At 42.7% G+C, this 71,888-nt stretch overlaps 1 protein-coding gene across 1 annotated transcript; it reads left to right on the top strand.

Moving 5' to 3' along the window:
• Positions 1-30,059: 30,059 nt before the first annotated feature.
• On the top strand, positions 30,060-64,982 carry JAG1 (jagged canonical Notch ligand 1). Its single transcript, XM_075707502.1, has 26 exons — positions 30,060-30,134; positions 31,101-31,406; positions 42,384-42,435; positions 47,965-48,219; positions 49,212-49,272; positions 53,129-53,259; positions 53,582-53,701; positions 54,149-54,262; positions 54,815-54,928; positions 55,791-55,904; positions 56,308-56,354; positions 56,933-57,106; positions 57,617-57,767; positions 58,295-58,459; positions 59,002-59,115; positions 59,766-59,879; positions 59,993-60,106; positions 60,231-60,347; positions 60,862-60,889; positions 61,013-61,098; positions 61,895-62,008; positions 62,253-62,362; positions 62,444-62,680; positions 63,013-63,144; positions 63,618-63,768; positions 64,525-64,982. Exons 1-26 carry the CDS (start codon positions 30,060-30,062, stop codon positions 64,980-64,982), a joined length of 3,654 nt encoding a protein of 1,217 aa, XP_075563617.1.
• The last annotated feature ends 6,906 nt before the right edge of the window (positions 64,983-71,888 follow it).

Genomic DNA, 71,888 nt, shown 5'->3' with positions numbered 1-71,888 from the left:
AGACCCTGGAATGACTCTTTAAAACTGCCTAATTCTACCAAAGCATGTAATTTTTTTATAGAAAATGGGCTTTTCTGAAATAAAGCTGCAACTTCCATCTTTCTTATTATGATTTCATGGACTGCCCACAGAATTTAGTTCACTGCACACTTCAGTTCTGGGTGTATGTGGACACAGCACAAGGCTGACGGAGCTCAGTTTATCACTGTCAGTCCTACCTGTGCTCAGAGCTCAGGTTTGCAGCACAGGACAGCCCAATGAAATATTTGAGCATGCACTTCATATTCTAGGATACAAACAGTGAAACCAAAGTCAAAGAGTCTGTTCGAATGCTTAAAACTACTCACAACCTCAAGCGTTTTGCTAGACCAGCCTGAAGTACTCCCTGTCTTGCTGGATCAAACTCTGATGTAAGGGCAAAGAAGTGTAAAATTGCAACACAGCCAAATCATGCCAAAGGCAGCACTGAAGGCAGTCAGTGGTCTTCCCAGTTCATGCTAAGGCTAATCCATACAAAACATTTAAATTGTGAATGCTTTAATTATGTATCGACTCTACTTTCAAAAAGGGAAATTATTTGAAATAATTCAAAAAGGATCTTTCTATTTCTGCACACAGTTTAAATATTGCAAAACTGAGATTTTCAAAGTGTTGTTTTGTTTATTTTCTGGAAACTGTCAAATAAACTATTGTCCTTCTACTCCTTCTATCAGGCTGTACCTTTTTCTGAACAGCTGCATCTTTTATAACTCTATATAGAGGGCATTTCATCACCAAGATTTGAAACAATCTAGATATTCTGGAATACAAATATTCTAGAAGTGTCCTTAACAATCTGCAAGTATCTACATATACCAAAGAAGCTCATTTAATACTGATAATCAGTGCACAGCTAAAGTCTTAAGGCAAACAGCAAAAATTCTGAAACACAGGCATTTATGGGTTTTAATTTTATATCAAGTTGTCTTTCTAGCATTATAATAGCTTCAGAAATAAACTGATACTGTTGTTCCCATGTTCCCTGTATATAAGAAACTGCCATCTTTCTTTTACCTATTGTCTTATTCCGTGGAGGGACTTCTGGGTTCTTGTTTTGTTTAGGAAAATCCTGCAGAATGCTGAACATGCCTTACTGTCATTCAAGCACGTTAAAAAGCTAAGGGATGTCTCTCCTCTCCCTGGATCAAATAATTTCCTCTGTGTAAACATGTTTAACATTTTAAAATTCCTTTTACACATGAAAAAATCTGGCAATTTTTTCCCCAGGATTTTCTGAAGAAAACGTGAATACTTCATACTCCAGTGCTGTAAAGGGGAAAATTAATTCATCCTCTGACATTCATCCTTTGCAGTTACTGCAGAAGATAAGCTAATGACCCAAGATTTGCAAGGGGACTGCCCCATGCTGCGACTTCCAGCTTTGTAAAGGCCACACGGAAGGCTTCATTTGTCTCATTAACTTTCCCACTGTACCTACCAGAAGTTTATTATACACTACTTTTCTCTTTCAACTTTTACAGTTCATATACCTCGGCTGGAGCCTGGACACAATGACCCGGGACGCCCCTTCCAGTCCTAGGTTCCTATGAGATGCATCAAAACCAATCACAAAGGTCCCAAGCAGTATTTTTAGAAACTTTAGATTAGATGAAGCACAACAATGGAACATATAATTACAACAACAAGCTTCAATGTAATATGACAGACACAAATCGTATTGGGTTGTATATAAACTATACAAACATTTCCACTTGATTTCCTAAGGAAATGAGGCTTATGCAGTCATGCCGTCTGTCTGTTCATGTCTCCCCCTAGTAACTTGCAAACCCACTGGCACATTTCAATGCAAGTTGTCAGGGGAGAAGCAAGAGACTTGGAGATAATTATGTTCCTACAGGTCTTGTCATGGCAGAGGAGAGAGACCTAAATTAGTGCTCCCCAGGTGAGGAAAATCTCCTTAAAGGTGTGGGATCAATGGTTACTTGTCCAAATCAGCTTATTTCTAGCCTTCGAATCAGTACATGCGCAGCTCCATAGCAGATGCAGCAGAAGCTGCCTTTTGTCCTTCTGGTCACAAGTGGTTCTGGGAAGGAACCCCAAGGTTCTGGGGGGGGTTCTCATGAAGGTCCCTAGAAGGTGCATGGGAGACAGAGGTTATGGTTCCATAGGAAACTGAGCTTCTGCTGCTTCTGGAACAGCTCCTTATATTTTTTCACAAAATGAACAGGATAGTTTCTGATTTTAATCCCTTGGCTGGAGAATTTCTGCTCTGTCAGTTCTTCCATTGGCCTCAAAGGGCTAGGAATCCAGTACGCAGTCATTCAAGAATGTTTGGTCATACTACTGGCTGTATTTTTCATTTGAAATCGAGAAATTTACTACTGGGCTCAGGATTCCCTCAGACCGTTCGGAGACTCTTCTAGAGAGGGCATGTCCCATTCTCCTAACCTTCCAGTAATTTATTAAACCATATGAGTCCTTGCTGACATGCAAGGCTTGCTCTTTCTCACAGTAAAGTTAAATTTACCTCATTTCATCATTTTGCCACCCTTTGCTGGAGGGTGTCCTTTGGAACCAGTTCATCTTCCAACTGCCAGTTACCTTCCTTTCCTCCCCCCTCCTGCCTTCTCTTTTTATTCCCAGATCACATAGATTAATACTGCCATATTCAGAGGCATTCTGAGACACCTGCTAAACTCATGTTAAGTGGAAAGCAGAATGAGAAGACGCTCCTTGAAGCTGGGCTGCTGACATGCATCATATGGAAAAGTTTTGTGAAAGTGACTGACTTCAGCATCCCGTGGAGCATTCTAAATCCTGTCACTGCACTTGAAAAAAAAAATTAAATTAATATGTCTGGGTGCAAGAAAAATCACCCTGAAAAAAGAACTAACACTCTGAAAAACATCTGACACGGTTTCCAAGCTGTTAAGAAAGTCAAATAGAGCAGGTAGAGCAGCAACTTGAGAACTGAGCAGAAGAAAAAGAAAGCTTTAATCCAAATGTACCTTGACGTACAGCACTTATGGATCCAGCAAGGCCTGTCCTCTTAAGTTAACAGCTATTAAGTACTTACAGGGAAGAAGGACAGATTCATTGCATGCGAGATAAACAGAATACTGATGTCAAGTTGGGGAGTCTTTTAAAAGTCAGATCAATTCAGTCAATAAATTAAAGACTGCAATGCTTTACACACTTGGGATGGAAAGCTTCCTCCCTTTCCAAGTTATCTGGCCCTTCTTTTGAGGAATTAAAGTACACATAAAGGATTTCTAGAGATTGTGATTTTGGAAAAGGTTTACACTTGCATTCTTTGCTGAAAGTGAGTTACTTACTGGGGAGGTAGTCATATTTTTAAAGGATTCACCAGCAGACCTTATTTTTAGTAACTGTTCAACAATTCTGCCAACAGAGCATTACTCTTAAGAATTAACGAATGGATACCATTGTTAAAATAGTGTTTTTCAGGAAGGACCAAGCAAAAATGAAACTGCAATCAAGGCATCTGAACGAACAACACACCATCCTCCAAACCTAGTGTTATAACTTGGCTGGGCACTGTTGCTGAAGTCAGTCTGTTATTTGCACGGGTACAAATTGTGAGAATTGGGCTTTTTTCTTTTTAATAAATTATTGATTTTAGAAAATCACTCAACGCAGAAAATCCATACATTAACAGGCTGTCTTCCCTTGCCAAGATGTGTTATTTTATAGCACTACTGAAAAAATTCAATGCATAAAGTCCTTTCAGCTACTCTAGGCAAGACAGATCGATGTGCCTCTTAGACAGAGATCAACGCTTTACAGTACTGATCAATAAGGAAATACCTGAGAGACTCCTCCCTCAGAGGGATTAAGATGTTTACACTTTTTCAGTATGACAAAGACCTGAGATACAGAATGAGGGGGTGAAGTAGATTTCCTATTTATTGTACACAGAGCTCTTCTAGATTTCCAGCAGATTTCCTTGTATAAGAAATTCCAGGTCTTGAAAACTAAGAGTTTGTGAGAATGTAAAGGAATATACTTTAAATCTCTACAGGCTGTTAAAGCAGATGTGGTTTTGAATGGAAAAAAGAAGAAAAGCAGCAAGATGCCAGAAAACAGAATTTCCTTAAAATAGTAGAAGCACACAAGCTATATCTCCAGTTCATGAAAGCATTCCTATTCAGAAAAGGTGTTTATGCACACAATTACATGTTGTCCGTAAGAAGGATGGATTTCACAATGTGTTTAAGTGTTGTCAGAGTCTGGATTGGCAGCCTTCTATAAAATAAATGTGTTAAAATATATTTAGAGAATATTCCTAAACTTAGGAAACTCAATGGTAACAAAGCTCAAAAGGACTTTTGAGGAAGATTTTTTGTCTAGGCTCACTTCTTTTCTAAATAACGCTCCCTGAAAAAAAAAAAAAAAAAAGTGTAAGTGTAAATTAAATTCCTACTTTGACTATCCTAGGTGTTAAAGGTACTCACTTCCTTGTGACTTGTTAACTGACAAATATTTCCAAGTTAAACATTGATTTTGCTTTGCCTCCTTTCATTCCTGTCTTGAGCAATCTCTCAGATTGTGGGACTGCAAAAGGAGCACATACATATACCATTCATGGTGTCATGGACTTCGGAATCATTAGATCTTTATACAGTAAACCTACAACAGCCAAATGAGGCTACATCTTTGGAGAGTGCTATTGCTTTGAAACCGAAGTAGTTAAAATTAGCAGAGGTACGATCTGGCCCACTATCTTGCAGGAAATAGTTTTGCAGAGATAACTGAGTGGAATTCTATGGCATGCAAAATACATATGGTCATATTAGATAGTCTTGAGTTTCTTTCTCATCTAAAATCCATTAATTTAGTTATGTTTCCTTGGTAAATGAAAGAGTAACTTTTGACGAGATGCAGATATATTTGCATCTTCTCTAAATTTCTGCCGTACCTCTTGAACTCAGTATTGTCCCAATTTTGGACTAACTTCACTGTGATTTCACTGCTTTCTGTTTATGAAAGTACTCACAAAAATGAATAAAATAAGCACAACATCCTATGAAAAACATTTAAAAAGTAAAATGTCAGTGGAGTAGACAAAGCCCAGAACAAAAATCTTCTGAATTTTGGGTCTGCTTTGCTACTTGCTCCCAAGAGCTGAGTTACTTGCTTCATTTTTCTGCCTCATTTTTTTCTTAAAAGTAAGAGAAAGGCTGTCTGCTTGCTTTTCTCTCAAGCATATTGTAAAAATTAATTGACTTTTGTGCTTGCTTGGTTTATTTAGTTTCCTCAGATTTAATAAGGCCCTCTGTAAGAACAGCACACCTTGAACCTGACCTTCACAACTATGATTTTTCATCTTGCTTTCTGTGCACTCACTGAAGCTTACCAGTACATTTTGGGGTTCTTGTTAAAATGGATTTCCCCCTCTACACATGCAATGAGACTATCTCTAAAAGCAAACCTGCCATCCAGCTTGGCTTCTCTGGACACAGTGAAGACTGCACAGGTGAATGCAGGGAAGAGAAAAGCTTGTTGGAGAGAGTCGTAAGGGAGATGTGTGGGGCTTTATGCTTATTCTGCAATGAAAAGAGTAATGACATAGAAGGACAGAAGAAAAGATTAGAGATACTATTCTGGATTCTTCAGGTTTAGGCAGGGGTCACCTACTCTGGTTTCTAAGGAAAAAAGGAAAAAGGAGCCCAGTGGCCACACACGGTAAGGGGTATGCATAGCTCATGGTAGCTGTACCTTCAAGAGGCTCTGGTATCTGTCAATCAGACTCTCATTAGCAAATCAGGCTCCAGCATTAAGTGATGTTGTTATTAGGAGTGAAGGATGCTGTGGGTTAGGCAGAGTACTGTCTCCCTTTATTTGGAGCAGCTTCTGAGAACTGTAAAATAATAGGAATGAAGTGAACAAAGACAATATTATGTGTGGAAGAAAGAAGAATTGAAAAATCCCACCGAAGTCAAAGCCCTTCAGAAAGATAGAGTAGAGATAAGAGAAGTTCGAGCAGTAACTTTCCTTCCTAGCCAACAGGAACATGGTCTCCTTTCAGGTAATGGCTGGTTCTGAAGCTATAGATGATTTATATAGTTCAGTTAACTCCAGCAGGGGAGGCAGACTATTAAATGTATGGGAGTACTATACTGAAACAGTACAGAAAAAAAGATGGAAATATTCTGTTATTAATTGATAGCTGAAAACACAAGCTGGTATGAGGGTCAAGCTGATATTATAGTGAAGGGGCCGGGGGGAGAGAAATATTGTTACTAGATTTAGGAATAACCCAACTAGAACATGCCAGGAAAAGGAAGCCACTCTACCCAAACTGAAACTCAGAGGGCAGGGACAGTTCCGACAGATACAAGAGGCAACATACAGAAAAAAGAGACGTGTGGCAAAAATATCAAAGTCTGCAAAAACAAGACATAGTTTGTGAATAAGAGAAGCCAAGACAACATCTGGTATCTGGAAAAAGATACCAGAACTGCAATGGTTCACATCATTTTGGCATTTGCAAACTCTTGAAGGGACGTTGGAGAAAGTCCAGTACAAAGTCAATGGCCACTGCATGACTAGCTCAGAAAAGGTTGTAGGACATTAGATAATGCTGGAGAGGATCAACTGACTGCTGAGAAAATGGATTGTTTCATTCAAGTTGGACACAAATGTGCAAGACAGTCTGATCCCAGAAAAAGCAATATTTGTGCTACCATGTCAATATTAGCGATGACCATAGAAAACAGCCAAGCAAAACTCTTCTCTGTACTAAGGAAGTGTAAACTAAGCATTGAGGTAGATAAATGATAAATATATTGTGTAGCAGTACCAAGAGAAAGTATCTGCTGCGGTAAAAACATGTTCCCGGATCTTCTTAAGAGCGTACACTCACTGCAAGGTTATGGGACAGAAACAAATGAAGACATCGATGTAAACTTTTAGATGCAAGCAACTTCTCTGAGTACACAAAACTCAGAGAGCCCAAGCACATGATATTTTACACTCCTGGGAAAGTGTCCGTGGAAGCTACTAGAATATTTGAGTAAAATTATTGTTTGAGACTAAGCAGAAGAGCCAAGAGACAGTTCAATCATCAGTTCAGGTTAAGGGAAAAAACTTGAGTTCTTCAGCTGTGTATTGGCACGTCCGTTCTGCCCCAACAAAAAAAAAACAACCCCGAACCTTCAAATGTGCTCACTCAAGCAGTCAAAGAGATCAGATACAGAGATTCATTGGGAGACTGGTGTGCAATATGAAGATAATGCTCAGTCTAACCATCCAATACTGATCTGAGAGGACAACGGCAGGGAACAGACCCAAGGGCAAATGACAGTAAAAACCAGGAAAAAATGAAGAAGTTAGAGGTGTGAGACTCAATGTGTGACTGCAAACTTAAACCTCAATTCCCTTGGAAATTTCTAAGGTGGGTACCAGCACAGCCTTGACAGCTGGGATGTTGAGGTTTCTGAAGACTCACAGCTTGCTGTAGTGGCACAGAGCATCCTGAACACTGATTGAATATTACTAATTAGTTAACAGATATTTAGACCACATAAAATGTATTAGGCTAATGTTTTGTGGGAAACTATGTTTAACAAAATTTATTATGAGCAAGTTGGAATTTCATCTCACACAGTCTCATATTACGTAAAGCTGAGTCTGTCAGACACCTTGGCTCCAAGCAATTCCTGCATGGCAGAGGACTGGATGCAACTCTTGCTCTTTACATGTTTCCCAGCGATGACAGTCCTCTGCCAAAACTTGCCAGGTTGTACCTATATCAGGTTCGTGGTGAATGAGGTAAGGCTCTGCTCACTCTGATGTAATCTGAAATAAATGGGATGGACAAGTGATCAGATTAAAGAAGTGGGTCAGATCTGCCGCTGGCACCGCTCCACTGACGTCAATGGAACTAAGCTGATTTACACCAGCTGAGTATCTGGCCTGGAGTTTTCAATGTATTTAGACAAAATAAATGAAAATGCATATAAAAAGCTCCCCTTGGAAGATCCCAAGTCCAAACCCCTCATTCCTATATAGAGTAAATAAATTACAAAAAAGCAGTTACTGTAGACATCACTCGTTACAAGTCAACAATGAACAGAATAAAGGTCAGGCCACCCTAAATCTTTAATTGCTCTTTATGCTCCCGAGTGAGAAAGAAACTGATCATTCAGCACAAAATCACCTTAACTCTGACCCAAAACAAATATCTTAGCAGTAAACATTCTTGGAATGAACAGGTACTGTCCTGTGCCTCATGAAACATTAACTTCAATCCACATCAAGCAATTGAGGCTACAAAATAGAGTTTAGCTTCTGCCCAGAACCAGGTCACACCTTTATTGCTGAGGAAAAGCAGTGTTTGTGGTGTATACACAGGAACGCAAACACTTTCTGAAAACAAATCTACACACACAGATAAACTTTCAGGTGTTCCTCAGACTTAAGTTCACACCCCCACATCCTTATCCTAACTCTAATACGATTTCCTTTGGAAAAAATTTCTTTAGAATTGCTGTTCTTCTAAATAATACTTTGAAAATATTAGTCAGAAAATGTGTGTGCATTGTAATGATAATTTCATCTCTGATGAGGAAATATTTAGCTGTTGATAGTGTAAAACAACCATAAGAAATGGAAAATCAAGCTTATTATAATGAAATTATAAATCATACACATTTCCTTGCATCTAGGAAAAACAGACCATATCCTCGAATTGTCAGAAATCAGTGTTGCCCTGCAGAAATTACATAGCTTTGCCACTCCCACCAAGTGAGTGTTTGCTTTGGTACCAAAAAATAAAACATACCCTCAGTTATTTAAGGATAGTGATCTAGAGAGGCGGCATTTCAGACAAGTTTAGATATACTTGTTTTCACGAATGACACCAAACTGCATGCATTCCATACAAAAGCACTGTAATCTAGGTTTCCAATCTACTTCAACCTTAGCAATTCCTAAGTGCTTCTGTTCATGCCATGTTGACCCAAAGCACAGATGTTTCTACTGAGGCCTAGAACAGAGCTGGAGACTTCTATCATGTTTTAAAAGTCCATCAGAAATCATACATTCAAGAAGCAGTCAAATTGTCTTGCTGGACATACAGACTTGGTCTGGCATCTCCCAAATTTTCTACTGCCTGCGTTTGCCACAATAACCTTAGGTATGTTTTACATCTACAAACTCCCCCCAAAATATTTGCAAAGTAAATAGATTTGTTTATATTTATATTGTTCATTTTTTTTTTCCACATAGAAAAATAGCTATTTTCCACTTCTACGCTTCAACCTCAGTTTTGAGGTCCTACTGACTCCAGGTTTCTGCTGTCTTTGTGACTCAGTCTACACTTGCTTTGCGCTGCAGAGAGCATGAGCAAGGACGCAAACCTGGGAAGGCTGACTTGCTAGTCTAATCTTTTCTCCTCTACGTGCAATTATCAAAGCCTTCTTTCCTGGTGTGTGTTTGTGCACTTAGAAACCCTTCTCTCCAAACATCTACCCTGGGTAGTTGTATGCAGAATAAGTCTTGTGTTGAACTTATGCTGCCAGCATTCCTAAAATGCTACAGCTAAGCACAGAATTTGACCTATAGCACAGTGGAGGAAAAGTTCAAACACAAAATGAGATATCCATTCCACAATCTGAATTCCAACAGGCAATTTCCTTTTCCCAGTGTACCACAGATTCTCATCAGATAGGCAACAACAGACAGAAACATTGCCAGTTTTTATTTTATTTTTTCATAACCCAGAAAATTTCTTCAAGCAATTGTACAGATTTCAGGCTTCCCTTTGATCAGTCTTTGCAACAATGACTCCGGGCCTTTGCGTAGGTATGATTCCTCAATCCCAACACATACAATGGAAGTGCCCTAGCCCACAGAAAGCCTTCTCATTAAAGCTCTAATCTGTTCCACTACATTCTTGCAAGACAGAATTATCCAGCTTTAAAGCATGCCTCAATAGTGAACCGTAATAAGACTGATAGAAACAGCTTAAGTAATTGGATTGCTATATGGTATTGAATGTCTGACAACAAAAGATATCAATCTCTATTCTACTACCGAATCTTTGTTCCAGCAATGAATTAATTTAGTAATGCACTTGGAGGCTTGCAGTCCCTGCAGGAGAAATAACAGACTGCGGACACAAAAGCAGGGCCATCTGATGAGCACAGAGAAAGCGACTGTGCCATTCCAAGAAGTTAATTACAGTGAACAAAAGCACAAGACTATGACTTGTTGACCATTACCATAATCACATTACTATAGTCGTCTTTTCTTCCCAGCAGCAGAGGGTCTATTCTTTCTTTCCATTTGGCACTGTGCATCATATTTGTGTTTTGTCACCTTAAATGTATTGTAGAACAGACCTCCCTCTAAAGATTGCTGGAAACGTCACGCTTCTGCTTTGGTGCTGTTTCTTTTACAATTTAGTCTTTCCAGGCTGATTTACAAATACTGTAAGTAGATGACGTTTTTTAACTTTGAACAAAGACAACAGCTACCAAGATTTTCTGCAAATGAAAATTTGTAAGAATGATTGCCTGTGAAAGCTTGTGCTTATGACATATGATACTTCTATAATTTATGTATATTATTGTAACTCAGACACAATAGCGTGGTTCATGACAGACTGTTTACACCCACACCACTTTTGGAACTAAACATATCCCTCACTTGTATATAAACTAAAAGAGGGGAGATTCAGACTAGATACACGGAAGAAATTTTTTACGATGAGGGTGGTGAAACACTGGCACAGGTTGCCCAGAGAGGTGGTAGATGCCCCATCCCTGGAAACATTCAAGGTCAGGCTGGATGGGGCTCTGAGCAACCTGGTCCAGTGGAAGATGTCCCAGCTCACTGCAGGGAGGGTGGAATAGATGACCTTTAAAGGTCCCTTCTAACCCAAACTATTCCATGATTCTATGATATTTAATAATGTTTTAAATCCTTCTGGTTACTCCTGTTTTACTCTACAGTAAGGTCACTTCTAATAACACGTGACAAATATTTTGCTTCAGACAAAAGCAAGTTCTAAGACCTTTAAAAGGATGATTTGATGGAAATCGCACTTCAACCCAGTGTTTTCATGCCTATTAGACATAGTAATGTACCAGGGGGTTAGGATACCTAGAATCAAGGGAGCTGGGTGGCATCTGTGTCTGACAAAACTCTCAGCTTTTGATTCCATATACCAGGGGACACATTTTTAACTGGTGTACATTAGCCCAGCTTAAAGTTAATATATCTGGTTCCAATAATTCCACATATTTCATACAAAATACAACCAAAATAAAATGTAGCTAGATCTCTTCTTCTTCAAAGTAGCTTAAATGGCACAGTGAATTAATTCCCAACCACTTAGAATTACTCAAATGGTGCTGTGCCAAAAGCTGTATGAATTTATTTTTTAACACTACAATCAGCTTCAGTAGAGCACTAAGTACTTCCCAGTTTGGAGGACAGGGAGAAATGGGACTGTTTGCAGCGGAAAAGACCAGAGCAGTGTCCATGCCTCCCAAAAAGCTCCAGAAACAAGATACCCAAGTGCTGTCCAAGAAAAGGGAGAAATGAACAAAAACATGGGAGAATGTCAAGATCACCAACTTTCTCTGGTGTTCAACCAGTGACCAGGAAGAAAATGGGTAAGTGGCAGGAACCTGCCTGCAATCCATCATGGATTCATAGTTTCTGTACCAAGGGCCCAACATCTCTGCTATTTAGCTTAACATAAGGATGATAAATTAGCAGAACAACACCCTTTAACTAACCAGCCAGGGTATCAAGAGTGCTGTCATAGGAGTAACTGAATTGCCAAGTGCTAATTGAACAATCATAGAATCACAGAATCGTTTAGGTTGGAAAAGACCTTTAAGATCATCCAGTCCAACCATTAACCTAACATTACCAAGTCCACACTAAACCAGTCAAGGGTAGACTAGACTAAACCATGTCCCAAAGTGCCACATCTACCCGTTTTTTGAACGCTTCCAGGGACGGTGACTCCACCACCTCTCTGGGCAGCCTGTTCCAATGCTTGAGTACCCTTTCCGTGAAGAAATTTCTCCTAATATCCAACCTAAACCACCCCTGGCACAGCTTGAGCCCATTTCCTCTCATCGTATCACTTGTTCCTTGGGAGAAGAGACCAACACCTACCTCACTACAATCAAGCTTCAAAAGAAGATCAGGTCTATCCAAACCCTACCTCACCCATGGTTGGTCACGGAACACCTTAGCTGGTCATTACAGCCCACATCCTGCCTCTGTAGTGAACCATCTCTGTCACAGTGCAGCTCCCAAATGAAGGACAGGGAGGTTTAGTGAAGCATGGTTCTCCAGACCTCAGCTGACCAGTGTAATTTCTACTTTGCCAGACTGCATGTCACCCAAACCGATCCTCTTCACACCCCAGAAAAATCCCTTGTGGACCAGCCAAACCCTGAAAAATTTCAACCAAAGCAGGACATGCTATTGAATGAGAAACTCCCCAGCAGAGCCCTGGGGAGCCCACTGAATAACCACAGGGCAGTCTGATAAAACTCACCCACCGTTGACTGGAATCGCTCTCTGTGGTACAGTCTGACACACCACAGCACATTTCCTGTCATACGCAACCCATATTCCAGCAACAGCCGATCAACACCAAAAAAACAAAAATACCCATCCCTCCTGAAGCATTTCTCCCCTCCAGAATGGCAATGCGCTACAGAGCACTGGCCACAGAAACCAGTGTTCAGACATGGAAACTGAGGCACCAAACGGCAGTGTGGCTTACTGGTTAGTTAAACTTGGAGAGGACCGTGGGGTGTCTGTTCACCAGGCCTCTCCTCTTTCAGCTGTGAATTCAGGAATCCCCCAAAAAGTTTTGTTTGAATTGTGACAGCTTCTAAATCCAGGCCTGACTTTTTAGTAGCAGCACTGCTAGTTTGGAAACACTAAGCAGTATAGACACTTCCCTATGTAGAGTAATGATTAAAATCAGCAGTGCTGTAGGCTCTCTTGAAACTTGCTGAAGATTTATTCTTTAAACAAGAGAATGATTTATTTCAACAATTATCTTCAGGAGGATTAAATTATGTGCTTTCAGGGCTCTTATTCACCACAAAATTAAGAACACTGGGTGCCAGCCATGGAAGCCCCGTGATCCTTTGAGACTCGGCACTGACAGAGACTCATCCCGACCCAGGAGAAAGAGCTGTCTCTTTCCCATGGCCAGAAAATGCCATCCCTGACCTTCTGCTTGGCTCCACCATTTGCACAAATCCTTTGGCTTCCCCCTACTTGACCTCCTGCAAGTTGCAATGCACATATAAGGCACATGGCTCCCCAGGACCACACTAGGCATGCTCTGGGTCGGTGTCATGACAGAAGAGTTAGGCTCTGAAAGGACTGACTGATTAAAAGCCAGATGCCCCAGACAATAGCATTTCCTAAGAGTATCTGTTTTAAAATGCTCTGAAAGACCAAAGATTTTTCAAGGAAACGGTAGCTTTCAATGAGCAGGAAATCTCCACAAGGAACACTGAAAGCATTTTTTTTTAAGAATAAAATTTAAGAAAGCTTTTCCTGCATCTTATGGGGGAGGACCTTAGCTTCAGCTAGCAGTCTAAGAGTATATTTATCATCATGTAAGGCTACTTTTTGGCTTCGATGAATCAGGCTGAAAGTTGAGAGGGAGGGAAGGTGTTGGTGAACTCTGGCTGAGAAATAAACTCTTCACCTCCAAGAACCTCAAATCCAAACTTAAATAAAGGGGTTCTTGCATCAAGCAAAGCTTTGGAAGAATGACTCATGCCTTCCCCCCATTGCCGGAACCCAGATCTCTGTTTCATACAGAAGAACCCTCAAATGTTGATTCTCCTTTTCCCTTCCCACTCCATTATTTCTAGTTCCCTTGATTTCAGCTTTTGGTCCCTTTATGGTTTTACAGCTTTGACTCCGTAAACAAAAGCCAGTTGTTCTGTGTGTACTGGACTTGTTCCTGTTCTTTTCACCACAGACCAAGATCACTTGAAATGAGCCATTCACACTGCCTAATGCTCAGTGTCAGCAGCAAGACACTCCGAAATATGGAGAGTGCATGCCTTCCTAAAACACGTACTCCAGAATTAAAGATACCCAAATGTACAGGAAACATTAAAATTGTAATGTGATCATCCTGCAGAAGACCACAGGCCCTGAACCAACAGATTTTCAGTACCACCATGCTATGAGTCACTATCAATTTACCTCCAGCAGCAATATGAAAGATCATGCTCATGCAGGCTGAAAAGTCATGCTCAGTGCTGCAGCTCTCCTGTAATTTAAATACCTTTATTTTCACACAGCTGTAATTATTAAGTAGTAGCAGCACAGCATGCCTACCTGGCTCAGCCAAACCATCGTTTTCTTAAAAACAGAATTCATTAGGCTTCTACTTTGGTAGTCTAAAACCTAAAAAATAAGAGCCTTGGATGAGATAAGTGTTGTAAAATCTCGTCTAGACAGTTGTTTATAATATATGGACAATTAGTATAAATTTTATTACTTTCCTGTTACAATAGTGTCACTGTGTAAGTTCCTTGTCTGGAATACGGAATCCGCAGGAAGGAGAGAAGAGAGCAGAAATAAGAGGGGTCCAGAGATTGGCAAGTGAAGTGCCTAGAAGCTTAAAGGAATATCTGGAAAAAATAGGCTGAAAACACTAGGATCATCATTGTTAAATGAAAATGAGAGTTACATAACAGATCAAACATATAGAAAGTGAGCCATGTCCTCATCAGCCTCTCTCATAAGACAAAGGTTCTGCCAATGAAGTAGAAAGATAATACTAAAAAGTGATTTAAGAAAAGTCTCAATATAAGTAATTAATCTGGGGAACTCTCTGCCAGAAGAACAACTGGGAAACCAAAAATGCTGCATTTCAAAATGAATTCGTGTTATTTATGACAAGATACAACTAAATGGTTATAAAGCCCTGTGATTCTGATCCAAACTATAACTAAAGGCTCAGGATACTTTTTTCCTTTAGGCAAATAATTAATTGCTTTCTAATTTCTTTGCCCCTTGTACTGACCAATACTGACAAATGTTATCACACTGGGTATCTTATCTGGTATGACAGTGTTCATGCTTCTCTATTGCTTTCCTTCTTATGGAACTGACTTCTCTATAATATAGTGATATTAACAGCATTTTCCTTTTTTAAAAACAGTCCCTTTCAAGCTCAGACTTGTTAGAAATATCTTGAATGCAGGACTTTCATTGTGAAAGTACTGCTTATACAAAAATTATTCTGATTATAGCTTTTTGTTGACAAAAAGCCAATGACTATTTTGAGTCAATATACAATTCTTGTGTTAACATATGCAAGCGTAACAGATACTGTGAAGGAACCACACTGTAATAAAAGAAGTAGCTATAATAATGGTTATGTAAAAGCAGCTGTTTCTAATGTTTAGGGATCTTTACAGGCTGTTGAGCTTCTGGAAGTTTGGGGGCAACTGTTTATTTATTTTTTAAAAACCTTGAATTATAGACTAATCAGTATTAATTGTGGTCAAAGTTATCAAATATTTAATCATGCTTTAGAAAGCTGTGTCCTGATGAAAAACGTGTAAAATAAAAACCCCACAGGTCCTTTTAGATCAGTTTTCAAGCTATGTTTATCAACACTGGTTGAGTCATCAGAATGAAAGACTAGCCTTGTAGTCAATCCATGGGGCACACAGCAAGGTACTTCAGCAAAAGAACCTCGGACAATTGATGTCTTCGGTTTCATGTTGAAGTATATATTTCATTTCCTGCCTGGGTTGTTTTTGCGTAAGGTCTGGGTTAAGTGCTTATTCCTAAGCAGGCTTTCTTATGCATTTTAATTCACTTTATGTCTCTCTGCCATTTTTCTGTCCCAACTACTTAAACTCAGTTTTATGGACTAGGGATTGTCTCCTGATTAATATAGTTGATGTCTGATACCAGTTATCAGTGCTAAGCACAACCATCACGATCATACTGGAAGCTGTCTCACAGGAATCAGCCTTTCAGTCTTCATCTCTGTACAAGGCCTTCACCAAGCAATTTGTTGTCCTTAAAAAAAATTCCCATTCCAATGTGACCTTCCATGTATCTGAGGCCAGCTAAACACAGTGGGACAGTATAAAAACTCCTGGACTCAATGAGAGATTTTCTAGCAACTTTGAAATACTGTGTATAAAATTACTCAGGAGTTGTCCAGCCTGCTTTAGGGCTGATTTACTCCATGCCTTTCATCAAGGTCTCTTCAACCTCATCAATGAACTTCTTCCCAAAGCTCTGCAAGTCCAGAATCTTCTCCTCTGGTGACCAGAATCACCCAGTTAGCCACTGGATGCAGAGTGCTGACTGAATTTCAGATCTGCTGCCCATATATCTACCAAGGACAAAGGAGGTCACAAATGTAAATTTCTTCTGTACTTGGAAGGCATCACCTTGGGAACAAATTTTGCAGAAATCCGCCTTTAGTAGCAAGTTTCCCTTAGCAAAGCTAGCTTGGGCTTGGGGATAATCCTCTTTCAGCAAAAACCCCCACATTGTTTGTAACTTGAAGTCACAAAAATGAAGACCACATATGAGTAGAAAACCAGAAGTCACTATATGGACATACTCTTTTTAGAACACCAGCTTTATTTTGCCAGTTCAGGTCTGACAGTTTTGCGTTTTGTCACTTGATGTGGATAGGTTGAAAGAACTTAAAACCAAGCCATGCACAAACTTGTGTAGAGCAACAAATCTTCCCAGTCACTTGCCATCAATGACTGCAGTGCACTCACCCTGCCTACAGAGCACCATAAGCACTCTTTCTAAGGGAAACCTCATGCTTAGAATCACAGCATAGTGAACTGTCAAGTCTTATTTCCCTTCTTAACGGGTTAGCAAATGGGCTGACATTTTTTTTACAAGCATCTAACTTGTGAATTGATAGTGTTTACTCTTGGCTATTATATTTTAAGGGAGCCTACTCTGGCCACAGTACAAACATCCTTTTGCTGCAGGCTGCCCCTTTGTCTAACAATCCAATACATGGAGCCTATTGACTGGTCCACGGCTCACACAGAGATGAGCTTCCCCAGATGCAGAGCTCAGACTTTTGCTAGTCTCCATTCAGGCTAAAAGTGGCCATGTTAAAAAAAGTTCAAAGAACTGGCAAACAATTCCAGAGTCCTAGAGAAATCAAAAATTGCTGGAGGAAATTTTCATCTGGTGAACAAAGTCTCTGTTGGTACAGTGGGAAAGCACTGTCTTCCACCTACCCCATCGCTATCCCAGTGAGAGTCTTTCGAAGAGTAGCATTTCTACAGTAAACTGCCCTTCACACAATGAGCAGGCATCTTTTTGTGCACAGCCAAGGGGAAGGTGGGAAGGTGCGACGTATATCCTATGACCTGTACAGGATGGGTGCAGTGGGGCCTGCCCTTCCTGATGGCAGGCTGCTCTGGAAAGCAGAGAGAAAAGGGGCTGCTCTATGAAAAAAAAAAAAAAAAAAGAAAAAAAAGGAAATAGAATCTCTCCAACTACCAGGGCAGCGCTAATCCAGCTTGTGTCCTGTCCTCACATCTATAGAGCCCTGGGGAACCTGCTCTGCTCCAGCCTTCAGCAATATGGATCAGGGTGCTTTCAAAAGGTATGTGGCTGCAGAAGTTAAGAGATTGGGGGGTGAGAGGTAAGAGACACATTCAGTTCTATGTAAAGAAACGTGGCTTCTAAAGAAGCGTTGCCTTCTCACTTGTTGGCCTAGATGAAATAAATTACCTTCCGCACAAGAAAAGAGTTGTTTCCTGCCAAAGGTGAGGTAGGTGCCACACATGCAGCTTCTTCAGCTGGAGAGGCACATGGAGGGAGCGAGCAGGACAAAAGAGATAGGGAGAGGTCTGCAGGACCCACAGGAGGGCATACAGCTACCCCAGAAATCCCAGGCTCTTCATGGCTGTTGGACAAAGGACCCTTCTGCAAGGTCCTTCCGCTTGTATCGAGAATTCTGTGAATCAAAACCCTGAGGAGTTCAGGAATTATATGCCCATCACTTCATGAAGATGCATTCAAGAAAGAACTGGACAAGTCATTAAGCTAGAAAGCGACTTCACTGCAACAATTGCCAAAACCTTATCAATTCAATTTTTAGAAGCATTGATCATTGCAGCAACGTATTTACTTAAACATAAGTAAAACAATGAGTTTTAAAATATTAAGCAATAACTTTCTCTTTATATTTTCTATTAAATCAGTTCTGAGGTAGATTTGTACTCTCATATATAACACATTAAACAAATGCATTCCAATTTAACTGGCTAATACCTATATACATTCAGAATTGTTCTGCTCTGGAAGTATGAAAGTTAAACTACCTAAATATTGAAAGTATAGTTATGGAAGTTGACTTGATGATGTGCTTTAACAGTATTATGGGCAAGCAGTAAAACAAACGTGTTTTGCCACAGACTTAGGCAGAGGAAGGCTCAGGGAAGCTAGCGAGAGAAGGAAAGTAAGAGATAAGATAGAGTGGTGAAAGGCAAAAGTTGGTATCAGTGAGATCTGGTGCTGAGTATGTCCCTTATATGTTACTTTGCAAATACAATGGACATACAAAAACAGGCTGGAAAAAAATCCTCTGAGGAGAAAAATCTATAGCTTTATATGCCCTTCTCAAGTATCTTCTTTAGCAATCTTGCATTTGGTTTCAGTGTAATATGAACAGACCTATCTCCTTACAAAAGCTGCCCTCTTCCCACCAGCCTTGTTTGTTATTTTATGTGTTTCTGCATCATTTGCAGAGTTTGCTTTGATCTACATTCCTCCTGGATGTGCAGTTTCCTTTTCGGCTACCAAAAGGAAAACTGTTTAGTTTGAGAATTTGCTTATTTTGAAGCTCCGCTGGCCCAAAATACCTATTTTTAATCCAAATGAGCACAGCTCGGTGCTTTCAGCTCTTCAGCATTGAGTGCCTTCCTTTCAGGAAAAACCTCTTTGAAACAATAAGTGACCTCTTCATACTCTAATAAAATTGCCAAACTGTAATCCTAGCTGGCATGAATGGGAGCCTTCTGTTTGCTACATCTGAGTTTGAATATTTACACTCATGCATAATTTGATCCTTGAATTGCTTTTATTTTCGTACCGTCCTGAAACGGTCAGTATTTTGTTCCACATCTGACACCCAACAACATATACCATGCTGCTCTAAAACATCATCAGAACAGGTAATTATGAATTCTCTCAATACTTCTCTATTACAGACTCAATCTGCCTTCCACTGATGGCAGAATTCCTGCTGCTTCCAAGGGTTGTCTGGGCTTTGGTGCATTTCTAATACGACTGTAAATCCTTCTGCATACAATATGTGATGTTGAATGTAAAGTCTGAGCCATTTTAATCCTTCCTCCTTCTCTAATAAGCATCACAATGCCACCACACTAGGAATAGTCCGTAGACAAAACACAGTTCATAAATAACAGGTAAACAATCTTCAAATGAGAAGAGAAGACAGGACACATCCTTGGAATGACTCTTTGACTGGGAAACAGGATATATTCTTCAAGGACCTTGCAGGAATAGTCCCAGAGGACAATTAGAGATTAGATCTTCTCTTCTATGGGGTTAGGCCACAGGAGTTAACTTGGGAAACAATTCAGATAAACAAAGCGCTAGCAAGAGGAAGGACACTGTTAGATTTTGCTTCTGTGTCTTTACTAGACACGGGCCTTCACATCAAGCTCCACATTAAGAACTTAGTTTCAAATGGTAACAGAGCATTAACTGGCATCACCAGTATTGGAAAGGAGCAACCCCCTATGATTGTGGAGACTAATTAACTATCCTGAGAATATTCTTAATGACAGAGCCTAGAACTAGAGTATCCTGATCCACTGACTGAAAGTAAGGGCAAATGTGGTTAGTATCCCGCAGCAAATACACGACTCCTTCTACAAGAGCAAGTGCAGAAGCTTGGAGATTTATGCTCTTTCCATCTGCAGCCTGGTGTACTATATGCAGTCAAAGGCAGACATGCTTTCTATGAACAATTTTTATTTTAAGAAAAAATTGATGAGGGAAATCTGTATTCAAGTGCATCTGTGCGCACAGACACTGCCACATGTAGGGCTGCGTAGGTAGTGGGGGAAACAGTGTTCCTACTTTGCAAGAAGAAAAACATTCCTCATAAAAACACAGCTATGCTCACTTTACCAGAGTAAATATTAAGAAAACAGTTACCAAGGATGAGTAACTGAAACATCTAAGAATAGTTCCCCTTTTTCATACAGATATATATGAGGGGGGAAAAAAGCAAATACATGGAGCAATGTATATGCCCACCCTTGTAAGCCTATGAATTATGAAGAAGCTTTGCTGGAAGAGGAGACACGTATATAGAAGATCTGAACCTCTAAGCTGCTCTGTATCCAATCTAAAATTAAGAAAACGGAAGCTGTTTCCTACTAAGTGTACGCAGATGAGGCTATTGCAGATTCTAACGTAAAACACAGTGGTTTTCTGTACACACTCTTTTGAAACACATTTCTCTGTATCTTTAAAATGTAAGACTTTAATAATAAGGATACATTAGAACATAGTGATGGCACTCTGTGTGGTTCATTCTGTGAAGCCAGGTTCCCCATCTCAGAAAGCGAGAAGATTAAAATATGACAGAAGAGCATTAGTACTTGAGGCACCCAAATAGTAATGCCAGTGGATGATCCAGGGAAACACCTGGTTTCTTTTTTCTAGGTTTAAATTTTCTAGAAACATATAGAAATTGTAAATCTCAGATAAATAAGCTAAAAGCAGGAAACACTACATGTCCCAGCTGGCAATGCCTTACAGAAGCAGCACATCAGGGTTACCCCAAAGCAGACCCCTAGGAGCTGTGTCTGTCCCGCTGCCTGCACCGCAGTGCCTCAGCGGCGCTGCCTGCCATCTTCTGCATTGTCAGTACCACAGCTTGCATGGTTAAGACTTGAAACTGATCCACTTCAGTGATTAGCCTGATCCAAGGACACGGACAGAAGAGCAGGATTTAATGGGCAGGCGGGCAGGAAAAGTCTTTTAACACTTTAGAAAACATTGACTTGGTGGAAGGAATTGGCTAGCTCAAGGGATTAGTAATGAGATACTGAGCCCCTTAGCTCTAGGTCACCACACTGAATCTGGTCCAGGTCAGTAGAAATCAAAAGCTGTTGCTGTTCGGTGGCTTTCAGGAAGTCAGTTGGTGGTCCTACCCCACCTACTACTGGCAAAATAGCTCTACCATCGTTACCGATAACAGCAGCACTTACAGGAAAGGTTTAGGACTGGCACAGTACAGGAAAAGACTGAGCAGAGAATGATGTGCGAGCAAACGCACTAGGTTAGAACTCAAGAGCAATGAGGAAAAAAGCTCCCTGATCATCTACAGACTTCCAGTGTGACTTGGGGCACGAGATTAAGGACCTTGTTCAAGGAAACTTTGTTTCCTTACTGCTATGGTCTTCACAAGGCATTTGTGGCCTAAATGTCTCTGAAGGGCATAGCAATCGCTGAATTTCAGATCCCCACCTTTAAAATGGGAGTAACTAGATCACAGGGTTGCTGCAGGGAGATCCACAGTAAAGGGGTGATTAGATACAAAAACTAAACAAGAAACCAAGATGGGTGAGCAAACCCTGTCCACCTGAAATCAGCTCCCCTAACTCCAAAGCAAGGCATTTGCTAAGTATGCACAAGGCTCCTATTCGCAAAGCTCTGTGTTTAATGTGCTTAAAAAGAACAAATTCCCCTTATAGCAAAAAGTAGCCCCAAAACCCCCCACATTTCCACTGTTGCCCAGCAGAGCAGCATCAAAGAATCCAGCTGCTCCCAGCTTTTATCCCACCTAGGATGAAATTCTAATGTCTGTGTTGTGCAGGAGGTCAAATAGATTATCATAATAGTCCCTTCTGGCCTCCAAAACTATGAAATTGGAGAGTGAATCACAAGATATCAGCCACTATTGAAAGCAGGATGGTAGGTGGCATAGCTCGGTGATAGGGTGTGATATGGCAGAGTAAATCCGATGTTCTTAGGCCGTGCGAGGCTGGGAAACTGACATTCTGCCTTCTTTGTTGCCCCTTTGGGACACGGAGAGAGATGCAAGTTATTATAATAATAAGCCCAGTCTACGCTCAACACAGCCTAAGAATATTGCCTCTTACGGGAGTGAGTGCGTGAAGGATTGAGAAACACTAGTTATTTTCAAACTGGATTAAGTCTTTCAAAAGCTAATAGGTTTCCAATGAGCTGTGGTGGTGCTGCTGCAGCTGCTCTAATTTGAGAATAAAAGAATGCAGGCTTTGTGCCTAGGGACCTGTTATTGATCTGAGCAAGGAGGATGGGAAGGAAGGGGGTAGAGGAGGGTTATCCTCCTTTCAGCTGGGGTGGGGGCGTTCTTTTCAAAGTCACATTATCTGCTAGTAACAACAAAGCCTAACCCCATGACATGCTGCTCTATACAGGATTGCACTTGTTGAGAACTAAAAGCATTAGAGAAAAAAACCCTCCTCTGGCAGCCTTGCGTAGCTAACTTCATAGAGGGCCCACGAGACTCAACAGATGGGTCTCGGGACTCCTTCATTAGGAAACGTGCCTGTCCCTTTGCATCTGGTGTCCCGCTCTGCTCTGTGCCACGCACTCATTAGCATTGCAGGCTCACAGATTCCTTAGCACGTGCTTCCAATAAATATTGTAAAGAAAGGAGGGGAGGGAAGCCACTGCTTGGAGCAGCAAGACGAGGGGTCACCCACTAGGCTGGGAAATCCTTCTACACACACACACACACTCCCCTGCAGCCCCAAAGGAGGGAGGACAATAAAAGGCAGCCAACCACAAATGTGCATTTAAAGGGACAGGTGTGGAATTGCTTCTATTCAAGTTGTGGCAGATCCTCATTCGTTCCCCTCTGCCACAGTAAATAAAAATCATCATTATATATATATAAAAACCCAGCAATTCAGGGCAACACACAGATTGTGGATCTGCGAGAGTCTGTGGCTCTTTTCAGACATAACACGGATGCACACTGGGTAATGCCATAACCTTCAAAGAAAGTAATTGGTTTTACGGGTCCAATTCTACAGCCGGGCTCTTTTTCTTTCAGGTCTTCACCAAGCATGTCTTGCTGCCACAGTGCCACAAATAGGGGATGTCCTTCATCACATTTGGAGTGGTCCATGACTCAGGGCTGAGATCAGGAGCAAGTGAAGGGAAAATCATCTCCCGTGTGTTTGCAAACGCTGTGAGACAACAGCTGACTGGGAGGCAGGAATGTAAAACCTTCCACGTACTGTGGAAAGAGCAAAGAAAAACCTTTAATCAGAAAGGCAGGGTGACAGGGGACAGTATCTTGCTCATACTTCCAAGAATAAGGCCTATTCTTATTCCATTCCTTCTCATTCGCTCTTGTTTCCACTATCCTGCTAGTAGTTGGGGGCACTTTGATCACAGCTAACTCCAGAGCGGGACTGGGAGAGGCTCAGGCGATTAACTGCTGAAGTTGATATGGACCTTGTTCAAAATGCAGTGTTTCAAAACCAAAATTCCCAAATCAGAGCAGTCAGACCCTTCCGAATGCTGCTGGCTCTAACATACAGTCCTGTCACATCTCTCACTGCATGGTCAGTGGCAGAAAAGCCCTCAACGCACATAGAGGTAACATCTGCGTGCCAGTGGCACTGTTGTAACGTGCAGGTGGTCAAGGGGCTTTTTTTCAATTCTTGTGTAAAGGATGGACACAGAGAAAGCCATTTTTAGTCCCTTTGCCTAGGACCTTGTCTTTATCTGTACCACCAAGGATGCTAGCCACGCTCTGGGGCCTGTGCTTTATCTAAAAATATTTCCCTGATACAAAGAGGTTCCTTCTGCCAGTGAGCAGGCAGTGCCAAGGGACTAGATAACCGCAGGCCGTTGTGCCGCTTTATATACCCCTAACTCCCCGGAGAAACCTTTGCCCTGTAGACTACCAGGGTCACTCCCAGCCACCCAACTTTGAGGCTCAACTCCCTGGCCGTTCCAACAAGTTACTTAAGAACATCCCTAACTTAAAGTTTTTTGTTCCTTGATTTAGGCACATGTATATTTGGGGCTGAATCTGGGTTTTAGTAATCCTCTAAATGCTTCTTCATGCCAAATGAAGCAAATCCCCTTATATCCCCCATGCAGGACTAAGTAAACTCAAGGCCCAGAATATTAGATCAGCCATGGAATAATGGCAGGCAAGAGCAAGAAGTCATATACTGTACACACAAATTTAATTTTGCTAATTACGGCCCTCTTCTTTTTAGTCATTCCCTTAGCTAAATGACACCCCTGTATTCTTCAGTCTTGCATCCTTAGGTTCATTTGTGATTGAGAATGTATTGAACACATACCATCATATGCATTTAACAATGAAAACAATCTACATGAAAAGAAAACTTCAGACATTTTGATGCTTTCACAAGAAGAAAATGAACCTTGACCTGAGCACTTACTCAATAAAATTGGCTAAAAGAAGCACCCTTGCAGAAAAGTGTGAGAGAAACCCTACTAGAAACATAAAAGCATCAGTTGTTTATTGGGGACGGGGCTCAGCCTAGGTTTCAGTGCAGCTTTTTCTACGACTGACAAGAATAGCTGAGGTTACTGCTTATCAAGTGAAAGTGTCATCTTGTCTGTGACAGACGTGCCAGCACTGCTCAGTGTCATAGTTTTTGCACCTACTGGAAGCTACTCTAGGTTGATAAGCTGTACCTCTACTCAGACCTAAAACTGTAGTCTCAGCTCTCCCCCGTTTTTAGAAAGCAGGGATTTGAGATCAAATCGCTGGTCTAAGAGGAATCCCACCACTGGGGAGGATAACTGAAGGACAAAGCAATTGGGTTCACAGGTTAACGTGGAGGCATCCGAACCCTGAAAGGTTAACAGAGAAACAACCAGAGAGCAGGTTTTATATGCATATCAATAAAGAAAACTGAAGGAGAAACGGTACTATTCTCTGTAATGGAATAAGGTCTCAATTTTAAGCTCTGACAGAAAGCAATAATGTTATGGATTCAGTTAATTACAGCTGGATAAAACTTAAAAGTTCTACAATAGACATATTTTTTTGGCTCTACAACTTTTAACTCTTTCAAAGACTTTACTGGTTCTCACTACAGTTATTTCTGAGCACGCCACAGTCTTTATGTTTTACTGTTCTCAGAGTATCCTCCGAATTAGATTTAGTGCCTCATTTTAATTCCAGGGAGCTAAGGTACAGAAAAACTAAGGTGGGAATTTCAAAGTCACAAAACGCACATGCACAGTATACACAACAGGGCTTTAAAATTTTAATTCTCTTAAGCAACGTGTTCCAGGGAAAGAGCAAAGTAAGTGCCTGTAGCAGCAAACTGGATTTGGGTCTCTGCTCACTAGAGCATCTTCTTCTCCAAAATCTTGTGTCACATTTGGAAAGCTCGCCTGGAGACACAGTTTTAAGAAATTGCCTGACTCTGAAGAATTGAAGTTTTATGGAAGTAGGCACACACTGCTCAGTGTCTGGTGAACTGTACTCTTTCTCCTAACCTCTGCCACTTGCTGAACTTTCTCATCAGAGGTAGTTTTCTCTCCTGATCCATTTGTGAAATAGTCTAACACAGGGCGTGGCCTCCCCACAAAATGCTTTCTAATTAGTTTCTAAACATTAAATGATTATGGAAGTGCAATTCCCATTCTACTCAGGTGATGAAAAGCTTTACAGGAGTTCAGTCTCACTTTGTAATTAGAGAAATTAGCTTTCTAAGTTTAGATCACTCAACTGTGCAAATGGGTTCATCCGCTGGAATGTGTTGCTCTGAAATGTGTGTCAGCCAAGCAGCACGGCACAGTCCCTATCTCTGCCTCCGCGACACTCGCCCAAGTGGGGAGGTCAGTTCCAGTACAACAAGAGGAAAATAAAGTGTTATGGGTGTATTATAGGAAAGGCCTTATCTAAAAGCTCACTCATCCGTGATTGACTGTAGTGATATGTTCTTCTCCGTGCAATAGGGGAGCTTAACTCCTAGATAAAGGACTATTGAAATGGATGAAAATTTCACTCTTCCACTCAGTTTGTCCAGAATTACATCTAAAACCGCAGCAAATTAATTTCAGAGGGTGGCTAATTTAGAAAAGCAAAACTACTTTCACAAAAAATCTACAGAGAAACAAAGGGCTCCTCTAGCCTCTTCATTTGCTGTGAAATGAGGCCGTCAAGCCTTATGAATTCTTTATGACTACCGATTCCACATTTCAACCGATCCTTTCCCAGTAGCCCTTTCTCCTGGTTTAGTGAAGGCTGCTGCAGGATCAGGCCCCCACGATTATGCAACCGTCTCGATCTGCGTTACAGTAGTAAACAGAAGTTTAGTCACTGACTTGAAAATGAGATGGATCAGGTCCCTGAACGAAGAATTTTTCCAGGGACGCCATTCCAAGCTTACCTTCAGGTATCACAGATCTAAGGAAATCCTGTGGGATTGTTCACAGCCATGATTGAATGAGTCACTGAGCTTTAAAAGGAAATTGCAACTTTCCTAACACAAAGAATTGACTTCACGACACCTGACCCTCATAAGCCAGGCACTCCCTCTAAAGGCTGTGATCCTCGTCCCACCAAAGTCCTGGGCATTCTCCCAGTGGTTTCAACAAAGCGGGATCTGACTCTATATTAGGGAACTGATTCAGGCCCCAAGTGAAGTACTGTCTGTAACACTGGACCTTGGCAGACCAGATGTTTATAAAGGCTTCTAATGTGGATGTAACCTAATTATGTCAGAATAGGAAGATTAGCAAGAAGTAACTTTACGCAACGTAAAAAGCCGAGTGCCAGACGCTGAAAAGTTCTTCACTGGCCCCAAAGGAAGACACATCGGCTCCACACCTCGTGAGACACAGACATATGCAAGCAGAGCATTGCAGCAGGAATTTTACACGCACCAGTCTCAGGCTACTCAAAGCAACTACAGTTCAGGCGCCCTGTGCACATGCAGCAATTTGTACATTGCGGTATATGCAGTGAAACGGGTGTCTTAAAAAGATCCGCAGGCTGCGTAACGCACCATGCTCGATTGGTTTTCAGTGCTACTGCGCCGTGGCTAAAGATGTGGCCTTGAAAGCTCAGTTAGGAAAAGCAGGAGATAGGACTTCAAAGGTGAAATTCTGGCCTTAATAAGTTAAGGGCATTTTGCTATTGACTTCCACGAGGGCAAAATTTCTTTCAGGGCTGCGAGGGTTCGCAATGCGCTTCTGCACATGACTCGCACTTTGCCTTGGTTTACCTATCAGTACTATTTTGCGTCTCAAGGCATCGGGAAGCTTAATTCATTGGTGCTTGCAAAGCATTTTAAGTTGTTGGACAAGTAATTCTGTTTAAGAGCAGCTACACTGCTGAGTCACAAGCACTGTGGGAACCAGAACTCTGGATTTCCTAAGCACTGGAGTCAAACAGGTGGAGTAACCTTCTGCAGAAGGCCAACTCCAGACCTGCCCTAAAGGTACGGAGCACACCAGCCGGCACCAGGGTATTTAAAGGCCCAGAGGAGCACATGTGTGGCACTTGTGAATGAGTAACATTTAAATGGCTGCGGAAGCTAACCAACACCCACTGAAAAAAAAAAAAAAGAGAGGCACTGGTTCTCATATCACCAAACTCCAGCCGCTTTGTGGATAAAACACAATGAAGGTTTACCAGCCTAGGAAAAGTTAATGACTCCAAGTAAGGAACAACTGATACTGTTAGAACTTCTGGGCTGAATGAGGCTGGAAGGAGTATTTGGCAACCGTGTACCTCACAGGCGTGCCAAAATTGCTGGTATGTAATCTAAGTCTTGAACTCACAAACGGGAAGTGATCTGCAGGAGCCTGACAGAAGTATGAGCACGGTTCTAGCGTTAGGGGCACAAGCACTGCCAGCTTCACCGCCTCTGACGCTCCATAAGAGGATGGACCTTACCACAGCCAAGAACAAGCATGCACTTTGCTTTTGCCATAGGAAATGAAAACAAAGGAGATAAAATTAGGTCAGAAATCTTGTTTCCCTCTATACTATTACCTCTGGTGTATAAAATAGATGTTCACACATCTACTGCGTTAGATCAGGGTAGAATAAGAGATAGGGACATAAGAATAACTGTTCTGGGTCAGACCAAACGTCACATAGGCCGGGTTCCTGTCTCCAGCGCCTCAGGAAGAAGGGGACAACGATGCAGTGACGGTTCCCAGCACACTCGCTCGACTTCTAGATCAGCGGCTCAGGGACTTCCCAAACCAGAGATGCAGTTAAGGGTGGTTTTTTTGTTGTTGTTGTTTTTCAATGGCCTTTGACGCATGGCTCTTTCTCTGGGAGCTAGTCTGAACACTTTTTGCTACTGTGCAAACCATTGGGCTTCTCAGTGTCCTGCGGCAAGGACTGTCCCACAGGTAACCACCTGGCTATGTGCCTCCAGACCCCGCTCCTGAAAGAATATGGCTGACAAACCCCAGCACTCACTTGGAAGCTGGGGAGCCGAGACGTGCTCCAGCAGCACCAGGAGCAGGTGAGCCACACGGAGCCTCTGCCCTCAGCCAGCGCTGCCTTCCCCGGAGTAATCAGCCTGGAGCTGTAGCTGAGGGATGCGCCCCACTTCCAGCTCTTTCCCCCCTGAACCACGGGGGATCCCTGGCGGTGCGGCCTCCTGTTAAGGAGGGGACGACGAGTCCCACCGGGGCGACTGCCACCTCCGCTTCCCTCAGGACAGCCGCTGGCCAGGGCAGCGGCCGCAACCTCGGAGACCGGGGCAGTGCGTCCCTCCTTTCCCCCTGGGGAGCGAAAACCCGCTGCCGGGGAGCGCCGCCACCTCGCCGGCCCCGCCGCCCCCTCAACGGTCCCTCAACGGTCCCTCAACGGCCGCGCCACGAGCGCGCGCGCGCCCCCCTGGCCCCGTAACGGCTGCGCTGCCTCAGGTAACGCGGGGCGGGAAGGCGGGCGGCTGCCGCCGGCCGAGGGCCGGGGAAGCGTTCGCCGCACAAGCGACCCCAAAGGCTTCATTTTTTTTTTCCTTCAACCAGCCCCGAGGAGGCGAGGAGGAAAGGGCTACGGCTCCCGCTCCGCTCCCGGGCGGGGGGGGGGGGGGACGGGGGACCCGCAGGTCCCCTCAGCGAGCGGCGGGCGGGAAAAGCCCTCTCCTCCGCGCGGCGCTGCCTCAGCCGCGGGCGCCGCCGAGGGGACGCTCCCGCCCGCCCGCCGTTCCCGGACCGCCCCGGCGAGGCCGCGGCAGGCGGCGGCTGCTGCAGGTAGCCCCGGGAGGCACCTGCGGAGCGGGGCTTCCCGGGGGAAGGCGGGGCGGCGCGGCGGGCTGCGACCCTCGGGGCGGCCGGGGGCCGCCACCTCCCCTCAGGAGGCGCAGCCGCCGCCCGCAGCCGGCTAGCCCTCCTCTCCTGCCGGTACCTGCCTTCCTCCCCTCCTGCCATTCCCCTCCCTCCCCCTTCCCCCCTCATGCATATGGATGGGCGCATGCGCGGGCGGGCGGCCTCCCCGCCTGCCGCCGTGGGCTAGATGAAGCCGAGCGGCGGCGGGGCTGCCAGACGGGCGGCCGGCTCGCGGGCGGTGCGTGCGCTGCATGTGCGCGTGTGTGCGCGCGGGTCTCGGGGGGGCAGGGGGCTCGCCGCGCCTCCGCCGCGCGGTGGCCGGCGGCCTGAAAGAAAGAAAAGGATCGGGATAATAATCGCAATAGTTTAAAAAAAAAAGAGAGAGAGAGAGAGAAGAAAAGGGAAAGAAAAGAGGGAGGCGAGAGAATAAAAGGAGGCTGGGCTACTTTGCATTGAAGACCGGGGCGCTATTGAAAGCGCTTGAAAAGCGGCGTTGTTCGGCGCGGGTGCGCGCCGCGGCCGGCGCGGTATATTAGAGCGGGGCGGCGGCGGCGGCGGGCAGCAGCGGCGGCGCCTCCTCCTCCTTCTCCTCCTCCTCCTCCTCCTCCCCTCCTGGCCCTCCCCGGCCCGGCCCGGAGCGAGCAGCGGCGGCGGGCAGGCGGGCGGGCAGGCAGCGCGGCGGCGGCGGCGGCATGCGTGCGCCCCGGCGGGCAGCCGCGGCGGCGTGCTCCCTCGTCCTCCTGGCTCTGCTGGGGCTGCGGGCAAAGGTACGTACCTGGGCACCGCGCGTCCTGCCGGGCTGCGGCCCCTCGCAGGAGGGGAGGGAGGGAGGGAGAGGGGGAAGCTTCAGCCAGCCTGACTTGGGCTCTCGGGTCCGCCGCGCGGAGCGGAGTGCGGTAATTTTGGCGCTTTTCTGCGAAACGCGGCTCCCGCAGTGATTGCGGTGGATGGCTTGGGGGGGAAAAAAAAAAAAAGCCCCAAACCTTCAGTGGTGCGCGAGGCGCTTTTGCAGAGCTCCTCCGGCCAGAGCGAAGTTAATGCTGCGAACTTTTCTGCGGAGATGGCAAACGCAGAAGTCCGCCTTGCAGCAAGACTTAATTCCCTGGGAATAAAAAATGCGATTGCTGCAAACCGCCTTTTTTCCGAAATTACTTTTTTTTTTCTTTTTTCCTTTTTTTTTTTTTTTTTTTTAAAACCAGGACTAGCTGCAGCACTCCTGGGGTGACTAATGAGCAAGGTCTGAATCTCAGCTGGGCAGCCTTGAGCGGGGAGGTTATTTTCCCCGTCTCAGCTGCACCTCGGAGAAGGCAGAGGGGTTGCATTTCCAGGGTGCTTTAGCTACATCGTTTTGCTGGGTTTGCTCTCGCGTATGCGCTTTTGGTTTGGTTTAGTGTTATTTCCTAACGATTTAGAAGCCACCCTCACACACAGTGTTTTTTGGAGTTGGCACTTAAGGTTCTTCTTTAGTGTTAATGGCATTATTTGGTTGGGATGATTTATGAGCCTTTCTCATGGATGTCTGATAGGGAAAAGCTTGGAATGGTTGCTTTTTTTTTTTTAATATTATGCATGAGTTTCTTGAAAGCACACTTAAAATGAATTTCTCCTGTCTACAGAGTTGTTGTAGATTGTGTTTGGGGAAAAAGGTGAGGTAACTGTCTGTTTCTTGTTTCTTGTTTTCTTTTTTTTTTGTTTTTTGTTTTTCTCCTCCGGTTCTTTCTTGGGATTAACAGGTGACTTTAGCATCGGGACAGTTCGAGTTGGAGATCTTATCCATGCAAAATGTGAATGGTGAACTGCAAAATGGAAATTGCTGTGATGGCACCCGAAACCCAGGAGATAGAAAATGCACCAGAGACGAGTGTGATACCTATTTTAAAGTTTGCCTGAAGGAGTATCAATCACGGGTCACTGCTGGCGGTCCTTGCAGCTTCGGATCCAAATCCACTCCTGTCATCGGAGGAAATACCTTCAATTTAAAGTACAACCGGAATAATGAAAAGAACCGGATTGTTATCCCTTTCAGCTTCGCCTGGCCGGTGAGTGCATGACCTGCTCTGGCTCTGCCTCTGCTGGACAGTCCTGTTTGAGATGGCCATAGTGAGCCAAGCTCTTAACTTCTCGTGCAGGGGGAGAGGGACCAGGATTGGGGAGGGAGCAGGCATCTTGGCAAGAGCGTCGGGAATCCGCAGCACAGAAATGAGTGAAATGTGGTGGTGTTTTTGTTTTTGTTCCCTGGGGCTCACAATGCGCAGCCTGTTAAATTTGAAAGTCAGATGTGCAGTGAGGGGGATCTAAATGGGTCAGGGAAGCAAACCCAGTATCTCTGCACTTTACAGCATGAATAAGTCTCTTGAGACTTAGAAGGTCAGAAGTTCATTTTTTTCTTTTTTTTTTCTTTTTTTTTTTCCTTTTTCTTTTTCCTAACCAGTGAAGACTTGGGCTTAAGCCAAAAGAGCAGTGGGTTAGGGGCTGTAGAGGGATCCCGTGTGAAAAGTGTGTGTCATAGCTGGCGTCCTTCCCTGGAGCGTGTTTGGGAAGGCTTCCTGCTTCTCCCAAGGGGAAATCTCGCTGCACTGCTTGGTGTTGATGGGAGCTGCTGTTCCTGCTCTTAGTGAACTAGTTGCCAGCTTCCCTGGGAAGCTTGCTATGTTTTGAGGTACTAGTGGACTCTAGAAGCTAAAGACTGAGAAAAGCCTGGCCTTAGCTTTTGGTCCATTTCACCCACTCTTCCACACAGCACACCTTTTCCTGGCTACTTGCCTCTGCGGTCCATGGGGTCTGACTTCCCTCTAGTTGTGTGCAAAGCTCGATGGCTCGAGGAGGTGGGGCTCTTTGCCAGGCCCTTTCCCAGCGTTGTCTACTCTAGCAGATACTGGTCAGCCTTGTAGAGTGGTGAGATGGAGGATGGGTGACCCCTTCATTAGCTGAAGCCTGTTTTATTGGTGGTCATGTAAGGAACACTCACTTAGACTTCAGTGCTGCTTGTTTCTTCTGGGGTGCTCAAGAGGGTTGAAGCCTTGATATGGTCAGCTCTGCAGAGGAGTCCTCTACTCACTGCACAGAAATTGAGGATCCTCTTTCCAAAACGGCCATCACCCAGGATAGGCCCACAAATGCAGGCTCCAGGGCCACAGGGTTTCTGGCCATAGAAGACTGCCATGGCCTTGGGTGGCAGGAGGTGCCTTGTTTTGTGCCCAGCAGTGCTGCGTGCGGGCAAGCAAAAAGTGAGGCTGATCTGAGGGGCTCTTGTGCACACGCAACAGTCTGTCTTTTGAGGTGGCTCTCTGGGATGCTGTGGTATGAATGCTGAAAACCTTCAAATTTATGCTCCTTAAACTTGTATTTAGAGATCACCTAGGAAACAAAACTGTTTTTCCCCCCTCCCCTTCTCCAAAGGCGCTGAGCAGACAATTTCCCACCGACTGCCTTGGGATATATTGATGCTCAGCACTTTTGAAAATCCAGTCATCCTAACCTAGATGCCTAAGGTCATTTTTGCGAGGGGAGGAGGGCTCTTACGTGCATGCAGGGGAGGGGTGAATCTTGTTTCCTATCCTCTGTCACTATCGCTGCTGGCGGGCTGGAAGCATGCGTCGACTTTCCGCTCCCTCCAAAGCTTGGCCCTTCCTAGTCAGATAAGGACTGGTTGCTGGGAGGGCCTGGACTTTTGCGGGGGGAAGCCCGCCCCAAAAGCATTCCTTCTCCAGTTGTAGCGTAGACACCCACTTTGTAGTCCTACGGCCAAGTGCTGCGGGCAGCCATGTGTTCTTGAAATGTCCTGTGCTGCCTCCTACCTGCCTCCTCTGTCAGTTGTGACTCCTGGAGTATTGAGGGCTGGAGAGGCACAAGGGTGAGATCAAGTCTGCGTTTTTAAGGAGATAGCATTACAAAGTACAATAGCAGAGTTAACAAAAGTATTTTCTGTTGGAAGTACAAGTCCATCCTTTCGTTCTTTCTCTTTTCTTTTTCTTTCTAACATGAAATGAGATAAAACTGTTATCAAATATGCCATCAAAGGGATAAAGGGCTTTGTAAAAATCTGAGGTATTTGAAGCTCTGCCAATGGCTGCAGTGCTTGTGTTGCAGATTTTGACTTTTTTCAGAAAAGTCAGGTTCATCAAGGATTTTTTTTTTTTTTTTTTTTTTTTTAAACTAGCCCCCTACCCTGGTCCCAGTAATTAGAGTGCCTTGAATCTGAAGATATGTGCATGCATGTAAAAATGATGTGAAAACCAAACCTGTTCCTTCTAACAACCCCTCTCTTCATAGACTTGGGAAGGGAAATCTGTGCATAGAGAGTGGGTCTTGGGGGGCGGGGACCCTGGGACAAGTTTCGTAAGCTTGCCTGCATCTTAGTAAAAGAAATGTTTCTGTTGTCCTGCTGAATCTAATTGAGCACTAGAATCTTAGAGCAGTGCAGCCTTTGAAATGTGTGAAACTCAACAACTTCAGACACTCTGGTTCCTAAGACTGGAATTTTTGGAATAAACTCTTGCATATTCCCATGCAGAAATGCACTTTTTGAGATTGTGATGATAGTCTGTTTGCAATTATCAAGCCTGCCTCCCAGCTTTAACTTCCATAGGCCACGGCTTTTATGCTAGCCATTGTGACTTTCAAATGGCATTTGAACAAAAGAATATCTAATGTGGCAAAGCTTTTATTTGTACGAAAATTGTGTACACAAATAATTTTAGGCATTTTGAAAGCTCTGCAGATAAAGTAGTAAACATAATTAGTCAACTCAAGTCTGATGCTGAAATTTCAGAACTTAAAAAATTTTCTTTAGATGAGTGAATACTGTTGACTTTAGTAAAAGTTTGAGACTAGCATTGCATTTACCAATGTGGCTAATTATGAGAGTTGTCTTTGCATACATCCAACTGAAAATTACAGTAAAGATAATAGGAGCTAGACTGAAATGGTAATCATATTGCGCTTGAAAATTCATGCTCATCTCTGAATATGTATTGTTTGTGCTCTACTGTCTGAGGGAGGCTTTTCTTGGATGTTCCAGCTTGAGTCAGTAACATTAAGAAGTTTTGTTGCCTTGACTACTTTAAAAAAAAAAAACCTCTTCCCATGTCAAGCCGTTTGTGCAAAATATATTGCATTAGAGGTCTTTATTCATCATGCAGGAGAGGAAGAAAAGAGAGTGGTGTGCTTGAAATGTATTGTTAGATTTGGCTTGTAGTTGTAATGTAGATTTGAAGTGTCGGAGTTTTATTAATAACTTACGCGGTTTGCTCTTGTCAGTTTTGATATGTACCCCTGTGAGTAATGGGTGTGGAGATGGTGGGCCATAAATTAATTGAAGTGATGGGACGTTTGAGTAAGTTGCTAGGAAACAGGGCAGCAGACCAGCATAAAGGAACTCGAGTAAATCAGAAAGCTGCCCCTGCAGTAGCTAGCAATTCTTCAGTAAATTGAAACAACAATAATAATGATGACGATTTAAAAAAAAAAAATGCATGTAGTCTTGCTTCTTGCATTCATTTTGAGACTAATGACTTTCTTAACAGGCAAACTTGGCTTATGAAGCCATATAGAAAAGTATGGAACAAAAGAATTTCCATGTTCCACTTGTCAAAGTCTTTCTCAACAAGTTTTGTTTCATGGTAGACACATGCTCTTTGTCATAAATCAAATCTGTTGTCTTTCTTAAAGGTTCCAAAGTGTGATGTGTGATATACCTTAAGGGAGCTGTGCATGAATTAACCAAGCAAAGCTTAGCACTGAACTTTGCTTTTATGTTAAGAAAGATCTTTTCGGGGTTTGGCGAGACTGTGAGTAAGAAGGAGGTCAAACTTGGAGATTCCTTTGGTATGCACAGCTCCAATTTCAAACGGCTTGTTTATCCTGAAATTATGATCCTTGTAATTATTTAATATTGGGGCCAATTGCACCAACACACCAGGAAACTACTGAGGTGGAAAAAAACCCTCCAGCATCTAAATGGCTCTAGCATAAAATACAATTAAAGAGAGTTTTGAACACCTTATTTCAACCTTACTTTAAAAAATAAAATAGCCCGTCCCCTTTTTAATGACAAATCTTACTGCTACTGGTTCCTGAAGACGTAAAATATGTTTTCTGGGTAGGCATTGTTTTTTCTGGCTAGAAAGAGATAATGAAGGAGTGTTAGTGTTTTTTAAGCTTTGTGAACTTTTTCCCCCTGTCTTGACACAAGAGGCTTCCAAAATACTAATCTGCAGCTGGTACTAAAGTAATAGCCTTTTGAATCCAAGAGAAAAATATCACTTCATTCAACTGCCTTTTTTTTTTTTTAAAAAAAGAAAAACACACAAAAAATCAAACAGTAGGTCACAGTCATAAAACTAAAGCTTGTTGTTTTGATTTTGTTTTTCCCTCCCTCCAGTAACTTTTTGAAAACTTGTAGAAGCAAATGCTAGATACCGTTCAAGTTTTTCTTAAAGAATGCCTGATAAGTCATCTTGGAGCATGGGCAGATCAGAAGAAATTTTTATAATAACAAAATTCATATTAATCAAATCCACGCTGTGTCATTTATTGTGACTAATAATTTAAGAATAAATCTGCAGCACTCAAGTGCAATGTTTTGACTAGGATTACTATCCAAAATGGAGCTGAGAGTATTAAGTGACATCTGAAGCATAATTAGCACCCACAAGGCCGTTTTTTCCCAGGACTGCAGAGAAGCGATGCATCCATTTGGAGATTTTGGACTTCTTACATGTTCTTAAGAGTTATTTATTCTCCAGTCAGTTCAGAACTTCATCTTCCTGGTAAATCCATTTGACTATATTACCATAATATGTCTAAAAATAAATCCTCGTCCTGCCTGCTCCCAGAATTTTTGTTCTTGTTATGATAAAGGCCTGCTCCAGTTTAACTTCAGTGGCAGCTGGATTTGGCCTGGTGTTAAAGCTTATTCCTAAACTTTCTCAGACTACATATATCCAGCGCTGTCAGCTTGTTTATGCAGCTGGAAGTCCGCATGTCTGAAAACGAATTGCATAAAATTGATGCTTTATGCTTAAAATTCTAGTTAACTCAAGGAAACTTACCGCTTCATTGCAGACTGAAGGCTGGAATAAAAGTAACCTAGTTCTGAAGCTAGCAAAGTTGCGCCTCAGCTAACTAATTGAGATGATTTGCCGTACGAGAGGCCTGCACGCTCAGACATGGCACTTAGTCCAGCTTCAGTTCTTAAGTCCGATGCCCTGCAGGACATGCAAAAACCTTAAGTTACAGTTCTTAAAAGTATTTCTGTGTAGATAATATTAACGACAGGATTGGTTTTGCAAATTCAAACTAAACTTGACTTTGCATTTCTGCTGACAAATAGTAGTTTTGTATGTTAATTGACACAGTTCTAATAATTTTAGCTGGTAACCCATATGCCTTGACATAGGGAAAGACATCAAAACTAGAAGATGTTGCGTTCATTTCTTGTTAGTCTGCGGAGCTCGTGGTTCTGTGGTCGTTATTCTGCAGCATAAATTACACTCATTATTCTTGTAGTATTCAGAAGAAACTGTAAAATGTGGATAGAAGTGGTTAAAGTGGTTTGTAAATAGTCAAACATCCAGAGTCCTTTACCAGCTCAACCCAGTTCTTATGCACTTAGGTAAATAAGTAGAAAGGCTTCTTGTTCAGGCTTGCTCTATGTGAACCTGACTGTTTTGCTTGGCTGGCTACTAGGTATTCTCTCTATTAACCTTGCCACCCTTTTGTAACTGGTGCATTTAATTATCAGTGGGATGCTTTAAACAGGTAGGGGGACTGATAAGAGCAGGTAATCTGCTTGCTGGGGAAGGTTGAAAGCAAGCATTGACATCTTGGCCTACCTGCTAGTCTTTGACAAGTGGGGCTCCGTGAGAAAATAACTCCGTAACGAGATAAGGTGCTGATTAAAATGCTGTTGCTGTACAATGCACCCTGGTAGCAGAGCTCACTTAAAATCATTAGTTTAAAAAGAAAGAAAAGAGGAAAAAAGAGATGCTCTACTTTTTTCTTTTCCTTTTTTTAAAGGAGGGGAGGAGGGAGGACCCCAAGTGTCCCCGCTCTGTCCCAGTGCATTGTTCGGTTAACGCATGCTAGTTTTACGATTGGAATACATTGTAGTCCGGCCACCCAGACAGAGGCATTGACTGCTAATATTAACCAAGAACAATAGTGTGGCCATACTGACTGCAGTGAGGATTACAGAACATAATGGGGCCTATCCAAAAATAATGCTAATACAGGACAAGCAACAGGAAGCAGCAGTAGACTCAGCATTGCTCGGCTCCCAGACAAACCATGGACTTACTTCACACAATGGCAACTTCAGCATATTATGTATTCACAGGATACTCATTATTCCAGCAGGCTTGCCAGATCAGAGATCAGCCTGGTTTACTGGATGCTTAAGCGTATGCATAGTTTGGATAGCGGTACTTTTATGTCCTTCATCATTTGGCAGGAGGGTGGCAGTTGCATCGCAGAGAAGGTCTTGACTTCGGTTACTGGCTTGGCTTGTGCCAAAGCAGAATGGGGCGGGGGGAGTGGGGGGGGGGGAAGTCTCTCTTGGAAGCTGCTAATAAAGTTAAATTTGTTTTCATGTTTTCTCCTTTATGTGGCAATGAAGTGTTTACCGGCACTAACAGCGATGAAGAAACTACTCAAAATGAAGACTAAAGGAACAGTGTGCTCTGTTTTTATGTGGGCATATTCTGATGAGGCTCTTGGCTGGGCTGCCTGTTTGAGGTTCAGCCTAGCTCTTGGCCATGGACTCTGAGGCGTGAGATCGTTACAGCTTAGACCTTGTTTATATACGCAGGACTGAAAGAGTAACAGCTTTATAGGGTGTTGCCTTAGCCTTATGTAGGCTGGCCCAAAGAAGAGCTTCCTGATGATGTTGCATTTGACAAAGGGTTAAGAGGGTTAGGTTGATTCCCTCCTTTTCTGAAACGCAGCCATATCTCCTGTGGATGAGGAACCAGTTGTCTTCAACTCCTTTGAAGGAGTATTCTTTTGTCAAACTTGACTGACTGACCATGGCATGATGTTGTGATGCATCTGTATAGCGTCATCATCACTTGATCGTCACTTGTCATGTGGCAAACAGGGTTACCCAAGTGAGAGTCCTGCTGACGTTTAGAGGAAGTGGTTTTGTGACTAGCCTTAACTCTGCTCAGAGGTGTCACCTTCCCCAGTCCTTGGGCACTGAGGAAAGAGGGAAACTGAGGCGTATTTCTATCTCAGCTCCTTCCAGCTGAAGGGAGGAGGGATTGCCGGAGCTCTTGGCAATTTGCTGTGGCCCGCTGTGACAGCATGCCAGTCTCCTAGCCTTCCTCCCTAGGACGCAGGCAGGGTGCAAGCATCATTCTCAAACTGGTCTTCACAGCTGTGCGTGGCTGGCAGAGCGTGAGGAGAACATTGCTGGGCTTAACCTGCTCTCCTTGTTTGGCAGAGGAGGAGCAGGCACAGCATTCATAATGCAAACTTCCCACTGCGTTTGTCTAGTCATGGTTTCACATGCTCAGCAAAGCTCTTGCATGGTTTAACCACAAGGATAGGAGGGAAAGAAGTTTGACGAGTTGCAACCCCTTTCAGAAAGGAGGCAGTCCTTTCACTAATGAGCCTGATGTTTTAATCTTGCTCTGTCCCACTGACTTGCAGAATGCCTTTAGAAGCCAAAGTACAAAAACAGCTCTTTTGGGTGGATGTCTGCATGAAAGGAGGGAAGAAGGTAATCAAGCCAAGAGCTTTAAACGCCTTCTGCTTACCTGGAGCTGCTAGTATTTAATTTAAATAACCAGAAAAGAGCTTGCCTTGCCCTTTCAGACCCTTAAAAGGGACAGTTGCTGATGGATTTCAGGGTCTTCACAGTCTTTCTTGAGTTGTATTATTAATGGACCGAGACTAAATTGTGGTGTCCTGTCATTGAGGAAAATAACCCTTGCATCATTGGTGCTTTCTTTGTTTTTTGGAGTGTGAACTTAACCATTTCCATCCTCTCACAGCTTAACTCATAGGAGTTTTGCTTAAATTTGACCATGCTGCCTTTCGGTCCTCTGGGCTGATCAAGACTGTAGATGTTCTGCGAAATGTGCCGACTTGCTGTTCCTTCCAAGCTGCCTTTCCTCTTGAGCCAGAATCCCTGCCTTCTGGTCAAGCTCAGGTTTACAGTGGCTAATTGGGTGTGACTCTGGAAAGTTCACTGCTGCCTTGTTGCCTAGGTCATTGCTTTGATGGAATAAGGTGCATGATATGGAATTCTTGTGTCTGGATATATATATATTTATTCAAAGATGGGCAGAGGTCATCTATGAGCATGGGAAAACCTAAACCTCCACGCTGTAAGTAGTCATTCCTGAGATATCTGAATTGTTGATCTATAGAGTGGGGATGATATGCACTTTTACAGTGCAGTCTTTGCACAGAACTGCTTTTTGGAGGAGGGGGCGGGATCGGCTAGAGGTATGCAATAGTTGGATTGTTGAGGGGGCTTGCTACTGTTGTTGTGGTGCTGTGGGTGTCTGTGTGTCTTTTGTTTAGAAGTGTCCCATCTTGAATGCGAAGTCTTGTCCTTTCTTTGCCCCGTGCTGAGAGGGAGAGAGCCAAGAGATTAAACTGCCATTCTTTGTATCATCTCTTTTCAGGACAGGGATTCTTCATTTAAAATATTCAATGAGGTGAGAGGGGGCACATAGAAGCAAGGGAATTGCTAGGGTAGGTCTATTCCCCCTCCATTTTGTTTCCATCCAGTTAAGCAGAAGCGTCTACGCTCTTTAAACAAACTCCTGTGTGGTGTTGGAAAGTGGTCACACAAGTATCTAGCAACAGTAGCACTTAAAGCGAGGATTCAGCCTTTCCTTTCCTTAAGGGCTAGGTGTGTTGGTAAACAGCGCTGAGAACCAACCGGGAACTGTTGCTATGAGTTTAGACAAAATATCTTCCAAAACAATTATGCAAGGCCGAAAGGAAAACATCCTTAACTTTATTGGAAGTAGTGCTAGTTGCCATAATTCATTCTCTATATCATAATATTTTTTTTCAAGCTTGCAGTAACATGTTGTGCTTGTGCTTCTCAATGTTGGTAATTAAACCAGTGAGGAAGCACCCAAGATAGTGCAATCTATATCTGTAATATGGCTCAGGAGTTTTATTCTGGTTTTGTTTGGTTGTTTTTTTTACCTCTGACTTGTGTAAGGACTTCTTAAATCTGCTTTACACATTATTAAATGATCATGTTGTGTTTTGGTTTATTTTGTTTTCAGAGTTTCTTTCAAGTTGACGGACTGGGTCTAGAGTAGTAACTAATAACATGCAACTTTCATGAACTATTAACCAAAAATGGTTTGGGCCAGTGGAGCCTCTGCATAGAAGTTTGGGTGCATGTCTCAGCTTGCCCAGCTTTGCTTACTTTTTGAAGCATTTTCCCACAGTTATCAGTGAATGAAATGGAATCCTAGTCTGCTTTGAATATGAAACATATTTAGGCTATATTCCAAGCTGGTGTCCATCACAAACTAGGTTTTCATTCAGAGGCTGCATGCTGTGTCCAGTCGTGAGAAAGCAGTCTGCTTCAACTCTTTTTTTTTCTTTCCCTCCCCCCGGCCCCCCCCCCCCTTTTTTTTTTTTTTCCTCTCCTCTTAAGGAATTTGAGGTCTGCCTTACACTTGCACCTTGTAGCAGCTTGCACTTGGAGCTGTATCTTGGTTTCTGTTACAGAAAAGGTGTTAAGCACTGCAGACCACAAATGAGCAGACTGTGACCTAGTGCAGATACAATTAAGAAGAAATAAACCTTACGATACACAGCTTCTATGGCAAAGCATCAAAACCCTTCATGGAGGGTTTTTATTTGTTCTATTATTGTTCTGCTCACCAGAAAGATGTTACATTTATTTCCTCATTTACAATTATTATTATATTTTTCCAGTCATGTTCTATTCTTATTTTTCCTCAGCTTTTTTTTTTTTTTTTTTTTTTTTGGAGGGGGCGGTGTTTTATTTTGGTTTTGAATCATTCTGTCAGTTTGGATATGGCTGGCTAAATGGCAATTTTGAAAGATACAGCCTGGATAATAATATCTCGGAGTAGAGCTGGGGGAGGAGAAGATGTTTTAATGGCTCTTGTTCTCAAGTTAGGATTGAAGATAAAGGTGGCTTAGATGTAATAGCTGGCATCTCTCCAACCCATGGAGTCACTTCAGTTAGTTTATGCCTATGATTATTATTACTGGAGGACTAGCGAGCTCATTGGCAGATTAGTGCGTCTGTTAACTGTGACATGGGGTGGATAGTGCATCTTCCCTTTCCCTGCTCTTCCAAATAGTCTGATCTTAGCCTTTGTTTTACAATGCTGCTCTCTCACCCCACCCCCTTCCCATATCCATCAGTCCTTCCCGCAGTTACCTGATACTTGTGGGAGCTGCGATGGCCCTCATGCAGACAAAGCTTTCAAAGGGGGTGCTGAAAAGCAAAGTCCCTAGGGATTGCGCTGTCAAGGCAGAGCACAGTAATCTTAGCAACACTTCTTGCTTTCAGGATGGTTGGGGGAAGGGACATCAAGACTACTTTTCTGTAACTAAAATTCTTTTGAAGCAGTTTTTGGGGGTGGGGGGTTGGGTTTGGTTTTTTGGTTTTTTTTGATGCTGCTATGCTAGCCCGGTGTTTTCTGTCTTCCATGTGCAATTCTTCCACACATGCTTTATTGTGGCTACAGCATAGTGTCAAAGGCTGTACTTCCTGGTTAAGTACATAAGATGCATTAATGATGACAAAGATGAGCTATCCAAGGTGAAAGGTCTTCTAAGTCAGACTGGATAAGGTAGCTTATGGGGTTTCAAGAAGATCATGTTTGTCTCAAGTATAATCTATTACCTATTTATGTTTTCAGGTATTCCATTTTTAGGGCAGAGGCCAGGATTTTTGTTTTTAATTAAAATTGTTGGGGTGGTTTGTTTTTTGTTTTGGGTTTTTTTTTTTCTTCTTACAGTCATGTGTGGCTTTGAAACTAACTCTTATTTCTCTTTTGCAGAGATCCTACACACTGCTTGTTGAGGCATGGGATTACAATGATAACTCTACTAGTAAGTATTCATTCCGCTGGTTTACTTTGTTCAGACACCTTGATTTCCTGTCCATTGAAAGGCCTTTGGTAGTCTAACCAGCTTGCTGAGAAGTAGGGCATGAGGAGAGGGAAAAGCTCTCCCCCAGCCAAGTTGGGGCAACTAGTCCAGGCTGTGCAGCAGGCTGTCTCCCTCGCATTGCCTGTAGAGGGTGAGTAGCTCGCTCACCTAGGCACCAATGGTTTGATGCCTAAAATAGATGCCGTTAATACCCTCTTTCTCCTTTGGGAGAATAAAAGCCAAGGGGTTTCTTCAGGTTTTTTGGTTCTGGTTTTTTTGTTGGTTTTTTGGGGGTGGTTTTTTCCCTAATTAGGAGTGATATTCAGAAGCTTGTTGACTTGGCACCTCGCTATAAACTACGTACTTTCTGAAACTGAACATGCTGCTTTTAAAAAAAAAAAGTACCCAAAAAAAAATCTCCATAAGACTTGGGATAGATTTCCATTTAATGACTGTAGATGAGAAATAGGAATGACTATCAGCTCTTGGGAGTTGGATGTCTGGGGATTTATATTCAGGGGCTGAATAGTATTTACCAGACACTACCTGGTAGAGCTGGCTGGAAATCAAGGTTGGGAATCTTTCACCTGGAATGTCTTTGGTTGGTTTCAGAAACTTTCTGCTAAGCTTTTCCTGTTGGCTAGAGGAGGCTGTATAGAGTCTCTTGGCCTATGACTTCTGCTTATTGCCTACTGTTACTGAAGTAGGTAGGCAAAATTAGCTCTATTTTCAATCTAAGGCTTTAACAGTGCATGGTAAAAGCCTCAGGACAAAGTATGAATCTGAACTCAAAAACCTTTTGTTGACACAACAAGCCTTTCCCTTCAATAAGGAAGCAGCAGCACTGTGGCCCATCTTACACAAATCTTATAACAGCTTCTTGTAGTCCGCTTTGGAATGCCAGGTGACAGCCACACAGTGATGAAATGGACTTCATGCTTCACCAAAGAAAGGCCTTGTAGAAATGTGCACAGTGCTGTGGTTTTACATTTTAATTGGTGAAGAGTACACTGCTTGGGAATGGCCTTTGAGTCTGGGAACTTTCTGCACAGATCTGCTCTATAATTGTGGGTTTTGGGGTTTTTTTTAATATACATGGGATGTCCTATTAGTTCTTAGTTCCAGAAAAGAAGTTGTCCATTGCAGATGATTCATGTGACCTGTCAGTGATAGCCACAGTTTGCTTTACAACCAGCCATGTTCAACACTGTCATAGTACCTGTGATTTCAGGCCTTACCCTAGCACTATCATGGAGTGGTGGCTGGGAGACTTCTTGGCTCTTGACTGTGGAGTGTTTTATGGAGAAGCAGAAAATAGATGGCTGCAGCAGCAGAGTTGTATTAAAAATGGAAGATGCCTGAATTAAAATGAAGGTCTTGTTTACAGTAGGATCTGAGAGTTTTTTCAGACTGGGTTTCTGCCACTTTTACTATTATTAGAGCTCATCTTTTTTCATGAAACAACTGCATTTCCAAAGCTACACAATGAACCCTTTCTTTGCTTTCATGTTCTGGAAGTACAATTGTCTTCAGACAAAATTGCCTCATTTCTCAGCAGTGCATTTGACCAAGTGCCGACATGTTCTTACATATGTTCCTGATTTGCATTGCTGCTCTAGCTTTGCTGTCACATATCCATCTGTAGGTCACTTCAGTCACTGTACTGCACAAAGCTTTTCCTTTGTACCACATTGCTTTACTTAGAGGCAGCTTTCCCATAGCTGAAGAGTAAGTCTTGAAGAACTAGTTAAGGAAATCATTAGAACTAAACAATTGTCATCATATAAGGTGATGAGTATTATTTTTGATGTTCAGGTTTTTCTATATCCTAATTACCGCTGAATTGTAAGCTCGATCGCTCTCTCAAAAAAAAAAGTGGATTTAGTAGGTTTTGTGTAACTTTTCAATGGCTTTAGCATCCTCTGATCAATGCAGTCGTTAGGAGATCCTAGAGTGGATGCTTCCTTCCCCCCTCTACATTCCACTCCTCCTACGTTCCCTTTACCACATACTCTCTCTTGTCTCACTTCCAAGAGTGGCTTGCAGTTAAATTCTGGCCCTGTTGATGAGAATCGTGCTTTGTTGGAGCCAAGATTCAGCTTAAATGGTTTTCTTACTCTGGTTCTTGTCTAGATGCCATCTTGCTACTGTCGCTTCATACTTAAAGCTAATGGGGCTGACATTGCATCTCAAACTATGTCAAAGAGCTATTGTAAATTACTGGTGTCAGTTGTATGTGAATTCCAGTCGGGCATAAGAGACTTCAGCACAATGTAAACCAAGCCATGGCTGGAAGTTGTGTGAAACAAAGACTTTCAAAAATAACTGTGGTGTCCTTGGCCACCCAAACTGCTTAGAGGAGTCTGGGCTTTTTTGTTGTTGTTTGCTTCCTGATGCTGCATAGTTATAATTTCCAGAAACTGGAGCACTGAAAAGCAAAGGTGGGCAGTCAAAATAGCTGATTTCCCTGGGCTGAAAACCTTTGATACAGTTGCCAACTGAATAAAAAGACAGATTAATGGCTTTGAAGTGTAGCCACAAAAAGTGAATGAAACCAACAAACTCTCTGACAGCGAAGTGCAGAGTGGAAGCTAAAGATGCACAGAAAGCCTCTCTTCCACATCATCAATTTCTAATTGGTTAATGTTTCCTCTAACCTTTCTATCAAAGCATGGGATTCTGAGTCAGATGATGTCAGGGGAGTTAGAAGGATCGCTTTCTCTCAAGCCTGGCTGACTGCTGCTTTTTATTTACTTAGCCAGTCTGCTGCTTTGGGATTGCTTACTATAAAACTTAAAACGTTGTTGGTGCAGGCTAAGAATGGAAGAGTTGTTGCAATGCCTTCCCTGAAGTCTGGGTCAGCACACTTGTGTAAGTGCATACTGACAGGTGGGAATAGGGAAGGGTGGAGAAATTTTTGTACAAGAAGGAACATGCCAATAGTTCATTGTGAAAACTGTGGGTGATGGCTAATGGAAAGGGATCTTAAGTCTGCGAGACCTTACTCCAATTTAAATGTACGGTGGTAGCTTTATAATGTGTATCAAATGAAAGGCATTTTAGCCATGATCCAAAGTGAAATCGCAGCTGGTTTTCATCTGGGCCCTTGGAAGAAAATAAAGTCCAGTGGACTAATAAGGATGTTTCCATTTGAGTTCAGCCTGTGGTTAAGGGCTCAAAAGAGCTGGTGGCTGGAGTGAGATGTCATAGATGTACAGCAAGGACATGCTTCTTAATGAGCTGGCAGATAGGGGAAGAATGATAGAGCCGAGGCAAGAGGACAGATCTCTTTTCCAAGGCAATTGTTTTTCTGGTGCCAAGGACTGAAATAGCTGTCAGTGGTATGTTTCCCACAGGGAACAGGCAAAGACTGGAAAAGCAAGAGTGTGTGTGTGTGTGTGGAGCAGGGGGTGGCTTGCAAAACTAAATTGAGCGTCATTCCCCTTTTTTTTCCTGCCACTTACAGGAGAAAAGGATAGAGTTGTTTTACTCGCAAGAAACAGGATGTCTTTATGCACAGGCTCGGTATTTGGGGAAATGCATTTGCTTTCCAGCGGTGCTGTAGATCGGGGTGTAATCTTGGCAAGTGCAGCAAAGCCATCTCCAGCATGCATGAGTGGAACTATAATTGCTTGACTAGCCCCATTCAAGGCGAATAGATATGCATCTGCTTAAGTACCTCTTAGAATTAGTCAGTAATCTCGTTGATGAGATCTAAGAGCCTTACACCTGCACAGCACAGGACATGATATTGCTCTGGATATACCAGTATGGAAAAGTCCTTAGGCATCTACATTACTTGTGAATGGGATTTAAATTAATAAAGGCCTGCATGCATTTGAAAGTCTCACACATAGATGTGGGGTTGGGGGCTTAGTGCCAATGAATAATTAAGACTGATTTAAATGGAAAATATTATAGAACCAGAAATACCAGAAGGTGAATAAGAAGTTGTTGCCCTTAATTTCACAGTGTAAACACTTAACGAATGCTGTAGTCTCAAGCCAAGAATACCCCCAAAAATAGGTAAATGCTTGCAATGTCTGTGTGTTAACACTCTTCTGTGGTTGTGCAGCAAGTGCTTTGACTTAACTTTACTCAAAAGTGCAGAGAAGCAGGCAGGATCTAGTGGTGGATTGATAATGGGTATCTGAGGCTCGAGAAGCCCGTTTGGAAGTTCTTTTTGAAAGATACAAATCAAAGGTCCTTAACGATACATTTAAAAGTAGTTTAGATGAAAAACTGCCCATGTGTCATCTTAAGCTTTATGTAGCAACTTCATTAGTCTTCAACTCTGCCTTATGTAAAATCCCCAAACTTTCTTTTGTAATTCTTGGAAGAACAAGCTGAACATAAGTACATTTTAATTCTTAACACTCGGATGTGCCAGTATTTCACACGCTGCTTTCTAACACACCATTGGCAAACTGCCCTTCTACCTAAAATTATTCTGTCGCTGGATTATGCTCCCATATACAGAACAGTGTAGCCTGGTACTTACTTTTGGTTTTGTACTATGTCTGCAAGGATATTTTGGCTGTTTTATGATAAACTTTCACTCGGCAGCTAAGTGCTTGCTAGCGGCAGGTCGTAAGGCAGTGTCAGATCATTTGAGTCACAAGACCTGGACTACAAAGTGAAATACCACAGATATATACAATGTTCCGAACTAATGTGAAATATTATTATTTCAAGCCATAATTTAGACAGTTGTAGGGCTCTAAAAGCCAGAAGACTTTTGCTGGAACTAAACGTTAAGTGCAAAGTCTAAACTTTGAAATGCCTTATAGAGAAAAGGGAGATCTATAGCACATATATGCAGTAATTTGAGTTCTCTGCTTTGAGCTTGGGTAGTCTTGAATTTTTAGTGTCATCTCACATCTGAAGAGAGAACTTCCATGGTGTTTCTCAGCCAAAACCTGGTGAGATCACTGATGCCATCTGAAAGCAAGAGCAGCTAGTTTTCAATTTAGTGTTTGCACCAGAGTCCCAGAAGGCCGCAAACCTTTTGTGGTGCTTATGTTCAGTTTGTAGACATTGCTTTATTAGTCTTTTGCACTATGTAGTTTTTGTAAATATTTTGTAAATTTTCCAGTCAAAAACAAAACTAGGTCCATTGATAGAGAAGCAGGGAAAACCACATTCTGTACCAATCTGTTGGAGCTAGAGGTAAAAGCAGCTGAATTTTCTTTAATCATGAACTGTATGATTCTTACTGGATGTCCTTACAGTGCAAAAGAGATAAGTGATTGGCAGTGACCTAACAGTCCCTTTTGATTTCAAGCTCTGTTCAGTTTGATAATGCTACATGTGTGTTTCAGTTAATGGTTTGTAGCTCCAGGGCAGCCTTATCTTACTCTCTAAAACAGAAAATTAATAAAACCAACTGGCTGCCTCAGAGTGTCTTGCCTGCGAAGCTAGAGAGCTGTGATGTGGGACATAATGATACCTAAATGAAGTTTTAACTCTGACACCTCTTCTGACTTCTAGATCCCGATCGCATTATTGAGAAGGCATCCCACTCTGGCATGATCAATCCAAGCCGCCAGTGGCAGACTTTGAAACACAATGCAGGAGTTGCCCACTTTGAGTATCAAATCCGTGTGACTTGTGCAGAACATTACTATGGCTTTGGCTGCAACAAGTTTTGTCGACCAAGAGATGACTTCTTCACTCACCATACCTGTGACCAGAATGGCAACAAAACCTGCTTGGAAGGCTGGATGGGACCAGAATGCAACAAAGGTTTGTGACGAATGCTCGACCCCCAGATGATGAGTGGGCTTGGATGGGATTTGAGTGCATCGTGTCCAGGTTGCAATTCAGTGGTCAGTTTGTGCAGACAACAGGGATAAGGACTGATGGGACAGCGACTAGCTCTTTACACAGAGAACGAGGGGCAGGAGAAGACTAGTTTCTGCCTTGTTTTAATATCTTGGAGAGGTCTGACAAGTACTGGGCACTTAACAGATGTGTTCTTTCTCTGATTATCCACATCTTTGCCCTTGGGAAGAAAACCCAGCCCATTGACTTCAATGGGAGTTCTCCTGCTGACTTCAAAAAGGATTTCCCCTTTGGTGCAGAACTTCAAGACAAGCAGGAAGGAGAGACTTGCTTTAGAGCTGACCTGGCAAGTGTAAAGCTTTGGTGTTTGAAAAGTCCCAGGCTGTTTGTTCTACCTGAGATGATGTTTAACATGTTTATTAGGGAATGGCAACTACCTAGGTAATTTCAGAAGGAGAAAGCAGGACTCTGAATAGGAACAGGCTATCAGCATGTCTTGCTGACCGAGTTTGCCTGCGATTTGAATCGACACTCACCTTAACATCCTGCCTGTTCAGAGATGTGGCTCAAAAGTAAATCCAGAGTAGTTAAAAGTTGCTTTGAATTAGATGTAAAGGCAGGGAGAGTGGGCCACTTCACCTGCAAAAGACAGAGAAAGGAAACCTGTAGACTGAAAGTGACTTGAGCTCTCTAAGGCGAGACGGTTTCTTTTGCACAGAAACAACTCTCTGAACAGCATTAGGTACGATTCCTCTGCAAAGCTAGCCAATAGATTTCCTATTGCAGGGAGCCACCTACCTTGGTTGGCTTTCCAGTAGACTTGATATGAGAGACTTGTTAAAACCTTGGATTTAGTAGGATTACAATGCTAGTTAGAGATTAAAACATTCCCACGAGTGTGAAGATGCGGGAGGCAGGCAGCATGCTGATACTCTTCTTTTTTGTTTCAACAGCTATTTGTCGTCAGGGATGTAGCCCCAAGCATGGCTCTTGTACAATTCCAGGAGAGTGCAGGTAAATGCTCCCTCTCCCTTCTTGTTTCCCTCCCACCCCCCCAAATAATTAAACAAGCGATGCTAAACACGATAGGATTGGGGAGGGAGGGTGTTTTTGGAGTCATGTTTTTGACCAAGGCACATTATTCATGCTGACTTGCCCAGAATAAGGGGGGAGAAGGCTTTTAATGCACTGATAATTTTAAGAAGCTTTTGGTTTGTGAAATGGTGGCACCGGGGGGGAGGGGAGTATGGGATAAATCATGTGAATGCTGCCTAATGAGCACTAACTAATTGTTTCTGTACAAATAGTGCAAATGTTTTGTGGGTATGGTTTTTCTCAACAGCCTGATTAATAGGCTTTTTCAACTACAAGCCTGAAGTACAGCGTGGCTCTTCTCTCCTCTTCTCCCTTTTGCCGTTTCCCCCTTCCTCCCTCCCACCCTGGTTTCTTCCATCAGTAGGCAAAAGTCAAGCATTCTTTAGAATGGGATTAGTTAAATTTCTCTGTTCCTTTACCATTGTGAGCCAAGGCTCCAAGTGCTGAGAGGTTAATAGCTGGATGAAATCTTGTCAGTAGGCTCCGATGAATGCAGAATTTCACTCCCGTGCTTTGAAGTCCACTCTCTCCTGGCAAGGAGACAATGGGAAGCAGAGTTTCTCCATAACCCAACAACTAAATATTTGGAATGCCTCAAAATATACAGCATATATTGACAGCACAGGGAAGTTTTCTCCTTTACTAATAGAGGGTTAATGGATATGAAACGTGGACATTCTTTATCAACAAACTGGTTGTAAGTTGCTTCATGTAACCCTTTACCGTATCTGCTTACACGCGATAGGAAACCGAGGGCTTCTGAGGTTACAAAATGTTGATACTGATCCTGTGTAGGAAGAGTTAGAAGTGAAGCTTGGCTATTCACGATTAAAACTCAGAAGTCTGAAGGAACAGAAAGTAATTTTTCTGCCTGACAAACATATCGCTGGATTCTCTATTGCTGGAAGCTTTTGCATGAAGCGGACTGCTTTTCTTTCTAGATAAGCTGTAGTTCAAACAAGAACTAAATCTGGGGTGTCTGACAGACTATATAAGAAGTCAGCCTAAGTAGTCACAGTGGTTCATTCTTTCTCTCTGTCCCTGTAATCAATGCTTCAAAAACAAACAAACAAAAAAATAAATCGTCAAGGAACATTCTGAAAGTAAGGTAGGAAGTAACTTCTCGTCCTCCACAAGAGATATAGCAAAGTGAAAGTCAAGCCGCAGGATGGACTGTTGTAGGTTGTTCCGCAATTGTAATGTTTAGCAGCACTGATAGAAGCTGGTTAACCCCCAGAACACCAAATCTAAATCTTTTTTTAATTAAAAAAAAAAAGAAAAAAGCCAAGCAAGTAGTAGGAAGTATCGGGGGGCCAGATGGCGAGAGGAGTGTATCAGTCAAGGCTACCAGTGATTTGTGCTTCTGTCATCAGAATAAACATGCCTGGTAGGGGTTGCTGTCTCCTAGTCAGAACAACAGGCTTTGTTTCCAGATTTTTTTTCTTTCCTTTCTCTTTCTAAGTCTCTTACCTCCCACTCACTGCCCAGACATGCACTAGTGCTCTTATTTACTTAAGGTGCAACTTTCCCACACTTGATTTGCATAGTCTTGAAACAATGCTGTCCTTCTGGTGCTTTCAGATAACTTCTGCTTGCCAAGTTAGACCAATATCTTTAAAGTGAACACAGAAAACAAGATTCTATTTTCTTTTAAGTTTTGATGAGTCATATAGCCTGTATGTTACAAATGCAACAGCGTTTAAAAATAACATCCCAGCAGAAACTGCTCTGGGTTCTGGTACAATAGACAACTTGCAAACATTCTTAAAATATCCTTTTCCCTTTTGGTGCGAGTCACTTTCCTTAATGCAGGCCAGCCAGCAAAACCATATTTACTCATGAATCACTATACAAGGAAAGTTAACTTTAAATTTCTCATGAGAAACTGCTGCATACATATTATTAGACAAGAATTATTGCCATGAATCTTTTTCTGGAATCAATATTGAACTTTCTTTTTTAAATGCCCATAGCCTTATCCAATTTTGTTTGTTACACTTTGAACCTGATGTTTGAAGAAAGTCGTATCTTTGGCTCTAAAGCTCATCGCTTTTTTTCTGTGTGTGTTGTGTTTGGTTTTTTGTTTTTAATTACTTTACACTTGCTTTAAAGAAAACAAAAAACCTACCCCTTTGATTTGGCAGAAAGGAGTAAAAGTCTCTATTTGGATACCTGGTTTTGCAGGTGAGGTCCCTTAGTTTTGCTTGTGCGCAAGCTCACAGGCAAGTTGCTTTGAATGCAATACAAATTAAAAGGGTATGTTCCTAAATTTTGATCTTTGTGCATTATTATTATATTCCCTATACAGAAGGATTTTCCAGCAGCTACTTCAGAGAGGTTATTTTGCCTGATCTGGTTTTCTTTCATGTTCTTTGCACACAGAGACACATAAGTTGGACTAGCTGCTTTTTTTTTAACACACAAACTAATAAGAATTTCCCATTGACTTTGAATAGGCTGCTATTGAAATAGCTATTAAAAAAAAAAAAAGTTAATTAGGATGCAGGTTGTCACCTGAAATTTTTAGAAGGGAATTTGGACTTACCAGTAGCTGTGTGTGATTACCCATTGGCTAGATCCTTCTAGCTTTTTCCCATGAGAAGAAAGTGCCAGTAGAAGAATGGTGGGGGGGGTTTATAAATAGAAAGCTTAGCTGACTTCTGTACAGATGAGGTTTGTTTTCATAATTTAGTGACAGCTTAGTGCATAACTGCTGCTGATCGGTTACTCTCAGGACTTGTTAATGAAATACAGTACCTCAACAAACCCTTGCTTTTCATTTTCAACTTGTTTTGCTTGTTTCTATCTGTAGATCCACTTTAATTTGAAGAATCTTTGGTCTGTCTTGCTACTGAGAATTAAATGAAAGCCAAAATGAGCTTTCCCTTAAGGGGGCTTTACTTTAAAAGAACCTCTTCCTTTTAAGTATGGAATTCAGGTAGCTCACTGATACTGGCAATGAATAATTTAAATAATAATAAATTTTTCTCCAGACATGAAATTAAAGTTTCTCGGAACCGGATATGTTTTAGTTTTTCCCTGAAAAGAGGTTAGCATCAATCAAACTCTGAAATACACTGACAACTGATCTTCTTTGAACACGTGTAAAATCCTGACGTGTGCTGTTTTCTTTCATCTCTTACTGCGGCCCAGTCCGTACTTGCTGCGTATGTCTGCTAGTTCAGAATAAGGTTAGCTTCCGATAGAGCGGAAAACTCCTAACGCTTTGCTACCGCCTTGCCAAGCGCTCCGAGTTGGTGTTTATGGTTTTGTTTGTCTTCCTGTAAACCCAGTGTGGCTGAAATGCCTGGAACCTTGTATTCATGGGGATCTCTGGATAACTATTGTTTCTACTGACTTTTTCTCCCCCCCTCAATTTATAAAGCACCCTGTCAAAGTCCAGGGATTGATTTGTAGTGCACACCCACCCTCTCTGCCACGTTTGTATGAGGCTCCAAAAGAGTATTATTGTGCTGAATGGCCTCATGCTGGTTCTCTCAGAACAGTTATTCTTTTGTCAGGAGGCTGGCTACAGAGACCTTGGCAAAACTACTAAAATGTTTGTTTACAAGAAACCATCAAACAAACCTTGAATAGCTTCTCCCCTCCCCTTGTCCTGCCCTTCTACCTCACCTCCCCAGTCTTTCTGCAAGTTTTGGATTTCCACGCTCACATCTACACAGAGCAGTTCTAACGGATTTTTTGATGTGTTTCCCTGTTATGATTTTCTCTTTTTTTTTTTTTTCTTTCCCTCCCCTCCCTTTTCTAAACGAAGGTGTCAGTATGGATGGCAAGGCCAGTACTGTGATAAGTGCATTCCACACCCAGGATGTGTCCATGGCACTTGCATTGAACCATGGCAATGCCTCTGTGAAACCAACTGGGGTGGTCAGCTCTGTGACAAAGGTATGCTAATCTTATGGATAGCCAAGTGTAACACTTGAATTTTAACACCGGCAGGCTTAGCAAGGAGAGAGTGCACGTGAGACTGAGTGAGTGAGCCTCCTGAGACATGGTGGGAGGTTTTTTTTGTCCTTCAGCTACTTAGCATTGTCTCCTCTGCTGTTCTGGCCTTGTTAGCATACGTGCTTAACTTTTCCCTGTCCTGTCCTACTCTTGTGTGCGGATGTATTCTGTAAAGGCTCTAGAATAACAGAACAAAGCATGCGTGTGGTGATGTTTCAGTTCTTTTTCAACCATGGCTTTTAATGCTCCTCACCTCTTGCAGATCTGAACTACTGTGGAACCCACCCACCCTGTTTGAATGGTGGTACCTGCAGCAACACTGGCCCTGATAAATACCAATGTTCCTGCCCTGAGGGCTACTCGGGACAGAACTGTGAGATTGGTAAGTGTTTGACCCAACCGCTGAGCTGCTGCTTGGCAGTTAATTCTTGCCTTGTTTTGGATATATTTTATGAGGTTGGGGAAAAGTCAATTTCTGATAGTAATTATGATGTCAGGGCTAGCTACAAAGATCCAGACTTGCTTGTTCGTGCTTCATCATGAACAGTTAGTATCTCTGAACATCGGCCTTCTGCTCACCGGGGAGATCGCTACAAGTTACCTTGTCTGGCTCCGAGTCAGACAGGTGCAAGTCAGCATGTTGATGAGTTTAGCAGGGAAGATGACTTCCCGCTGGCTAGCAGGTTTTTGATGCACAGCTCTCACGGGAGAGCAATGTGTCAAGAGTAATGATGGTATGTCCAGAGTAGAAGCGTGTGGAGGGAGCAGCGGGTGGCTTCTGGGGATATTGCTGTAGTCTCTACCATGACGTACTCCTGTCCCGGTGCAGCGGAGCACGCCTGCCTCTCTGATCCTTGTCACAACGGAGGAAGCTGCTTAGAGACGTCTGCGGGATTTGAATGTGTGTGCGCGCCTGGCTGGGCTGGACCAACTTGCACTGATAGTAAGTCCTTTCAAAATTGTATTAAAAACATGCTAGTTTGCTGTTTGAGGTCAGTCTTTCTAATCCCTGATAAACTTACAGGGCAGCCTGCTTAACCTTTCCCAGGTTGAGCATTGGTTTTTGGCAGCCATTTGTACCACTGGGCACTCTCTTCTCCTTTGCTTGTACCGAGGTTTTTGTTAAATACCAGGGGAAAGAATGGCCAATGGCTTCTTGAAAGAAGCAGAACACCAAATTTTGGTAGCATTCTGGCACGTTGTTTAAAATACTGTTTAGAGAGACTCGCTGGATCAAAATCTGACTTCCACTTGCAAAAAGGTCACAGGCGTAAACTTCTTCCCCTGTGCTTTGAACCCCCTTTCACACTACTATTATTTTTAAAGGAGGCTTTTGCTGAAATCAGAGTAGACCTAGAAATTACAAGTAGAAGTCCTGTCGTCTTTCTGTTCCTCAGGGCAAATCTTAGTAGCAGCAACCATTTATCAAATTTGTCAGTTACTGACACTGCCTGTTTGGTAACAGAGCTCAGCCTCTCCTTACTCTGCATTACAGATATTGATGATTGTTCTCCAAATCCCTGTGGTCATGGAGGAACTTGCCAAGATCTAGTCGATGGATTTAAGTGTATTTGCCCACCTCAGTGGACTGGCAAAACATGCCAGCTAGGTGAGAACTGCTTTTCTCTTCATCCAGTGTTGCTTGGGCTGGGGCGTGGGGACAAATGCGAAAGGGATCATAGCCCAGCAGGCGAGGGCAATCGTGCCCTTTGCATTAGGCACATTTATGGTTCTGAAGCCTATGGATGTATCCTGGCATATTGGGAATATTAAGTATCGGTGTTTGCAGGACTGGAGGTCTAGGACAGTCTCAAAGCAGAGAGTGGCTTCTTTCTGTCATCGTTCTGCTGATGCATGCTAGCAGTTGAAGGAAATAGTTAACTAAGCCAAAGAGATGTACTTTAAACCCTAAATGAACTGAAGTGGGGAGGGTGCATGTGTATGCGTTCCAGTCCCGCCTCCACATGTATTTCTTCCTTTAGCCTGTGAGAAAGTTGCTGTGTCTCTTCAGCCATGTCAACTCCTCCAGACCAAGGAGTTCACAGCTGGGTTCCAAAATGCGGATGATCTCATGAAGAATGAGCTGTCTGCATTCTTTACACAACACACTAATCCCAATGACCAGGCTGCAGCACTCCTCCTTCAAAATGCTCGGTTGAGATGTGGGGGGGGGGGGGGGGGGGGTGTGAGAGTTGCTCTTAATGACTGGCTGGGTAATTATCAAATAATTAGCGTAGCCTGTATGTTCTAATTGCAGCGAAATTGAAAGAGACTTCAGAGATTGATGTATGATTGACTTCTGTTTGTTCAAGTCACGCTAATCCATGCTGTATATTACAAGTTCCTCTTAGATCTGAATGAATTGCTGGTGATCGCTGTGAAAACCAGCTGTAGGCTTTTTTTTTTTTTCTTTTCCCTTCTCCCCGCTGCCCTACAAGCCCTGCATTTGGCCATTCCTGTTGTTTTTTCAGATGCGAATGAATGTGAGGGCAAACCCTGTGTCAATGCCAACTCCTGCAGGAACCTGATTGGCAGCTACTATTGTGACTGCATTACTGGCTGGTCTGGCCACAACTGTGAGATAAGTGAGTGTCTATATCCTTGGGTTTATTAAAGGCCAGTTGCGTGTGTATATGTATGTATGCCGCAGAGTTCTAAGCTCAGATTTAAACATCAGGCAGAGTCCCAGCAGTTGATGTTTTTAGAAAGGGAGTAGTTGGTGCAGAATGAAAATACACAATTTTATCAAACTCATTAGTCCATAACATAGCTATATTCTGATAAAGCGACTAAAACAATGATGTGAAGTTTCACTGCCTCTACTAGAAGAATCGCAAAAGGTTCCCACCCATTATAATAACCTTATCTCAAGGCAGGCATGCAGGAAACTTGACAAAAGGTTTATCTAGCTGCAGTTTGAGAGAGACTTGAACTCTGTATCTAGTGTAAATATATGCTCACCTTCTAACCACACTAATTTTATTACAGATATTAATGACTGTCACGGACAATGTCAGAATGGAGGATCCTGTCGGGTGAGCCATTCTTGGTTTAGTTTGGTTTCCCTGAGACTCGCAACAGTAACTAAAACATTTGAGTGTAAATGCAAATAGTGTGGCAAATAGCAATTACCTGGTATAAATTGTCATTTCTTTGAGTTGGGGGGGAGCGCCTGTGTCATGCCACGGCATGTCAGGGTATGTGTATAGAACAGCAAGGGCAAAAAATATAACTGCAGTACATGAGTCATTTTCACTGCCGGTGTCACCAGTGAATGGGCTGGCGGTTGGGCAAACTGCCTACCGTAAATGTAGATACTCCACTGCGAAATGTGGATTAATGTATCCTGCCTGGAAATTAAGAACAGAAGCCAATACTGGAGGGGGTGTGTGTGTGTGTCTGTGTTTATTTCCCCGCCCCCCCGCCAAATATTCCTGCCTTGTTTGGATGTAGTAAGAGGATTTTTTTTTTTTTTTTTTTTTTACTGTCTGTTTGGTTTTTTGTGGGGTTTGGTTGTTTGGTTGTTTTTTTTTTTTTTTTTAACTTCCTTTAATAAGAATATATCAAGAGGGAGGAAAAAACCTTAACTCTAAATTTTCTTGTTCCTTCCCAGGACTTGGTTAATGGTTATCGGTGTATCTGTTCACCTGGCTATGCAGGAGATCACTGTGAGAAAGACATCAATGAATGTGCAAGTAACCCTTGCATGAATGGGGGTCATTGCCAGGATGAAATCAATGGATTCCAATGTCTGTGTCCTGCTGGTTTCTCAGGAAACCTCTGTCAGGTAAGAAGCATGGGTGAAAGGCAGGCCCGCAGCAGTGGCGTCTCTACCGGCGCTCGGGATCTGTACGCCGAATGCCTCGCATCCAGTGAACCATAGTATAAAGTTGTACTCGATATCACTGTCAGCCTGCCAAGAAAGTGCTTGATTAATATATATTGCGGGGGGAAAAAGAAAGCAACAAAAAACCCTGACAGGCTGCTGAGGATTCTTTTCGTTAAACAGACTGCAAGTGTTTGCGTGTCAGGTTTTGTTGAGCACTATTAACTTTTGGTGGCTGTTTAATATCAAGAGTGCCGTCTGCTGAAATAGTTGCAGGTTTAACCAAACTCTGTGCGTTATGAACAATTCACTGAGGCAGCAGATAAAAAGGTCAGATTCCACAACGTTTGCCTGTCATAGTGAGGGAAAGCTATGATAAAATTTCTGTTTCACTCAGCCTCCCCCCCCCCCCCCCCTTTTTTTTTTCTCCCTCCTTTTTATTTCCCTTTCCTCTCTCTGCACTCCTTACAGCTGGACATAGATTATTGTGAGCCAAATCCTTGCCAGAACGGTGCCCAGTGCTTCAATCTTGCTATGGACTATTTCTGTAACTGCCCTGAAGATTACGAAGGGAAGAACTGCTCCCACCTGAAAGATCACTGCCGCACAACTCCTTGTGAAGGTTTGTGTTGCCTTGCAGGTGGATGGGAATGACTGGCAATAGTTTCTGCCCCTCCCCTTGCTGAAGCCATAACGCAGCTCCAATAATGTAATCAGTGGAGTAACTCTTGTATAAAGAGGCTGAATTTTGCCCTTAATGCCTCTCTCAGTATGAGATGATTTGTAAATACCAGCTATTTGAAAGACAGTGTCATGCCAATGTGGACAGACAACACATGTAGCAAATAGCCTGGCCTTGCTGAATTTATTCCAGCCCACGGACGTGGTCTGGCAATCTTCAGATAAGATGATGTGATTATTTTATGCACAAACACTTGATACAGTCCTCTTACTTTAGAGCAGCAAGTGTATGTGGTGCTGTTAGGTTTACAGCTGGACTCGGTGATCTTAAAGGTCTTTTCCAACCTAAATAATTCTATGATAAGTATGTCTCTTAAACATCCATCACTGGAAATTAAAATGTTGCTCTTAGCTTAAGAAATAAGATGGAATGGGTAATCCTCACATGGGTCTTTGCTTTTTCTACAGTAATCGACAGCTGTACCGTGGCAGTAGCTTCTAACAGCACACCGGAAGGGGTTCGTTATATTTCTTCAAATGTCTGTGGTCCTCACGGAAAATGCAAGAGCCAAGCAGGTGGAAAATTCACCTGCGAATGCAACAAAGGATTCACTGGCACCTACTGTCACGAGAGTAAGAGCTAAAAAGATAATGTTTTACTGTCCCCTACTCTTTTTGGAAAAAGATTCCATCCTTTCCTCCCAGACTGCTTTAAGATTTCTGTCTTGTAACACAGTGAACCTTGGAACCACTTTTAAGTTTTCCTATCCCACTTGGGTGAGGCAGATTGGAATTTGCTAGGCCTTGGGGAAAGTTCACAGCAATGAACCTTCTGGCCTTGAACTGTATGTTTTTAAAAAGCTTATGTATACAGGGTCTGAGGTAGTTAATAGTGGGGTTTAACGTGGCTCTTAAGGACCCCTGATTTTTCTTTCGTTTTTGTTTTTAGTGGTAATTGTTGAGTGACAGGCTCATCACTGTGCACAGTTTTTCAGCTATTTCTCATCTTGCTTATAACACTTCCTCTCAAAAGGGGCTTAAAAATGGAAGTAGCATCAAATAGTCTGCAATGAGATGAATTGTAGTAGCTGTACTTCTAGTTTGATTTTTTTTGTTTTCTTCCCCGCCCCCCCCTTCTTTCTTCACCTCCTCCCCTCTCCTCCAAACTGTTGCAGATATTAATGACTGCGAGAGCAACCCTTGTAAAAATGGTGGCACTTGTATCGATGGCATCAACTCCTACAAATGTATTTGTAGCGATGGATGGGAAGGAATGTATTGCGAAACAAGTAAGTTAACCATTCTTCAGCACGCAGAAAGATATCTTGGAAAAACGTCCGGAAGGAATGGCTGGCACTGTCTTTAAGATGATGGTGACCAATGCCAGTTCAACGTAAACTCCGCTTCAAAGCGCACAGGGGACAAGGTGTCCTCTTTGTTCCGCTAAGTCCCGAGCTTTTGTATCGGGACTAAACCCAAGTTACGAAGCTGGACTGGGAGTAGAACCTGGCTCTCCTACTGTTGAATTTTCTGCTCTACCCTCTGGATAACTTTCTGTAAGAAACCCTTACTATTAGTACGCACCATTTTAGCAATAGCGTACCTGTATTTTGTCAGTCTTGGGAATAGAAGAGGAGCGAGCACCCAACTCCTGACTGTTGGGTCCTCTGACTGATAGGATAGTTTATGTAATAGGCCTTTTCACTTCTTGTTTACTGAAACAAGGTGACAAACAAAATGCAAACTAACTGGAGGAATGTGGTGGAACATTCTTCATCTCTGTGACAGTGCTTAAGGCTTTAAGATACTGTCTTAAGTGTTTAATCCATGATTGAAACACAGGCCAAAACTAGGGATGGGACGTGCACCTTTCAAGCGTTAAGTGTTTGTCAATTCTGTAAACATTGCTTAGCTTGTTTTCTCTCCTTAACGTATCTAGATATTAATGACTGCAGTAAAAACCCTTGCCACAATGGAGGGACTTGCCGAGACTTGGTCAACGACTTCTTCTGTGAATGTAAAAATGGGTGGAAAGGAAAAACTTGCCACTCCCGTAAGTTCAGCATTTCCAAAACATAACAGGCGTGCTCTGTTAGGCTGCTTAAACTTGTTGCATTGCATTAAGAAAAAAGCCCCGGTATTAAGGATAGTTTGGGTTCTTCACAGGCGACAGCCAGTGCGATGAGGCAACGTGCAACAATGGAGGAACATGTTATGACGAGGGGGACACTTTCAAGTGCATGTGTCCTGCAGGATGGGAAGGAGCCACTTGTAACATAGGTAAATACCCTGCATAATCACCAGGAAGCAGATGCAGCACTGAATCTGTGACCTCAGTTTTTCCTCTTGGCTCGGTTTTGATGGCTTTCTAACAACTTGGCGGCAAATCTTGCTTCTGTTACAGCAAGGAACAGCAGCTGCCTGCCAAACCCCTGTCACAACGGTGGTACCTGTGTGGTCAGCGGGGATTCTTTTACTTGTGTGTGCAAGGAGGGCTGGGAAGGACCCACGTGTACTCAGAGTAAGTCATCTCTGCTTGAACTTTGCCAGAGTGTTGCGTGATGAGAACACTAGCTCATCCTGTCGCCCTTGGAGTCAAGATTGAAACCAGAAGGAAAAGCTTGTTTGATGTAGGCTTTAGCATCACCTGAATCTTTGTTTTTAATGACTTTATGTGATAGAGCCTTGACCTGGGCATGAGAAAGTTGCAAATGAGCTAAGTGGAGACAGATGTTGTCTTGTTTTCTCCTGCATTCTTCTTCTACCAGCAGCTCTGTCTGCTTCCACATTTTTTTTTCCTCCCTGTTAGATTCTTTACAACGATCTCTTCCTGTGTACATGTGTTCCACAATGTAGTTAACAAATTTTGTGGTAGAAGCCTGGAATCAATTTAGTAGAGAATTTCAGCATATTTTTGTTAAAGTTGAGCTAAGTGTAACTTGGGGCATTAGGGGAAGTTTGATCATTCTATACTAACAGTAGAGTTGTATTAGCCAAAGTCTGCATATTTAATGTTGTCTGTCTTTGCTTTGCAGACACAAATGACTGCAGTCCTCATCCTTGGTAAGTTTCATATGTTTTCATCTTTTCTTTCATTCTTTGCTTTTTTTTTTTGGTAGCTTTAGAACTTTAGATTCTTTTTATCTGTAGCAGTTTTTTGACGTGTATCATGGCTTTTCTTTACAGTTATAATAGTGGCACTTGTGTGGATGGAGACAACTGGTACCGCTGTGAGTGCGCTCCAGGCTTCGCCGGTCCTGACTGCAGGATCAGTAAGTGTTTCAGTAGCGCTCTACCTTGATTTTCGTCTCGCTTGAATCCTGTTGCAAGACAATCATCTTAATTGAGTTAAGCGGTAGATCAGATTAACAATAGATGTCCCATCTCTTCCGTATCCATACCTCGGTCTGTAGCAGATGTGGGGAGGGCAGGAATTGCCCTGAAAATGAAAGAAATCTTAAAGTCCGTTCAGCTAGAGCTGAAACCTCTTGGTTCAGCTGAGTGGGCAAAATGCCCTTCAGGATAGTCTTTCCAGTGAGAATGCATTTGTGTGGCACAGGCTTCCGCCTGAGATGAAAGCGTGCCAGCCAAAAACCTTGTCAATTAATAATCCACCTACAAGCCCTGAGGTGATGTATGCACTTCCCTGTAATTTAATAATTATTACAGGTAGGAGGACACTAACACTCTTTCTTTTTTTAATAACAGCCACGGAAATAGAAGCTTCATAGTGGCAATACAACTGGAAAGGGGTTTAACGCTGTCATCAGTTGAAGTGTCTAGTAGGGGGACAAAACTGGAGTATGTCAAAGGAGAGGAAGTGCATTTGGGTGAGAAGGAATGTGTCCGTGCCCTTGGAATAGGGGTCAGGTTTTGATCTTTGTTAGTGCCACACAGCAGAAACTTCAAAGAACTTGCTCTGAGATTATACCGGTGCTGCTATCTCCGAATAGACACTAGAAAATGAACAGAAAGCTCCAGTAGGCAAATCTCTCGTATGTTTTTTCTGACAAAATAAAAGGATACTCTATAGACTAACTTTTTTATTTCCTCTCCTTCCCATCATAGATATCAATGAATGCCAGTCTTCACCCTGCGCCTTTGGAGCTACGTGCATAGATGAAATTAATGGGTACCGTTGCATTTGCCCACCGGGTCGTAGCGGTCCAGGATGCCAAGAAGGTACTCCAGATGTCATAGCTGGTCATACTACTTGGAGCAAGATCTGTAAAATTACATGTTAACAGCTTTGTGGCTGTATGGGGGGTTTGGGAGGTGTTATTTGTTGTAGTTTTAAAGCAAGTATCTTTCTTTTATTGAAGAAGTAAACTTATCACTAAGTTTAGATGAACTTAGGAAAGGGTTTTTCACTTTTTTTTTTCTCTCTCCTATTTTAAGTTTATAATTCTGTTCAATCTCTCTTCAGTTACAGGAAGGCCTTGCATTACCAGTGTTCGAGTAATGCCAGATGGGGCTAAGTGGGATGACGACTGTAATACCTGTCAGTGTTTGAATGGAAAAGTCACCTGTTCTAAGGTACAGCTGTGCTGCGTTTTGGGTTATACCATCTTCTGTCCTGTAGCCAGTGGTTACTTACCTGTATTTATTCTCTTCTAGGTTTGGTGTGGTCCTCGACCTTGTGTCGTACATGCCAAAGGTCATAACGAATGCCCAGCTGGACACGCTTGTGTTCCTGTTAAAGACGACCACTGTTTCACTCACCCTTGTGCTGCGGTGGGCGAATGCTGGCCTTCGAATCAGCAGCCTGTGAAGACCAAATGCAATTCTGATTCTTACTACCAAGACAACTGTGCCAACATCACCTTTACCTTCAATAAAGAAATGATGGCACCAGTAAGTAGCAGAACACGGCTCGCCGTGCTGCGGCACACACGCGCTTGCTTCCCAGAGCGTGAAACAACGTTTTTTGACTGGTAGAAGTACAGTAAAAGCTTACGCCGTCTTATTATCAAAGAAAACAGAAGGCATAGAAGGATTAATATGGACTTCTACCCTAAATACTTTTGTGTCCAGAGAAGAGCAAAAGCTGATTTGGAGGGAATTCCACCTCCTCTTCCCTTGAGAACTCTCATTCCAGGGGCGGGGTGGGGGCAGTTTCTTATATATGTGTATTAGCGTGCATTATGTAGTTAAAAAAACCTCAACATCTTTTTTGTATCCTCCAGGGACTTACCACAGAGCACATTTGCAGCGAATTGAGGAATCTGAATATTCTGAAGAATGTTTCTGTTGAATATTCCATCTATATTACCTGTGAGCCTTCACACTTGGCAAATAACGAAATACATGTTGCTATTGTAAGTAGTCCTGGAATATTTTTAAACGTCTTAGTAGTTAATTGCTTGGATATGTGTGCGACATGTGGATTTCATAAAAATCGTAATTCCTGGCTTTGTCAGCACTTCTCGTGGTTTAGTTTCCATCCCAATTCCCTTTAAGAACAGGGAAGAAATCCTGGTTACATGTGCATACCTGAAAGCTACCATCTGGTAGCAACTGTAGTAGGGTAGTAAAACATTCTTCTGTTGTACTCTCTTGAGCACTGCTTTTGGGTTTGCAGGGCGGGGGGGGTTGTCTTCTTTTTAAAGATGGGGACAGAAATTCTGCATTATTAGTTTCTGCCCATAGCGGGGCTTTTTGCTTGTTTCTGGTTTGGTTTTTAAGTATTAAAAGTACTGAGAGCCTTAGCTGATGGTGAAAGTTTATAAATAGCAGATTACCCACGCGGCTGATCAGGCGTTTGGCATTAATTGTACGACTTCTTCTGTAGTCTGCAGAAGATACAGGGGAAGATGAAAACCCAATCAAAGACATCACAGATAAGATTATTGACCTTGTCAGTAAGCGTGATGGTAACAACACGCTAATTGCTGCAGTCGCGGAAGTCAGAGTACAACGGCGACCAGTTAAAAACAAAACAGGTAAGCTTTGCCGTGTCTCCAAAAACTCGTACACTTGCCGTGGCTAGAACAGCCTTTCAAAGCAGGTGAGGCCGTTCTCGCTTTTGAGATTTGTAGCAAGTCTGAGAACCTATGCCTCTTGGTCCTGTTAACTGGGAACAATAATGAGGCTTTGCACCAGGACCTTATTACTGGGGTTTTTCTTAAAAAAAGTTCTGAAAATGCTCTAAAAGAGTGGCCTAACCTGTTAAAAGGGCTGCTACTCTTCAGCCCTCTTCCTGGAGAGACAAGGAAGATGACAGCTGGTGAAGTCATGCTGCCTGGCCCCGACAGCTCCCATGAGTTCCCTGGCAATGCCACTGTCCAAACGCCACGAGTTAAAGGTTAAGGTGGGAAGGGTCCGTTAGCTGTCCAGGTAGCGCCGGGCACGCACGGGCGTCCTGCTGCCAGCCACCAGGGGAGAGGGGAACGACGGTAGTGGGGATGGAGCCGACTGCCCGTGGGCCAGGAGCTGTGCCCGCCGAGCTGGGCGGCGTAAGGAAGCCTGCGTTACTGTTGCCTGTGCTGACCTGGCTCCGTGCATGAGGAAGGCATTTCGAGTCCTAACCTCGCTTTAAACACCCTGTATTCTGAAAGAGCCAGGATTATCCTTACGTTACTGTCTAGACCCCAGTGAAAAAATAAGGCTTAAGAACTGCGATTTGGTTTCCTTCGCAGAATGCCTTGGCTGGGACCCGTGGTTTGCGGCAGGGTTAACCAGTCTCGCGTCTCTTCCAGATTTCTTGGTGCCGTTACTGAGCTCGGTCCTAACCGTAGCCTGGATCTGTTGCCTGGTAACTGTCTTTTACTGGTGCATTCGAAAGCGCAGAAAGCAGAGCAGCCACACTCACACAGCGTCTGATGACAACACTACCAACAATGTAAGGGAGCAGCTGAATCAGATAAAAAACCCCATTGAGAAACATGGAGCCAACACTGTCCCAATTAAAGACTACGAAAACAAAAACTCTAAAATCGCCAAAATAAGGACACACAATTCAGAGGTGGAGGAAGACGACATGGACAAACACCAGCAGAAGGCCCGCTTTGCCAAGCAACCAGCGTACACTTTGGTAGACAGAGAGGAGAAGCCCCCCAACAGCACGCCTACGAAACACCCGAACTGGACAAATAAACAGGACAACAGAGACTTGGAAAGCGCACAAAGCCTAAATAGAATGGAGTACATTGTATAGCAGACAGTGGGGTGCTGCCATGCAGGGCCTTTAAGTATCATTACAAAGGCACTCAAGAGCTTGTAGTTCTTAAACTGTTGTGTAATATTTGAGTCTAAGGCTATTATTTACTTAGAATCCCTGTGTTAATTTAAGTTTTGACAAGCTGGCTTACACTGGCAATGATAGTTGCTGTGGTTGGCTGGAATACCAAGTGCTGCATTTCACATCTATGCAAAACTAGTCAAAAGTGCCCTCACGTAAATTCAGCGGTAGCTGATACATCATGGAAACGTCTCATAAGGTCTTACATAGCCTTATTACTCTTCCTTAGTGTTAATTTTTTTTTTTCCCTGCCAGATGTCCCGATTTACGCAGTTTCTTTAGAATAATACGTTTTATTTATATTTATTGAATTTGAGATTTTTGTATATTGGTTTTATGGTGACGTACAACTAGTTCTGTATTTGAAAGTGCCTTTGCAGCTCGGAACCACAGCAACTATCAAAAATAAGTTTATTATTTATTTTTTTATTGTATTTTTGTTGGGGGCGGGTGGGGGGAACTTGTCAGCAGTTGCTGGTAAATGAAGAATTTAAAGAGGAAAATGTGTCAAAAATAGAAGTTTGTATAGATATGTAAATAATTCTTTTTTTATTAATCACTGTGTATATTTGATTTATTAACTTAATAATCAAGAGCCTTAAAATATCATTCCTTTTTATTTATATGTACGTGTTTAGAGTTGAAGGTTTTTGATAGCATCGTAAGCTTGTGGCTTCTCTATTTTGAATTTATTTTCTTGTTACATGTTGCCTATATGCCAAAACTAAGGTGTTCTAAAATAGTTTATTTTTAATAGGATGGGCTTTCATGCCTTGATGCTGGTTTTTGTACAATGTCAAACGTTTGAAACACCTTCCATAGTATCACTTTAAGACTATCTGTAAGTACTGACTGAGGCAGTTTAGATAATTAGACTAGAAAATTTTTTTTGCTGCTTTAGACTTGAAAAACGAGTGACAGGCAGATAATCTGCTAAGGAGCAGTTTAAGGGAACAAAACTGAGCTATTACTTTATGTAGATGAAATGTGAGTGGTTGCATGTAATTAAAATATCAAATTAGCGTGTGAAGTTGGAAACACAGCAATCTTCTTTTGTAAATTCTGATTTTTTTTTTTCTCTCACCATGAATATGTAATACTGAACCACTTGTAGATTTGACTTTTTTTGTAATCTACTGCATTTAGGGAGTATTCTTCTAATAAGCTAGTTGTTGAATACTTGAACAGTAGAATGTCCAGTAAGATCACTGTGTAGGTTTGCCATAGATTACACTGCCCGCCTTAACAAGTGAGGAAATCAAAGTGCTATTACGACGTTTAAGATCAAAAGGCTTATAACCATAGTCATCTTGGTGGTTAACCATTGAGATCATGAAGATACCTTGTATTGTGATATTAGTGTTATATGAAAATGCATCTTTGATGTGTTGTTCCTGGCAATAAATCTTGAAAAGTAATATTTATTAAATTTTTTGTATGAAAACATAAAAGAGCGTGGAGATTATTGAGCTCGGAGGCACTCCCAACTCGTTAGTTATGCAAAAGCAGGGGCAGGTGCCAGTTTACGTTTCCAAGACCTGCCACTGCTTTCGGTGGAGTCAGTTTTTTGTCAGATGATTACACGTTCCCCCTCTGGCTCCGAATCTAATCGAAGGGGTCTGAAAGCAGTGCGTCCCTGGTTCTCAGTGTCTTCTGGCTCATGTACCTCCCCGCGCTTGTGAGAGGAGGAGGAGGAGGATGGTGTGACTGGAGTTGTGCAACGCATTGACTTTGCACAGGCCAATGAGCTACCACCAGATAGTAACCAAATCTAAGTAGCTAGGCAGGATACAAACTGCTGACCTGGACGGGAAAGGATCCACAGATTATACTGATTTCTGATGGGCAAGAAGTGCTTTGTCAAGCATAAGAGAGTTTATTTTAAAATATTCAACACGAGGGCTTTAATGCAGCCCCTCCCAGCTACAAGGGGCTGCGTGTGGCAGCAGGGGTAGCTGTCGGTGGGCTTACTTTAGCGCGCTTTCCTCGTGAACCTGCAGATTTGTTTTGGTGAGGTACTGGTACAAAAACTTGAGGAATGATTAACGGTGTAGAACAAACTTGGTTGAAAAATATCATAACAAACAGGGTCAGGCTGCTGCTTGGACTTCAGCTTAAACCGACCCACTACAAGCTTAGGCCTTTTCATCCATATTTTGTTTGTAGCCAATACAGATACTTTACATAAAGAGTGCTGCGATACAAATACAATGAACACTTAAAAAAAAATCTGATAGCAAGACATACTCTGTTCTGTACCTTCTGTCAAAAAAAAAAAAAAAATTACAAAATTCTAGCCAGTGTTACTTTTTATTTCACACTCACTTTAAGAGGCGATTTCTAACTTGTCGCTTCGCTACACCACTGTGAAAAGGGGACCACGCTTACCCTTCGCAATCACGTGCCACATAACTGCAGTACTGGAGAATCATCAGTTTACTGCCTGCTGAATGGGAAGTCAACAAGATTAGCTTCGTCTGACCACTTCAGTAATTCCTCATCAAACAAATCCCATGAGTATTTATTTCTCTTTGGTCCCCGACTTCTACAATCTGCAATAAAGCAAACACATCGTTTCTAAAAAAAAAAGAAGAGGCACTTAAAGATAACAGAATCTTCCACCTGCCTCAGAAGCACAAAGCGAGGCGATTAACTGAATGCTTTGCCGCACTTTTCACGTTGAATCAGCTGTCCTCCCGAAGGCTGCTGTTCACGTAGGTCTCTACTTCAGTGATGCAGAAACCAACTACCAACTTCACACTAAACAAGTGAAACATTTATACCTGAATCTGTAGGAATAAATCAGAGGCTGCCTTCAATTCAGCAAAAGAAAAAAAAAAAAAAAAAAAAAAAAAAAAAAAAAAAGGCTTTTGCTAGTCCTGGGAATGTGTATTTGAAACCTACTGAGGCAAAGTCTAATTACAGACTTTAATAAAGTGACAAAGCTGTTCAGAGCTCTGAAGGCTCATTGTAGAGCAAAACCTGGGTTCCTCAAGCTTCAAAACTTCTCAGAGCCTTGCGCATAGTATTCATTTATTTATTTCCAGCCTTTCCTGTGCTACAAAGGATTTTTTTTTAATTTTTTTTTTATATTTGTATTGACCACACAGAATTTCTATTACTGCAGAGTTTCTCCATACACAACTTATTTTTTCCCATATAAATCATTTCATCATGTCCTAGTTAAACCACAACACATCGCTACCTCATAGCGTTGTAAAATTAGAGCCGCACAAATTGTACAGGGGGAGGGAAGAGAATTCTGTGGAACCGCTACAACGATATTTTTAAATTATATCCTCCTCTCTCAGTGGTAGCTTCAAAATTTACACAGAATTTACACGGGTGAATTTAAAACAAAAACCAGTTTGCCGAAGCCCAGAACTACCACTGAGCTGGGGGCTGCTACATGGAGCGTTTTCCCTTGTCATGAAAATAAACAGAAACACGAAATTTAAGGGTTTCCCACTAGAATACCAAGGCACATTTATTTTTGTGGAAATTATACTTGGCAGTGCCGAGTTTACTACTCCAGGACGATACATTCTGTTCAGTCAGGAGAAGTTTCCCGCTGCTAGTGTGTGTTTGTTCTTTGGCTCCTTAGTCATCTAAGAACTGAAAAATGCGTGCTTCCTGAGCTGCCATTTAAACATAAGAGCTTTAAAAAATATATATATATATAAACTACTCCCCTTAGCACCCTCTGCTTTGCTATACCGGCAGCTAAATGAACCTGTCAAATCTGGGTTCGGGTCAACTCGAGCTGGGCGCAGCCACATCAAAGCCGCCGCAGCTCTGCGCGGCAAGGGCCCACCTCAGGCAGAGGGAAGCGGCGAGAAGGCGCGGATCGGGCACCTTCCGTCAGCCCCAACGCTGACATCTTCGTCTCGCTGGGGGAAAAGACAGCCTCGGAACAGCTCTTGCTGCCTTGCTAACAGGAGCAAACGACGGCCGGCTAGCGCTTCCGCGTCCGAAGCCTAGCCAGTCCGTAAGGTGAACCAGTTCAGGGCCTAAACACGAGACTAGCATCTTCAAGCAATTTCGCCCTCGAAGCTATTTTCCTTTCCACAGCAACAGCACTTGTTCTTACACCAGCTGCCAGGCCTGCACAGCAAGAGTTAATATTATTAATCAGCTCTCTGCCGAGCTAGAAAATGTACGAGGTTCCGCTCCCCGTTGCTCCTCGAAGATTGCAGGATTCAGCTGCTTATCTGCCAGCCCCAGCCCTCAGGCTGAAGTTAGCCTTGCCTCCTCGGCTATCCAGGGGCCCCGGTCGCTGCCCTGGCCATTTGCGGCGTCCCTCTGGAACAAGTCACAAGGCAGAGGCTTAATGTTTTTATTAGAGTATGCAAAGACAAGAAGTTCTGACAAGGGAAGTACCAAATTCAGCCTTTTCCTCCCCAGAAGATGGAAGTGATTGTGTAAGCTCCCCCTCCCCTTCCCAACGGGGCAAGAATACTTCAGTATATTTAAGAATTTTTCAACTTCCTCTTTTTCAGTATTGACACCAGTGGCCATCATGATTACTGTTTACCAGCGCGCACAGAGTTTGCTTTTAAAGGTTAGCTACTGTTCCCAAAAGAGGGCAAAACCCCAGTCAAATAGCCACGCAATGATTAATCCCAATTTCTGGGGGGGAGGAGGAGGGAAGCGGCGAAGGTTCCGTACGTTCTCTTGGCCAGCGGACGCCTAGCACTGGGGCAGCACTGGAGCGATGCGCTATCAGACAGGGCGTCAGAGCGGCGTTCCAGCCCAGATCTTCCAGTGAGCGCCTTCCCTGTGATGTGCAAATTGTTTCAACCAGTTTCTCTACAGGGTGGAGAAATAAATCTCTATTCTTTTCATTCTAGCACTATGAGATCATATTAATATTAAAAAGGGGCATGCCCATCTCTAGAATTACAGCTCAAGACACTTTTCTTTAAAGATCTGATGCGTAAATCAAAAAGCCAATTATTTTGGCAGCAACTAAAGCGCTTACGGAGCTAGATTACCAATTCCTGCTACTGAGGTACGATGTCTCAGCTATACTCAAGGATCTAACTTTGACAGAATGGGAGCAAATCAGTGAAATGCTCATTCAAAAAAGGTGCATTGTCAGCTCTCACGGGAAGCAATTCCCAGCTCTGGAATAATTGAAGTGGATAGTAAAGGAGGTAGGACGGTGGAGGTTAATTCCCTGGCCAATTTCCAGGTTACAGCCGAAACGCCCTGCGACACTACATCATTTTCACAACTCCCTTCCAATTTCTCGCCATAAGCCGACACCAACCAACCAACCAACCAGTCCCCATCTAAAAACGTCCCCTTATTGCCACTGTGGAAAGGACAAGGTCACACGCTACCAGGTTCCATTTTAATTATCTAGAAAAAAAACCAGGGGAACAAGATAGGAGAACTGTGTTCAAAAATACTTGAACGCGTTGATGAAGGAATTTGCAGTACGAGTTCCTTAACCAGCTTGCTTTACCTTGAAGAAATTGCTTACCCTCAGTGCTGCCCCAACTGTCAAAATAAGCATATTCATATCCCTCCCAGGTTCAGCTGCAGAACGCTTTGATATCCCTTTGATGAAAGGCTCGGTGTGCTGCAATTCCCCCATCCCACATCTTCGGGTTCACATCGGTTTTTGGATGCTAGTTAATGCTTACTAGAGAAGAAAAAAGCAGAAAGCAAAGAAGTGAGGAGTGCCTTTTATTAAAGCTAATTTCTGAGGCCAACCCACACTTCCCACTGCTGGCTAAAAGACTCTCGATACTATTAACTCTGTTTGCTGAAGCCTGTTTTAATACAGTATGAAACCTTTTATCAAATACCGATATAGGCAAGGAGATAACTACGTGTAACATGCAATCCGGGACAGTCTAACTACATTTTATATCTTTCTTATTCCAATTGCAAACAAAAAATTTGTTCCTCCATCTTGTTCCTTAATCAAAGAATCAATTTTTCCAGCCAAAAGCCAACGAGACAATGATACAAAAATGTCAGTGAAAACTCGGCCAATGCGACCCCCATGCAGAGCGGCGAGAGGGAAGGAAGTCCACACTGACAAAACAAACGCCTTCAGGAGACTACTTAACACCTCACTTGGTCAAAACTTTCTGTAGCAAGGAAAGTTTTGGTCTTAAATTTTTCCCTTTTTGTTAGAAACAGGTGCTCTGGAAATTATTCAAGTCAAGCCTAACACAGAAATGTGGCTCTGCAATGGTAACGACATGCTAACATACGCTCCAGACCCTGGTGTGCAGAACTACAACCTGACAGATAATACCAGAACTAGCACAAAGCTTATTACGCAAAATAACTCCTGCAATAGTTAAAACCTTCCTACCGATCAACACTGGGCAAGGGAGATTTTACAGCAGCCTGCTTCCTCTTTATAAATAAATATGCAAAAGGCTGGTCTAGCTTCTGATGTGTATTCAAACACAAAAATTCACTAAACAAATATTTTTAGCTGCTTTGATGTAAAGAATAATGGAAACGATAGTCTGCACGCATTAGAAAGTGTTTGGCTAGGAAACAACTGTTTCACTATCAGCAAACAGCACAGACCAAATTAACCAAATGATTCATTAAATAAACCCCAAAACCCAAAGTTGGCTGGTTTGGAATAGACAGTTATTTCTCTTTAACATGTAAAAATACAAACACGGATTTTTCGATGTGACCTCTGTATTGCGGGCTTTAGCCAGTCTCAGATCTACACATATTTCACAGAGGAGATCAAAGAAGCTCTGAAAATGAAAAAACCCAACATAACAGACAAACCCCAAAGAAAAAAAATGAACCAAAGACATTGTTTCTGTGCTTCAATAG

The sequence above is a fragment of the Pelecanus crispus genome, chromosome 3 (genome assembly GCF_030463565.1).
Source record: "Pelecanus crispus isolate bPelCri1 chromosome 3, bPelCri1.pri, whole genome shotgun sequence".
Lineage (NCBI taxonomy): Eukaryota > Metazoa > Chordata > Aves > Pelecaniformes > Pelecanidae > Pelecanus > Pelecanus crispus.
This window is presented reverse-complemented; position numbering and strand designations above follow the sequence as displayed.

Excerpts from the sequence above, each read along its gene's own strand:
- JAG1 (XM_075707502.1), top strand. The coding sequence starts at position 30,060 with ATGCGTGCGCCCCGGCGGGCAGCCGCGGCGGCGTGCTCCCTCGTCCTC. Across the intron at positions 53,702-54,148 it reads GGGACAGAACTGTGAGATTG|CGGAGCACGCCTGCCTCTCT; the intron begins GTAAGTGTTTGA and ends GTCCCGGTGCAG. Across the intron at positions 55,905-56,307 it reads TGGCCACAACTGTGAGATAA|ATATTAATGACTGTCACGGA; the intron begins GTGAGTGTCTAT and ends ATTTTATTACAG.